Genomic DNA, 56,647 nt, shown 5'->3' on the forward strand with positions numbered 1-56,647 from the left:
CCCCCCCCCACGCCCTCTTCCCTATCTCTTGCCACCGCCACCATCAACCTTCAACCTATCTCTGATTAATGCCTCTACTAATAACGTCTTCTCCCCTGGGAGTAAACCGACCGACCGACGGACTTATGCGGAATTAAAAACACATCTAACCTGCAATATTGCAAGCACTGTCCGGTAAGTCCAACTGAAATCAATATATATATATATATATATATATATATATATGTATATATATATATATAACATACATGCTTGCCACCGCCACCATCAACCTTCAACCTATCTCTGATTAATGCCTCTACTAATAACGTCTTCTCCCCTGGGAGTAAACCGACCGACCGACGGACTTATGCGGAATTAAAAACACATCTAACCTGCAATATTGCAAGCACTGTCCGGTAAGTCCAACTGAAATCAATATATATATATATATAACATACATGAACATCTATAAGAATAAATGCTACCTCAAGTATATCTATCTCTGAAATATCACGTTTGACAAAGTTCTAAGTATGGAATATATATAAATATATATATATATATATATATATATTCATATAATTTCGTGAGATACACCAGGGACGTAACCAGGCAAGCGGGTACCCAACGCCAGAGGAACAGTGCAGCGTGAAGAAGCGTAGAAGGAAAGACAACCAGATCCCAGAAAGACACGTGGAAATTCTTCGTCAACAAAGCGAACCCCGACAAAAGTAAAATCCAACACGGCTAAGTGCACGATCTTCGCAGCTCTGTCAGACTCGTCACCTAGAGCGTAGCATGGCGTTGATTAATGGCCGTAATATTCTACCATCCACCGTATACGGGTCTGAAATGTAACACGCGTGACACGTACCTACCTACCAAGCTGGCAAAGTGCGCCGGCTAGTGCTTTGCCGCTATAGCGCACGGAGAGACTTCAGAAGCGTCGCGCAAACTGTATATAGATAAATTGCATTAGGTAAAAGTAAGAAAAATTTATCGATCTTCCTGCGCACTGCCACGTATTGGGATTCCGTGAGATTAAATTTATCTAATTAAAAAATTAAACATTCTTACGTACAATTATATATTTTGACGTAAATTATTTTATCCTATGTCTTTATTTATGGATGGAACATTTTGAAAAATTATCTTTTTCATCCATTACGGATCTAATGACTGTACTTGTGGCGGACGATCCTCGACTTTCTAGGGAGAGAATGAGAGCTCTTATTGGACACCTGATTTCTGCTCTCTCTCTCTCTCTCTCTCTCTCTCTCTCTCTCTCTCTCTCTCTCTCTCTCTCTCTTTCTCTCTCTCTCTAAGACGTGAAAGAGAAAATTCTTCCCGCGGTTCAAACGTGTGTGGCGTGCGTCAGACATAATTTATTAGGTGGACAGGGCAGTTTAGTAATTAGTCGTTTGTAATGGGAGAGACACGGTTTATCCTGGCCTTTGCAGCTGAGATGGAGTCGTGGAAATTGTCTGTGCTGTTGAACACCATACCTACTTGCTACTTGTGTACCATAACGTTCGCAATGTCTGCCGTTGGTTTATCGCTTCGCGAAATCAATACTGTAAATTTTGCATCGATCTTATACACGGTACAAGATAACGACGTATTGAAACTAATTGATCACGTTTTTTTTACTCCGGCTTATACACTCTTAGAGGTACACTGGGTGTAATTTGTCCCTGTACAATTTACAGTGACTTATTTTTCTTCCTAGGTAATTTTCGGTATCCCCATTAAGGGCTACCATTAATGTAATAAGGATATACCCACGATAATAATAAAAATTAGACATTTTGTACTGATTAGAAAAATTAAACTTTTTTTTTGTTTTTTTTTTAATTTTCACAAAGGACGACCATCGAACAATTAAAGTACCTGATGTCAGGCAGGTTAGCCACTCTTTGTCGATGATTGTCTCCGAGAAATGCCAGGAGCACGGACTGTTCTCCAATCAGACCAAAACTGGTCGAGCTGCCAGTGCAGTGGAATCTACAGACCAATAAGAGATGCAATCATGTCACCTTGGAAGTGGATGAAGGAGCGTACCGAGTCTGGATCATTGGAAGATCATCGCGCGAAGCCTTGGATCATTTATCACCTTTCTTTTTTTACTCAATCCAAGACAATTTACCCATCGTACTTATTACTGAAATCCCAGTAAGATCCTCGACGAGCCTAGTGTCCGGTGGTTAATAGTTTAACTGTAATACGCGCGATTGTTATCGATTCAATATCGTCATCATTGTTGTAAACTTGTTAACGGGTACCGACCAGATTGCCGTGTTTCTCAGCGATTTTACACGTTATCGCGGAATAATGATGATAAGATAGTTCCAAGGAGCCGAAGGGGTTAAAAAGAAAATCCTGGTAAAATCGAGAAAGGCGCCACTTACTCGTATCGCGAAGGTGCAACACACGTAGCTTCTAACGAAGCGACGGATAATCTTTGCGAGTGAACGAAAAATTGGAAAAATGAGAGTTGGTGGTGAAAAAAAAAAAAAAATAGAAAATAATGAAATTATCGATTGCAACCAGGATGCAGCAAGGGTGACCGAGCCAGTGAAATTGCACGTCCTACTCCGGCAGCCATTTTAGATCGTGCGACAAGCATCGCCATTATGGCTACCGCTACTAACTAACGTTCTACGTTTATATCCTATTAACGTGATCATGCGAAGTAACCAGTGTATTAATTACGCATGAAATATCTAAAACCAAGAAAAAACGTATATAGTAATATAATCCCTAGTGAAAAAAAAAAAAAAAAAAATTAAAAATCACCAGAATATTTATATCCCTAGAAAAACACTAGTGATGTATCTTGTACGATTCGAAGGTGAAAATATAATGTTAACAGCTATTTTAGAAACCAGGATAATTTCCGTATACCGTTACCGATCGGTAGTTTACTCAATTTCAAATTAAGCCTCGTTACCCGATCGATTCGATTAGATTAATGGATAATGACGATGCCTAACAAGGCACAGTATAGCATAAGCTCAAGAAAATGATCTATCCCACCTAATACTTGATTTAAAGATCCAACGTGAAGAGGGGCTAACAAATTTTTTTTTTTGTAAATATCTAAAAATCTTCAAGTACATAAAGTAAGGGCGTAATACGGCAAAATACAGGGAGCTCCTAACACTGAACTCTGACCTATGGGAGTGTATTGTCAGTTAGCGAGTGGCAAGAAATACTTTCCGAAGTACAGTGGGTACTACTATACTGTTGTTGCTTTTGTTTTTGCTTGCGCTGCTGATACCAGTACCAATGCCGTACAGGTTCTGAACTCTCCCATCGAACGAGCAGCATAACGCCAGATGCGGCGCTCATACTAAATCATAGTGCGCGCATTTATGAAGGTTGTAAAACCTTCGCCGCGATGCAAGGGTCCAGCCCATGGAAGTTAGCCTTTCGGTATGTCGCGCACGACGATCGCCTCTGGTAAGAGAGTGAGGAGACGAAGGAAGGAGAAAGAAGAAAAAAAATTATTTTTTTTTCATACCAAAAAAAAAAAAAAAATTTAAACAACCCGCAGATGAGAACGTTGACACCTTCGCGTTAATACAATGCGAAAGATTGGCTGACGGCAAAATTTCTCATCTTAATGAGTTGCTAATTACCCAAGGTTCAGAAGGCGGACGTTCAGAGTATCGCTGACGTCTTGTTATATATGTATATACGGCTACAGGCGGCTGATATGGGCGGAGTATGTAACCACTGGCTGGTTAGGGTCAAGGGTTCGCCGCTTGTCAGTCACAGCGAACGAGAAGGATTATAGTGGTATAATAATTTGAAAAAAAAAAAAATTTTTTCAAAAAAATTTTATCCTATTAATTATACACGATATCGTATAAGAAATTGTAGTATCCTCTTATCCGAAGGAAATAACAAGTATTCGTATACAGTATCTCAAAGAGCATGCATCATGCACGAGGAATATTATACCTAATATTTACTTGAGATATCGGACACTCGTCTCCAAGAGTAACGATACTCCGTAAGCGCAGTGTGCCTTTCGCAATGCTTACCGATCTTAAAGCAATGTTGCGTGCCCCATTGTGTGGGCCCGATGACCGATAAGGCCCCGAAAGAACGAGCATAGCCACGCCGTACGGTGGCGATCGGTGTATAAGGAGTAAAACTGAAAGAGGACAATTCCAACGATATAGCCTTGGAATTGCATACGACAGTAAGGAATTGCGTTTGTCGAAATAATTTTTTTTTGAAAATTTCTAAATACACGTTTCGACGTGGAATTGTTAATTTTTACAAAATTATCGATAGGGTCGTATAGCCTTTACGTGAGGCCCGACAATTCCACGGGTTTATCTGGAAACAATAATCCAACGAGGTGTTAACCGTTTGGGACTGTCCTGGGGCGATATCGGTTGCAGTTGCAGTTGCGGTTGCGGGTGCGAGGATCTCGATCCGTACTACGAGATAGGATCTTTCAAGGGGGAGTGGACCCCTTGGCCAATTACACCCGCCAAGACTACCCAGGACTTCCAGACCGTTTGTATACTGGTTGCGGTCAGGTTAGTCTGGCTTATGTGGACTCTCTGTGTTCCTGCATACGTTTCAACTCCACCTGAAACACACCACATAGGCGGATCTTATCTGCGTACGTTACCTTCGTTCATGTATCTTGTCTACAACACTTCCAGACTGTCTACTCGATGCGAACGGTAAGCACCTTATTGCCTACGTAAACGCGATTTTAGATCTCACGCCAACCTTAAAGAACCCTTTTACTATACGTGTAAAACCACACCTGACTTTAACACAGAAGAAGGGTATCCCTCGTTACCTTTCTCATACGTACTGCAAACTGCCAAGAAAATAGCTACGCGATGCCTGACGATTGAAAAATTATTAAAAATACAACAACAAAAATTATAACCATACGTGGCAATACGAAGTTAGAATTGCATTTTAGCCTAGATTTCATATCGATGCATATACACCGTGATCTATTCGAACTTTGTAACGCTCTGCGGTAATATTCCACGTATGTGCCATATGGAGATTTGTGATACCGAAACAGGAACAGTATGTATTTTTAACGTAGTACTAATTTTAAGGGTAATGTGTGTTTATGGAATAAAAAAATTTATTTACAATCTCACGATTTTTTGTATAAATCTTTTTTTTTCTATAGATATAAAAATTATGGGATCCCATAATGAAAATTGTTAGGATCACTTGTCTTTTCCTAGTGCGCTGTGATATTCAAAGCCAAGCCGATCAGTTAGCCACTATTTCTCCTTGTGTAGCATTTCCTTCCCGAGCATAGTGAACATATGGAGCATAGGTGGGTAGCGTGCGGATTCGCAATGTATCATGGGAAGACCCCGCGCGTCGGATACCCGTATGGCGTTGGGCCCCTTGGATTCCTATCGCATTGAGATCGACTCGCGTAATTGGGTACCTAAGAATGTACGATATTGCACCATGCAAATATGCATTCTGTAGGAAATAAAAGACCGGCGATCGGTCGATACCCAGTGTCCAGAGAATGGCGAGCCCCATAGGACCGAATGTTACAAAAGTGATGCCCAAAATAAAATATGTAAATAACCTAAAGAAAAGCTGTTACTACCCGTCTTACTCTGCAGTCAGCCTAAAAACAATAGAGACAGATAAATACGATGGCAATTAGTTGTATGCTTTTAACGAGTAAAGACTCTACCTAATGACGTATATATAATTGGGCCCCATGATCATTCCAATTAGCTAGTATATTTTCGGTATGCGCTAACGACGGGAAAAAGTGCGGAAGAGAGTAGTCTCGCGACAGTGGTTAAAAGAAGTGCCGAGTCTATGACATAAAGCGTCATACCGACGGCGTCGTCACAATAACGTAAGGCGTCGCGACGTTAGAAAAGATTCGACAAAGAGTTACACTACTGCTTACAGTATAAAGTCGTCATCTTTACGATCGTGAAATTTTAACGAACCTAACCTCATTAGCAGCTCGTAACTGATACGCGTGTACAGTGAAAATAGTTCACTGGGACGTTAATACACCGTGACAAAATAATTTCTGTCTAAACGTTTCCAACGTCATTAGGGTGAAAAAGAAAAAAGAAAAAAAAACGAAAACTATAGAAAACGTATACAATAACAATATAGAACGATAATAATAATGACAAAGATAAAGAAAAAAAAAAAAAAAAAAAAAAAAAAAAAAAAAAAAAAAAAAAAAAAAAAAAAAAAAAAAAAAAAAAAGTTAAATAACAACAACAAGAGCTAGAACCTCAACCACGTAGTTGGTTAAGTATATAACCACGGATTGCTCCGCTCCTGAGTTTCTCTTAATTGGTCCCTTTTTATCCCTAGCTACAAATTGTTCCCGTTGTTGGTATGCGACGCTCGGCCCCGCGCCGCGACGCACGTGGAACGAGCGTCGACCCAGTCTCAACTACGCCCATGATGGATAGGGAAAGGCTTCTTCTGACTTTCTTACTTTTTCTTTTTTTTTTTTTCTTTTCGATCCTATGCTTACTTCCGGGAAACTCCTTGCTTACTCGCATTGATATATGTATACAGGTACAATTAGGTAAATCGTGGCTGTGTACCAACGTAAAAGATATTTGTATCTGAGAAAAAAAATATTTTTCTTAGGCTGTACAGACTGACACTTCTTACTGATTAGGATTGCGGATGACCGTTATAAATGACGTATGGAGAATGAAGGTGAACGGGGCTACTGTAGCGGAAGACAAAGTTTGGAAAAACTTAAGAGATGAAAATTTAAGAAGCTGATGGCACGGGAGCATTACGTAGCGCGCATAAATATGTGAATGCAATTCAGAGCAGCAACGAATGGCTCAAAGAGTCGAAGCCGGCAGAAGGCAGCTGCGTTCTCGCCAACTCGCCCTCTCGGCCTCCTCTTTTCCCGCAGTGGTTCACATCGAGCGACAGCGACCTGTCGCGAGCTTAAATACATTGCCGAAGGTGGACTTTGACGTTTGCTTTTGAACGAGATACCTTGGAAGCTAGACACGAGGTTAGTAAGGTATTAGGGTACCGTTGGAGTCCTTGGAAATCAGATATTCAGACAGCTGTAACTGCTGGACCAGATAGAACATCAAATTGGACGATTGTCAGTTGGTAAATTTTTTTTTTTCTAAAATATCCCTATTATTATCATATCAGTAGATTGAGATTGAAAAAAATAAAATTTCTGTGATTACGACAGGGGTTAGATAAATCTCCAGCATCCACTCATCTCGAATCGTCGGGATCACCTTAGATCTTAAGTGACGTGACCGATGACGCTGTAATTGTCATGTGTGTAGAGTATTCAAATGGTCGACAGTGAGTGTCACTGCCGAAGGACAGTTTCTTGCGTATTGGGTGCGCCCGTAAAAACAATCGTATCAACTCAACTCACTCATGGCTGGACCGAGCCCAGCAACCGGAGCGGTCAGGGAGTCAGGCAGTCAGAGGGAGCGAAGCGAAGAGTGAAGTGGAAGTGGAGGTGAACAAAAGTCGAGGAGGAATCGTCGAGAGTGAAGTCCCATAGTCCCTGATCTAAACTATAAGAGAGAGAGAGAGAGAGAGAGAGAGAGAGAGCGACAGGGGGTGGAGGGTCGAAAGAGAAGAAGACAAAAGTCGGAGAATGGGTCCGTAGTCCCCTGTTCAAGATCTGAAGTCGTCCACGTCGTCAGTTGTAGATGGCAATTCAGGACTTCGCAATCGCAAGCTCCACCAGGTTGGATTCGCAGCTATGCTTGGTATTTCCACGAGAACTCTTTGATTCAGTCGCGGCAGAAATGCCCGTATCGGGTCGCCACGCGTATGTTTTGCCTTATCCTCCACACAGGAGATACTCGCGCGTTATATATACCGACCGTTTCATATGTGATCTTACAGGAGTTAGCCATGACTACCAGTAGCACCCTTGACAGACAGTTTCCTAATCGGTATGGGTCCCATTGCTCGGTTGTATTTTACTGTAAGGCACTTCGGTACCATTTGTGCTGTTTTAACCCCTTTTATCTCTTGGGCCTTACATCTCCCTCCTATAAGGCCCTCCGTATCCCTTACGGGGATCGGGACGGCCGAAACGGCATCACCGGGTACCTATATGAATACGTATCGAGAGCGCAAGCGTCGGCGCGGCTCTCGGGTCTTCCTTCTGCGAGTACGTGACTGCGCATGCGCGAGCTTTTTGCGCGCGAGGAATGCCGGGACGGCGGGTCGTTTGAATCGAGAGCTGATTGCACGCCGACGCGACGCGCTCCGCCCGATTGTTACCGGCTTACCGGCTGATTTCGTATGAGTCGCGGCGAGCCGGTTGATCACCGTGGAATTTGTAGCTCAATTAACAGCGGCCATTGCCTGCTATGGAGACGCGTATAAGTCAGGAACGACCAGGTATAGAGGCAAAGGACGCTTGGTAAGATAATTTTCAAGATTCCTCACCGCATTGTTACACGCGCTCGATGGCTTTCGGATTTATACATAGTATCCTATATTATAATACAGCCGATTTGACTAATGCTCGTCGTCAGTAGACTTAAAGTTATTTTCATGACGCGATAGCTCTTAGATCGTACGATAAGTGCTGCTGTGGTTTGTATTACGTAAGGACTGCCACTAGCTCACTGCGCCCGGACAAATTGCCAATATTTATGGTCGTCGGCGACGCGACGAGTTCCCGTCGAAGAATTCTCGAGTGCGTTGAAAACGACGGTGGTCGTGCATGCAAATACCTACGTTTATGCCATATAGAGATACTTGATGACTTTCGATAACGCCTTACGCGAGCGCGACTTCGCTGCCTTATTCTATGACTGAGTAGGCCTATCTTGTGGCTGGAGAGTCACTGACAGTTTCCAGTCAGGGTGGCGAGTTGATTTATTGGCTATTGGAATTTAGATACTTCATAAATTACATAGAGTCGTCGAGTACAAGAGTTTCACGAGAAAATACGTACCGGTGTGTACCTTATTGGTTTGGTTGGGTGACGTCATTTGAAAATTTTTTTTTCAATGGATTTCGATCGTCCTTGTACCAATCGGTGACTGGTGCTCGGTTGGTAATGGATATTCATATAGATTATTTTTTCGGAATGGAATTTATGAGTGAACGTCCCTTAAGGTGACCTTCCGTCGTACCAAATCGCCGGGCGACATCGCGAAGAAGTCGCAAATGCTCCGCTGTGTCCGCAGGGTGGCTGGTTGATTTATCATTGCGCGGAATGCAGATACTTCATAAATTATATACACCGTGAAAGGGACGCGTTCTCAGGAGGCAGACGGGAGGCACGCCAGGCACGAGGTGCGCCGGATGCCGGATTGCCAGGCCGGAATCCGGCCCAAGATTCGGTCCAAAGTATCGTACCGGAAGCTGAGGACGAGATATTGATATAGAATTTACTCGAGGGTAAAATCAACCTGATCTTGCACTACTGATATGAAGATGAACTGGAGGATGGTATACGACCAACATAACCTCTATGGAGTTTGAGATAGACGTGGAAACAGCGGCCGTTCACGGAACAGGATGGAACAGCCGACGCGACGTCTCGGAAAGGAATAAGGACGCCGATCTGCGGTAATATATCCTACGAACTTGGTCCAGAACTATACGAGGATGTCTCCGGTCCTCGGCGTCCATTCAAATATGGTGCTCGTCCCGACCAAGCAAGAAACGCGCAACGGATGGCGTCGCCATCTTTAATAACCACGAGAGCGCCATATTGCTTGAGGTCCCTCCTCTTTTTGTCATAATGAGACGCACGGCCGCTGAGGTTAAACAGGTTGTCAGGTGTCCCCCGCCGGGATGCTGCATAATTTTACGATCCGATTGCCGGCTCCGATCCTGTCCTCATACCGGTTCACTTTGTACCCACTCATCGGCAATGGCGACCATCTTGACGAGACTTCGGTATCGAACTACATATACATACCATCCATCCAGAATTGAACGAGGGTTGAAGTTGAAAATTATTTTGCAAATTGCAAAATGTAAAAATTTAAAGGAATAGATAAAATTCTTTAAAACAGTAACGGAGACAGCGCAATTACAGTAAATCGTAAACCTTCTAGAACATACTCGAACAAGCTCGGAGTCAGGATTCCCCGAGATCGCCAAGAGGAATCCCAGCGTCTTCTCGAAGCAGGGAAATTCTCGAGCAAAAAGATGCCCCGGTGTTAAAGTAAGCGACGAGCCGTGTCCCATCGGATGCGAAAAGGAGCTAAGTCAAAGAACCAAGAAGGAACACGAAGATCAGTCGCAGCGTCCGAGCAGGATAAGAAGGAGCAAAGTAAGGATGCTGGGCCACGAGGTAGGAGCATCCTCGTCGTGCCCTGGAATAAGAATGAGTATAGGTGGCAGTTTTGCGAGCTGAAGAGGGAACAGAAAAGCGACGCCATACGTCATCCTTGACGCAGGAGCCAGGTGCCCCGCAATCCCCGACGTCCTTCTTGCGCGAAATCCCTTCTTGCGCGCCTCGCGTCAGAGACATCCTTTAACATGTAGCCGGCGACACCGTCGTCGCTGCGCCTTCTTTCAGTCCCTTTCATCCCTTCATCGATATGTAAGGGCAGACACGCTTGAGGAATTTTAGTTGGCGGTACTATGCGCAAGGACCGTATGACGAACACGTGGTACGATTAACCAGTCTGACAAACGGTGCAACGAAATTGTTCGATCGTATGAAAAAATGAATTCTGAAACCTCGAAAATGAAAGGATAACTTTTTTCAAATTGTTATTTAAAAAATAAACATACCCAGAGGATATAAAATGACACTTGATTAATCCCAAGAGGGTTCACGGTAACCTGATGACTGGGTAATCAAACGTCAATGTATCATTGTCAGTTCTGAATAAAAGGCAAAAACTCAAGGGCTCCTGTATATCCACTGTGTAAACGACATGGCGGCGTGTATCTACCGGGTGGGGCAAAACAATTATAAATTATTTAATATATCCCCCCGTTCCTGGGGCAGAGAGGCTCTTCCTAATTGTAAAGCAAAGGGTCCGGAGCCGGTTCCTTTTTTATTCCCTTGGCAGCTATACCCTTCCCACTTTCATCTCTTCTCTCATATCCTCGTCCCATCTTCGATACGTTTCTTCTTTAGTTACGTTTCAAACCACCACCCCCCACCCCCCCCAATCCCTTTTATACTTCACCTACCCCCTATGAATCTCTTACGATTCTTATTTCTTATATCTTTTTATACGTACACATTTTTTCACGTAACAACGAGGTGATCGAACTTCAATTTTAATTCCTTATAAAATCCCTAGGATTGTCCAACCTTTTTTTTTGCCATTTTCTATCCTACGTATACATTATCGATACAGCCGCCCCCGATTAAACCGCACTTCGTTATCCTTTAATTGCAACTAAATTATGCGCCCGCTCATTAGGAGCTTGAAGAGCGTGTTACGTGTAAGATCTCCCTATACGATAGCAGCCATGGATTACTCGAGGTACATAGACATACTTGTACGCGCAAAACGGATACCATAGTCTTTTCATAGTGTATTAATGAGACTCAATTAAATACGTAATACTATAGCCACTGTCTAGTTTTCCAAGGAGCTATCAGAAAACCGCATTTCCAATGTTCAGCGAATTGTCAATTAATAAAAATCCCCAGGGTTTTCTAGTTATATCCTATATAGTATATATTTTCATATTCAATATATATATATATATATATATATATAACATATATATATATATGTATATATACACTACGTAAAATCCTATAGTCGACCGTCCTTGCTGCGCCTACATATGTATCTTGTCTCTTGTCTGATATGATGCACGCATTATGCCTCGAGAGCTGATCTCTCATAGTGACAGAGGAAGAGGCGGAATAAGTTGAGGAGAACGAGAGAAAGAGAGACAGAGAAGGGTGCGCAGAACTCGCAGAAGCGACGAGGTTCACAACCGTGGGAAACAAAAACTAGCTTGAGAACCCGTACGGGCCCCACCGATACCTTGGGACGACCTATACGAAGAGCTATTCTGACTCTGAGGAGGTGTCGTTTTCTATCCCTGCCTCAATCCCGCCTACGGTCGAGTTTATCATTGATTTCGTATTTATTCCAGCATCCGACGATCTTCTTATCTCAACAGAATAGCTATGGACCACGTCACTTTGGATTATGACTCAAAATCTTTTTAGATAGAAAATATTGCTGTACGATATTATTGATAGGTTTTTTTTTTTTTCATACCTTTTTTACCGATAATTTTACCGATAAGAATGTCCCAGGCGAGATTTTATGCGGGAGCACGGATGCTGCGATTAAAGTATTATGGACCAAATATTTTTAGTGATTACTCACTGAGTTGCGTATGTATGTATGTTAAACACGTGGGTCATGTGAACTTGTAGGCATAAAGAAGTAAAGGCGGGATAGAGGTAGAGGAGTGGGAAAAAGAGTAACGAGATCCAAGAATGGAGAGGGACTCCGAGATGATTCTGGACCAATAGGGATGCTGCGCTCCGTAACAGTATGCAAAGAGCATCACCGCCTCCGCCAAGAACTCTCATCGAGTATGCAAAGTCCTTGCAAGATGCTCCGCCCATTCTGGGACTTGAGGCCCACTCTTATTATCCTTATATCACAGTATTCAACTGTCCCACTATACTTACTGTTTATACATATATGTATATATATGCCTGTCGATTTATCTCTTATTCTCTCTCCTTCAATTCTTTACTCAGCAAAGTCAACCACCTTGCTTCTACTTGATCTCCTCGTTATATACGTCTGTAAAATTCCTCGACCCACATACCGCTTTCTCGTCTCAACACTCACCAGCCCTGAGTATATGTACCTCAGTCGCAGTGATTATATTCGCAGCGTAGCCAGACAGCCTCCCGAGAATATTTCAGATTTCACTAAAAGTTTTGGCTACCTAAGGGTCATGGGTCGAGTGTCGTGTAATTGGTGAAAAGACTTTTTGAAAAAATATAATTCCAAGCGGGGAATTTGATAAATATTTTTTTCTCATAGGACGACTTGGATCTGTGAAAATTTTAGGGGTAGTTATAGTCTGGATCTACACGGAGAGAATTTTTCGTTAATTTTTTCTATGAAATTCACGATATAATTTACCGTGAAAACCAGTAATCGTGGGATAACGTTATCATCTCATTACTTATTGCTTATAATACACGATATTTTCAGTGGTTACAAATAAGTTTTAAAGCTTAGACGGTAAATATTATTATTTGCAATTTTTACTACGTTTCACGGTAAAATTTACCTGACTCAAAACGTTGTAACGTATTTTCTTAATTCGACACCGATAGTGAAAATTCAAGGATTGACCTACGTCACTTTCGGCCATGCATCCGCATGCCAAGCGGGCGCCAGCCAATTCTTTTCCACCGGGAACTGACGAGTCGGTATGATCTGGGAGTTGAAGCGGAACAGTCTCGACTCCACCAAAATCGGAGCTCTGACAGAACCTGTCGAATTTTGGGGGCGCGTGAAATCGAGAAACGCAACCGTAGGTGCTGATCTTTGGGTTCGTGTGAAATCAGCAAACGCAACTGGATGCAGAGAGCAATTGATCGAGAACGTAGCAGCACGAATCGGAGCTGTAAAATCGAAATCCCTTCACCAATTAATAAATTGGGAGTACTCACCGGAGCTGGTTCAGCTGATCCGTGAAGGCCGAGAATTCCATCCAGGGTAGACTCAGGTGGGCACTGCACCATAGCACAGCACTGCACCTCCGAAACACACGCAGAAAATATATAGGATTTTCTGGATATTGCGAGAGCAACGCGAGAACCGCACAAGCGAGAACTTCCTATACCGTATAGGAAACACAGCTAGAAAAACTATCAACAAACAGCACGGGAGCGCGAGGCAGCTCGAGGCACGTCGACCGGTGTCCCAAGACAGACTGTTTTGACAATAGTCAAATTCGGGAACTAATCTTTCTGGGGGTCACCGGTGACCCCCACGGCTTTCAACTTGTTAACCTGAATTATACTTTTCGAATAATTATTTATAATTCTCTGTACGTATGGGAGAAAATAACTATAACAAATAAATATAAATTACGCGACAATTTGTTAAGCCAACTTCAAAATAAAACAAAGCTTAAAAAACGATATATTACTAAACTTTGCGGTAAACATCTTAGAAGTCTCTTGAAAAGTATACAAAAAGTCACAATGTTTTTCGTGGTTGACTTTAAAGTATGAAAAGTAGTGTACTCCGCGGTAAAATTGAATGTGGTAAACGAGATAATTTGACTGTTTTAGGTGACTTTTTAAATTCAACACAGTTAAACCGACAGTTTTGCACTACATATTTTCACTTCAGTAAAAGCTGACGTGCCAAGCTTACTTTTTCGTATATTATCGTGAATTGCTCTTATTAAATATATAGATAATACGTTATGAAATACCATGATGTCCCGTGAAATTCACGGTAATTTTTAATGAAAAATTCTCTTCGCGTACGATGCGGATGATGGGTCAGGAAATGTAAGAACTAGTGAAAATCGTCATAAAGTAAGGAAAAACTTCAAAATCCATTATTAAGACGCGGCGGGACTGTAATAAAGACGAGCAACATTGGTCCAGTTATGTCAGATACCAGTACGGACGACCTACGAGACCGGAGACAATATAAGGGTTGTAAAAACAATAATTCCACCTTAACCTCCTGACGAAATGTCCGGTATGGTAGGAAAATCATAATTATAATATAGTGCTGGACAAAGGGTAGTTTTAGATGTCCGACTACCCACCCACCCATATCACTGACTCTTGCTCGCCCTTAGGATCCTTGGACAAGGGCGGACGTAAGGTGAGCGAGTTGAGCATCGTAAACCCCAGAAAACAGAATTTTTCCCCGGGCAATGCTGGTACCGTATATAACCTATACTTACCTACATGCATCACTCGCTCACATGACTACCTATATGGTATGTACAGTACGGTCGTAAAGCAACCCCTAGTCGGGTTAAGGGTTGGGTGACGTTCGGAAAGGTTTTATTTGACGTTCTTATACTTTTTTCTCGAATTTTTTTTTAATCCCCTTCATAGGACCAATCTTCGTATTTAACAAAATTTTATGGTGTTTCTTAAGTAACGCCAGTGGTAGCTGCTGTAAGGTAATCAGACGTATTATTTTTCGTTTACCATGAATTACAAGGAGATCTCGAATACAATGAGGATATTTTCGGAGTGAAAGGCTGAGGGTTTATGGTGGTCCCAGGAACGTTATCGGAGTTATACGGTCTATGGGGTATTCCAGTGAACAACCCCTGGCAGATATCAAACGCCATCCCTAGAATCTCTCATCTACGACCATTGGTTATCGGCTGGTGGGTATGGCTCGCAGATTTTTACCACCCCATCAGTATCCTCATCATAAATGCCTGAAAGTTCGTTCTATGGGGGTACGAGGTAAGCGAATTATTTGGATGGGATATGAAAGAGAATCCCATAGATGGATCGAGAACGGCACTAGGTTATAAATAATACGTATATACACCTGAACAAAAAAACCATAGACATAATTTCACCATTAACCACCATAGAGTCTCCCGTCTATCATTACACTATACCCTTCTGGATATTTTACTACGGCAATACGATAATACTCCAGATCTTATCCATTTGACCATATAAGTATATTCTATGGGGTATCAAGACGGAACTTACCACCAGATAATGGTGCACCGTAGATCCGGGTAGGTCACCATTGTAACTGGCGTTGAAAGTAAGATCCGTGAGGCTGCAGTAATAAGCCATGGAAATTCACATAAAGGATATCGTAGGTTAACAAGTCTTGTGGTGTTTTCTGGTTACAGTCAAAATTATATTATTTTCCCACCATAAAGAATTTTATCAGGATAAATATTTCCCATATGCTCCTATACATCTTCCAGGAATATACTTCCTACGTACGTATATTCACCATATCCCGTACAGTTGTCCCTCTTGGAAACCATTAAAAAAAGCAGGAACGTGGAACACGAATTTTTGCAAGAAATCATCACGTATGGGGGCGTTCTTTGATCTTTGCCGACTCTACGCGCACCTTCTGCCTATCTTAGCACACACACGCACTTGTTGCTTGGTGCGTGTACGCACGTCAGAATGCCGACACGGGACACCGGGATGTACCTACTGGCTATCCATCTACATCTGGGTAGTTAACAGCACGCGCGTCCATGCATTTATATAGGCAGACCATATCCACTTTGCGGTCCCCTTAAGCTTCGTTCACAAGTTAATAAATATACTTGGCAATACCCTATAGAATTGTTAATAGAATACAATAGCCAGCTAATGCCTATTGACAGTCAGATAAAACAAATAAAAAAATACGCAGCCCGAGGAGATTTTTTGTATTTTTCAAAGAATTATTATCGTCCAGTTATACTATCGTGATATCGAGCTGATAACGTCGTCGCGATAGAATATTGTGTCTGTTGAAGATATTTATTTCAAAGCCGGAGCATAACGACGCTGGAGCGTCGCCAGGCGTCGTAAATTTTTCTCCGCTGTGAAAAATCGTCCGACGCCCAAGATGCCAAGATATTTATTTAAATAATTTTGAATTTTCCCGCCAACTTTTTTTTTCTAATCTTTTTTACCTTTCTCGCGAACGCTAATAGTCCCATGCATTTTTCATGGTATACTCGTGTCTGCACTGTACACACGGTACTGCCTACTGTACTGCAGGGGGGAGTCGCTTCATCTCACGGTAGAGGATAAATTGAATTGTTCCACGAAGAAAAAGAAATAACGAGAAGAGCCGTCCCTTTGTTCCCATCTTTACGAATTCTCAAAGTACGATCGTAGCCGAGGCCGTTATCGCGAAACTCGAACCCCAGCGAATTTATCGCAAAGTAGAGCGAGAGAACCGGCCCGAGGTCTGCTAAGGGTGAGCGAGGGATACGCGAGGAAGGGGCAAGGATTTCTTTATGAAATATATCTCGAGCCACGCCTCGTAACTCTTATCAAGATGGCGTCGCAAAGTTGAATATACTTAGAGAGACATAGAGAACCCAATAAATAAAATCGAAGTACCTGCTGAACTTGGTGGCAGTTATACCAAATTACAAAATCTAAAATTTTAGCACCGATCGACATTTAAGGACGAAAAATATACATTTTTCCCCACGAATCCCCCAGACGAAGTCAAAAAAGCATCCGCAAATTTCTCTTCGCCGCGAAATCGGAGGGGTTTACGTGGGTGTCAAAAAACGGGGGTTGGAAATTTTTCATAGGCAGACATACCCCCCAGGAGTATCTGCCTCGAAGTTTAATATGAATTCTCCCTCCTGGAAGTCGTTGCCGAGGGTAAGTATGGAGGAGAGGAAGCCGCGCGCAGGGGTTGAGTGTTGCACACCTCCGCGATCCATATTTTACAATATGGCCGGGGGGGTGGCAGGAGCAGGTTAGGGGTGGCCTATAGGCGGCACGCTGATGTACGCAGGTCTGGCAACGATTGGTCGATAGAACCGGGACGATTCTTTTCCTCCCTTCTTCTTCTTCTCCTTCTTCGTCCCTCTCTTTTGACTCGCTCCTTATAAGATTTACGTAACGCGTATGCGTTGCGTCGCTTATGCAGATCATCCCTCCTCCCTGCAACCCCTATAGGCCAGCAACGAATAGCCTATCGTATCATTCCTATAAATTCAAGGGGTGGTTCTTCCTCTTGGTATAAAATATGGCCGTATTTCAATACTCTCTTGAATTCAGTTCGCTTTAGGGACCATATATCGAAAAAGTCACCTACCAACTTCGTATACCCCGACAAATTTGTTATTTTCAATTTATCGCGCCATGCGCCTGTTCCAGGAAGATTTTTAGCAGGTGCAGTCTTAACCCCAAAATCATTACCAATCCCAATGATACAATGGATAAAGATAGCTTGTATTAATTTTTAAATATAGCAATAATAATAATAAATAATAAGACCTCATAAGCACCACCACATAAAAAGCCAGAGTCGCTACCAAAGGATAAGAAGAACATAAGGGTCTGCGGATAGCAAAGAGTTAGCAACAGTGGCGAAGCTTCTCCAGAAGTTTGGTACTTCGGAACGTTTCGATGTAGCTCGTTGAGGTGGTGGGTTAGCGGAGAAGGGTGGAAGAACAATGAGGGTGGCAAACAAAGGATTTCCAGCCCAGGTACATTACGTCCTCTCGAACTCATAAGAAAACGAGACTTCGAAATAGTAATGATATTATGTTTGCGTCCACGGACTTGCACGCTGGATGGAAGCCACGACCGAGAGCGAGATGGTCCAGGGAGGTGAGGGCTGAGGTAGGGGAAGAGGATGCACCAATGGGATGGGCTGTAATATCCCGAGTAAAACTTTTCACTCAACGCGAGAATAGGCGGTAGGGTGAAGTGGGAGAGTGAGAGAGACAGTCGAGGGATGCCAAGAGAAAGACAGAAATAGATGACGCTTGGAGGAATCCAAGTAAAATAATAGCGACAGAGTTGCCAGGTGGAAAGTTATTACTGATAATTATAACTAATGGCTATTTGTTGAGAAGTGAGATAATTGATATAAATTAATTGAGCGTTCAATAAATAATATAATATATCATTTTAATATTGTAAATTTACATGCCAGTATGGAATAGGTATGGAAGCTATAGTGTATAGGCACGTAGGAGACTGACTTAAGACAGTCTGACAGTCAGGTACGAAATAGTCAGTGGTAAGTCTGGTGGGAGTCTGAAGTACTTGTCCATAAGGGACACCGTGAGAATTGGAACTATAGGAGCGACAACGCGTTGCCGCTCACGACTAGGTTGGCCTAAGCAAGTCCGATAAAAACTCACCTTCATTATGCCACTGGCATCGTAATAATGGTTAAAATCGCCGTAAATGGCCGTGGGCGCTGCAGTCGTTATATGTATCTATGTATAAGCTATCCCGTAAATAAATGCAATGCTCTGCTGGAGTTTATGATATATACGTGTATATATATATATGAAACGCAAGGCAAGGAAGTTCTCTGGGTCCCTATGACAAATGAATTCCAATGGGCCCCATAAGTAGACGGTTTTAATGCAAACGCGATATTGGAAATACAACGATCTATTCCCGCGACTCCGTAATCAAAATGCTTATGGCAAAGTGACGTATGTAATTGCCACAGGCATATGTTATATTCCCCGTGTGTATATATTCGCCATTCGGTTGCGTGCGACTAATACGAGACAGCTAATGTGGGAGAGCCATGCACTGCCGTGCTAGATACTTAATGCACTTTGCAACCTGCATAATGGGCAATGTCCTGCAAAGATATTAAATTCCGAACCAGTCGCCAGTAATTGGGAATACGTGTGAAGACGACTTAATACATCGATGCATCGATGCTTTATTGATTCGCGATGCACTAACGGTATGCAGTTGTGCATAAAGTGCATAAAGTGCATTTAAAGAACGTTATAAATCGTCCGATAGAAATTCGTGAGAACTTTTAATATTTTAATTCGACTGATCGCTCGCTGCATTATGGATGCACCCGTTGCACATTGCGACATGAAATTCCTTTCTGTAACAAGTAGATTAATTATAACCAGCGATCGATACTATTAGGAATCAATATATCGATCAACAGTTGTGCCGCTTTGATCGGATTTTATCTCAGGCACTTGCATCGTCGTTGCAGCTGCACTGACTGACTTGCATCGAAATAATATGCCCACCTACGACGGATCCACGTGTCACGCGTCTTTCAGGATATGACGTCACTGTGTCACGCACTGGCTTTGACTGGAATGCACGAGTCTAGCAGATGCACCGGAGTGCATTGTCACTGTAGCACGTGTAGGAGGCTCATCCTGTAACCATGATGCATAATATTGGATTGGCTATATATCGACTTGAGTTGACAATAAAATTAAACGATCTTTAGGCATAAAATAAAAATTTTACTCGTTCAATTACCTTTCTTCTTTTACCTTATCGAATCCGTAGACACCTAACGCCATCTGGTGGAGGGTGCAGGAAACGCGTCAAGTCGCTTGAAAATCAATGCTGCCAACCAACGCAAGGGAAGAGTAACGGTATGCACCCTTCTTTTTCAGAAATAGAAATGTCTTATAAGATGGTAGTACGTGATTTTTGTGAAGCAAACTGTCGGCCATGTTGGATATAAACTTGATATTAACCGGTCGGCATATAGCTGTATTAATATATATATTTAGTGTAAATATATATCGCTCAGTAGGTTTTAATAATTTTTCTAAGATTCTCCTTTCCCCGTAGAATCTTTTTTAAAAGGGGGAGACGTACGTAAAAAAATTCCATAAGACTAAACATAAAGCTACCGTACACACCACATACGTAGATATAATCGCTTCAATGTCCCAGCGGCGTGTCTCGCGTATATCGCCAAATGAATAAACATGGAGCGGTTTCGCGCTTAGAGTCGTAATTGCTGGCATTCAATGCGAACGAAGCGGATCAATTACACAAAGGCTTGCGGCAGGGCTCTGACAATGGCCGAATACTAAGAGTTGCGCGCTTCGCGCCCGCCAAAGAGATTACCTTAATGGACGAAGTTGGAGGATTGGTTGCATGAAGAATTGCAATTAAGTCAATCGTCTATTCTAATTACCTGTCAGTAAGAGTCTTGGGTACCACCTTTAAGGAATTTATGGGATTCGTTAATGAATACTTTTATATTAATTCTTACGCAATTCCAGGTACAATAACGATTTGCAGTATGTGGAATTGCGGGAGTCCGCAAATATTCTGTATTCACTTATATGGGGCGTCGTGAAATTTTCGTTGGTCGTAGATCCAGATGAAATTATAGTAATGGAATCTGAATTGGAATTGATAAAAGAGACCGCAATTCCTATTGGCGAGGGTAATCCACGAGGCGAAATGTAAGGTACCAATCAGCGAAGTACGGACGGGCAACGGAATCGAACGGAAAGTTGATTCGTGCCAGTCGCAAATTCAATTAAAAGTTGCGGTTATTAGGTTGGACAATGAGTCCCTGGAGACTGTACCTGGGGGTCAGAGATACGAAGGGAGTAATACTAATGGGGTCCTTGCTGATTCCACTCGGCTGCCATCCTGATTAAGCTCCTCGCGACGCCACGAGAAAATATAATGACCTCTGCAAATGTTCCCTGTTTCTTATGCTTGGTTCACTGACGAACCAGTATTGCTACTAGTGTTACGTATACCGTAGTTCAGTTTGATTAATTCAAAAAATATTTAGTCTTGACTTTTTTGAGGTACGTTTTGACACCAGTCCAAATTTGATTTCACGTAGAATTTAACCAATGCACAAAATAAAGCGGTCGAGTTCTTATGGAATTGCTTAATTGCCTTGAACAGCAAGGGTGTAGGAATTAAGGGTGTACCAGGAGTAAATAGTAAAAAGGGAGAATGGCGAGGTTAAAAAGGAAATCCAAGAACGGCATTGGAGCTGCAGTAGGTTACTGCAAAGGTATATATAGATATATACATGGAATTGGCTATGGTGGGCCAATCATGGTGTTGTCTGGTGGGGCCAAGATTAAAGGGAATAAATTTCCAAGGCCCGATAATTGTATTGGTAGTTTCAGTAACTAATGATCTAAAAGTCGTTAACGGCCGCGTGGTATTGAGAGAGAAGGAAAGAAAAAGCCACCCTTAACCAAGGCCTACCACCCTCCAAGACCAGAAAGACGAATAACCTCCAGGGTAGTTTCTCCAGGAGAAAATGAATCTTGCAACGAGCAAGGAATCCAAGGAAAATTCGTTTCCCTTTGTTGGCTGGACCGAAACGATCGCAATTCCAGTATGACCTTTGACCCAGCCTCTGGACCGGTACGTAAATAACGACAAGCAGGTATAACAGAAAATGCAGATAGATCCTGTGGCAAGTAAAGGGTCGATAAATAATCCCATGATGTGCATATAAGTGCATCCCGTGTGCATATATCCACATATTCAAAGTGCATAAAACGCTGCTGCAGACCCAACCTACAAAACTGCATATGCATACATGTACTTCTATAAGCAAACCATACGAGTACGTAGACTACCAGAACTGGCAGGGCCTAAGAAAAAAAAAAATCTAAAAATCTTCAGCAGGTCCACAAAACCCATATCCATACAACGCTCTTTATATTGAAAACGAGCGATAAATAAGCCCCATAAGTGTGAATGCACATGACATACCCATATGCACAAATTCCACCACCCAATATATCATCCATCCAGACTCTGCATTCCGTACCACCGTAAAACTCAAGACTTCATGAAGCAACAATCCCAACCTGAATTCCGACATCCACAGCAGGGGACAAAACCATAAATGCACTTTGCATTCAAATAGCGACCAACTGCATTAAATCCCTCAGCGTTCCAATCAATAACTTCACTCGTCCCTCTGACAAAGCTCATACGAAATTGCATATAATTATAATAAAACAGTGCAAAAATTCCAAAAAAAAACCTAAATCTCAAAATCAAATATTTGTTCGAATTTTTGAAAAAAAAAAAAAAAAAACATAAAATCCCCATACCCATCGCTCTACACTTTACAGAACCAAGCACCTCTAATACAGACAGTTCGATGCAACTAGACAGATTTGATGCATCGGCGGATAAGTAGCGAGGAGTTCTCACTTCATTTATCAAGAAACTAGCCCACCTGTCGTACCATGGCTATACAGTTGGTACACATGGGGTCCCATCCAAGAAGTAACACCATACCGCGTTACCATGTTACATGCCAGTCCATTACACCTGTATGGAATACCATGCTCGAATATAGTACCTATAATACAGTCTATACCCGCTATACTATACTATAGCAAATACTGTATAGTACATACCGACTGCATACTAGCAATATATACACTCCTCCAGACCAATACACTTTAACACAGGTAGAAGGTAGAAACTGATATACGAGCTTCCCGTCGTTCACGGGTCAGACAAGATAGGAATCATTATCTTTCTTTTATATTTTCCACTATCAAGATTTTATTAGTTCGAAAAACATCCACGCAGATATACGCACGGCAATTAATCTGTCAGCGCGTGTCCATTATTACATGTCTTGTCTGTTTACATTAAACGATGTCGTCTGCCCTCGCGAAATAAGCCAACAGCATCGTATCTTCGACTCGTCCTTCCTCCCGCCCAATCCTTGACTCCTCTTATAGAAAAGTCTCCGAATACAGTACGAGCTCGTTCTAACCTAACCTAACCCCGTCAAAGGAGAAGCGGCTGCGTAAATTATCCCGGGCGGTGTGTACTTACCCGGAGATTTACAAGCGGGCAACGCGCGTTTGATTTACACACCGGTGCTCGAAGCAGCTCGGCTAGATGGTAAAAGGGTTTTAGAGGTGAAATATGCAACAGGATACGCCATGATCTGACGATTCCACCACCAGTCATCCTTGGGACGGATAATAATATAATAAAGTAAAAGCCAATATCACACTGAACAATAGACAATAACAGTATCACCTCGATAAAAGACCAATACAAAACGTACAATTTTATATACAATTAACCATACGTCCTATCGCAGGTAGTAAGTAAGTAATACCTATAGCTATATCTCGAATGTCTCAAAGTTGGTACCTTGGAAATAAACGTGAAGCCCGGTAAACGGCGTCCGTTCATATTGCCGAGCTATGAATCGTCGGAGCGTGAGATCGTAAAGTCGTCCTTATCATCTGCTGAATCTTAATGTAGGGTAGGTACGTACGTATCTGCGTGGTTACATTGGCTGTAATACGTATAAGGGATGCACGGGTGTGCCTGCGTACGTTACACGAAGGAGCGCATGGTAGGAGGTAAAGAAATAAGAATAATAAGAAAAGTAGGTGGAGGAGGATGGGTTAAGAAAAATTGTGTAAAAAAAAGGATCCAGGGTGGGGATAGTGCACGTATGCAGAGCCGCACAGGTGTCCGACGCCTCAAAGAACATCTTTATGCTCCACTCATAACCTCTGGAACTCGCGCGATATTGCTCGGAACATATATTACACGTATACAACTCCGTGCACGCACGGAGGTTACGTTTATATCGGTATACGAATACCCGAGCAGGCCAAGGGAATACTTTTTGGCGTTGTATTGAGAATACGTCACAGTCCCGTGTTCTTGCGAATTATCCGGAAATCTTAACTGGGCCTGGGATCTTTGTGATAAGAGGTTAGATCTGCACTGTGGATATCGCGAGCGTTATGGGAATTACCTGGGGAGGACGGGTTGGCTGTCTAGGATCCTCGGAGGTAGGGAGGTCCGGAGTGGCATTGTCATCCGCCACGAAAAGGAGGCGGACATTCAAATAAAGGCTGAAGAAGCCAACCTGGTGACGAGGTCCCGACGCTACCCTCTTTTGAAGTCGCCGACGTTGTCGGCATCTGATTAGCATCCCTCCACCCCACTCTGCTCTCCCGCAGCTTCCCCATTTGAACCAGCGAGCCAAGTGACGGGGGGAGGACGATGGAGAAGGAGGAGATGAAGCCGCCTTAAGGATCGCGTTGCGTAGAGGAGAGAGAGAGACAGGAAGTCGCAATGTCAGACCTGACTGAATCTCATCCGTCCGTCCGTAAGGTCTGTCTAGTCTCTCGGGCTGCGTCTCCCCTGAGTTATTCCTGTCGGACTACTACTACTATTGCTACTATCGCTACTATTCCTACTACCACTATTGCTGATGCTGATTCCAGCGGACGGCCGAGCGGCGATGTCATTTAAATGTCCCTTTGCGGAGCCCCGGTTTTTAGTCCTCATCTACCGGGAAGCCAACGGCCCTCAAGACTTGACTAGAGATTACTGCTATCTGGTATGTCGCCGTTCTGTAAACGGGATCGGAGAAAATTGACGTTGGCACGTTGAACCTCGCTGCTCGGACGTAGTTCAGTGCTGTAGGCGAGACGTTCGTCGTGCGATTGGAAGCGATGGCTGACTTCCTGAATAAATGAAATATGGGCCAGGGGTAAGTGGGAGGGTGGGGGAGGGGGAGATTACGTAAATTGTACCCGGTGCAAAAATATTTTGAATGATTCGAACCGCGGGGGGACGAGGGGGGAGGAATATATTTTTTGTCCGGCATTCGGGGAAGGGACCACTTGGGGTCCAACCGGGCCCGTTGGCTCCCACGTCGCATCCGGCCGGCTCGTGACGTTGCATTCCGCGCGAGCGTTCCTCTTCGAAGGCGGTGGGCCCTTTCGAGATGGGCCCTTTGGTAATTGTCATTTCTGACCAGCCGGACATACCCTCTTGCGTTTCTGGGCCTTAATAATATGCGGCGAGGTGCGTTCCTCCTTCTGTCTTAGCTTTCTTGTGGGACTTTGCCGGTTGTACGTTCGTACGGCGAAGATGTGTGTACGGACCTTTACTGCTCTTTCTCAATATCCTCCCTTTAATTTGTTTCGCTCTTCCTTTCTCTTATTTTCAATTCTTTTTGATTCTCGTACTCCCTTTCTGTCTTTCGTTCGGTCAGCTGTCTCTCTCTCGGTCGGGCTGGGCCCGCGTTGCGCGGCGGCCCCGCGACGAAGCGTCTAATAAAACGATCGGCGATTATCGTGCAATTATGCCGTCTCATTAATCCACCGGCAATTATGCCTTCTCGTGGACCGTTTCATAACTTATGAACGTTGACGCGCGCATGCAGCTATGTTGGGACAGGCGATGCATCCGAGCAAGCGGCAATTACACCCTACGGGGAACCTTAGGCCTTTATTACATTGAGCCACTCATTCCTGCCCGCTGTGAAGGAGCCTTTAAGCATTTATTTAAAAGCATCGAAAATTGCCGTATCACCAAATTCGGATGATTAAAAAAAATTTGTTATTAAATTCCACGAAAAATCCATCGCCGTTGATAATAAATACCTGAAAACTTTTTTTTTCCTGAAAAACATGAAAATTCTAACTCGCGCCAAGAAAGTAGACGTAAGTCGCACTAGAGGGGTTCCCGCGATCAGGGCCGTACGGAGGGCCCCCCATGCGGCCCTGACGATTACCACGGTGGGACGGCAAGGAGCGGGTCAGTCCCAAGCAGAAAGAAGGAAGGAGCAGTCGAACCGGCCTGTGATGATTGAAAAAATCCGCAAGCCAGCACCGCTGACGGACTCTGACTGAGTGACGGTCGGCGGCGCTTTTGCCACGATGTAGATTTGTTTGCATTTAAAAATCAAATCGACCGCTCCTAAGGCCCCCTTCGTACCCCCCATCACGGACTCGCTCCTTTCCTCCTGCCTCCTCTCTCGCCCTCTTATTTCTTTCTCTTCTCTCGTATTCTCGCTATACCTGCTGCAGCAGCAGCAGAAGTAGCCAGGAGGTAGTCGGAAGGTTGCTGCGTCCGGTAGGTTGGTAAGTTGGTAGGTATGCATGCGTCCACGGTTAGAGTCCATCTTCTCTGGGGCCGGAACAATGCTCGCCAGTTTTTGCGTTGTTTGCTTCCTTCGAGCGGTCAGCGGATGGATGGAAGGATCGAAGAATGAAAGGGTGGAAGGATCCATGGATCCATCAAATGATAGAATGGATCTATGAATACTTTTATCCTTGGACATACAATCGTCTACATATAACATACGATACCATAACAAAGTCTTCTATAACTGCTATCGAATCTAGAAAGATCGATAATTATCGATTAAAATCAATGATAATTTACCTGAGGTTGCACCAAGTTAAATCCGCAATCTCATCAGGGAATGACAAAAGGAATGAAGGTATAGGTACTACACTTCAAGCTCGATGTATCCCGATAACAATGAAGACCCCTACCATGGATCTCCAGAGGTTTAATTAGGCCCCGTTTTACAGACCGATTTATTTTGCATCAGTCTCCACCCCCCCCTCCTCACCCCCCATCTAGCCCCCTAGCGCTGCCCAACGGTCTATCCCCAGTCTTGTAGACTTTTTGTCCAGCTACGTCCCTTCGCGTAAACTTATATTCCAGGTAGCTTCTCTTGGTACTGTGTATTCAAGGGTTCAGGACATTGAAAGTGGACAATCGCAGTGCCCATTTATATATATCCTTAATTCAGTGAAAAACACGATTATTCGTATCATTAAATGCATGAAGGAAAATAATGCACCTGCATCTCTATAGGATGCACATTGATCCGTCCTGACGTCGACTGAAACGGACGTAATGCACCCGGGCGGTTCGTTATGCGGTTGTACAATTATGCGGCCGGGTTTACAACTGAAAAAGATGACGGATGCGTCAGGGTCGATTCGCGCACGCGGAAAATATAAATTTCAAATATCACCCCGTCGCGATGCCAATGGACGTGGGAGAGGAGGGGCAACGAGAGTCGGGGGAAGGAGAGGAGGAAAAAGTAAAAGAAACGAAGAATCAGGCGGAAGAAGAAGAAGAAGAAGAAGAAGAGGTATAGTGACGCGAAGGCGGAAAGCCAAAGTCGACGGTCGAAGAATAAGGAACGGGGCGCATTGAATTTTTGTCGGAATTTCGTTGACTTAATTTCATATCCAATTAGATTGTATCAAATTGCGCTGACGGTGAAAAAAACTCGGTTGTTCGGTACCTGTATCGATATACCTCATCGATATACATCAGAATCCTTCCTCGCGCTCATTTACATCCAGATCGTTCCCAATTCCATTTTTGGATATCACTACGACGTTGCACGAGACTTGGCAGCCTTTGAAATTTCAAATCGCGCGCCTTTCTTAACCACCTGCCTCTCTATGTTGATATCGTTAATTCTCTGGTTCACAGGGGATGGGCATGTGGGAGGTGTGTATACCCGGGCCCACGGTCAGGAAGAGGGGCCTGAGACTCGATTAATGACGCGCTGAAAGAGTTCGATGAAATAATGACGGGGCCCACTCGATAAATAGTACGCCTCTGCGCATGTCAGCTCGGGTAAGAGAGGAGAAAATAAAAAAGGTACCGCGAGAGGAGGAGAGAGGTAAAAAATACAGAAGGTAAAGAAGGATGGAGGAACAAGAGGAAGCCGTGCCGAGAGTGTATAAGATCGTGAGGAGGGAGTGTAAAGGTAAAGAAAGGGGCCCTCGGGCCCCCCCGCTTCTTCGTCCCTCTGCCCGCCCCTGTTACTAATGCCGGCCAAGAAAAGACAGCTATTAAAAGCCCCTATTTAAATATTATCAATGAAATTACAGTGCTCACTACTCACTACGCTCTCCATGGTCATTACGGACCGGCCACTTATTCGTCCTCTTTAATCGCCATTGTCAATACTAATCGACATCGCCATGATTTAATTCCTCGGTATAACCCCCTACTACTACCCATATACCCTATACCATCGTCAATTATTTTTATTTCATCTCCTCGGTCCATCCGACGGTTTTGCTTGTACCGCCAGAAAAATTTCAGGGGCGTATTAAACGTGGCGCGTGCACGCGTGGTCGAATGAGAAATTTAGTAAAGTCTAGTGTAAAGTTACAGAGGGAGGCTCGGAACGTATAGCATCCTGCTACGTAAATTAGCATATAGCAACGGAGCAGATCATTCCTACAGTATGGTAACAAGCCGGTCGCCATTGTTAATAACTAAAGTGATCTCTATCTAAATAAGTCCCTAGCGTGACTATGCATAACGGAGATAAATTACAGCTCCGTATGTGCGATTCACAATTTCATGAAGTTTCTGATTATAATTAGACGTGTGCATGTCCTGTGACTTGTATACATGTTGAGCGAGTCTCAAGTAAGTTTGGATGGTCTTTTATGCGCAAGATTGAAGTAATAAGTAGATTGTAAAGTAATAAGATATTTTTTTACCGAATAAAAAATTTTTCACCAAAATCTTTTTAACCAAATCCCACTAAGTTATCGTATAACGGAGGAATTCTGTTCCTTGGTTGATCCCGCATGAAGGTGAGTCGGCATTGTCAAAGCTGGTACGCTGGACCAGAGATGCGATCTGTCCTGACTCTTCTCAGATTACTGTATACGAGCGTGTGCTGGGAGCACGCACCTTAGCACGTCGTTCCCACGTGCCTACAAAACTGAAAACAGTGTTATTACCTGAAGTACAAAAATTGTATGATACTGGTTATACCAGTGGAATAATATACCCACCTGTATAGGTATAGGACGGTGTAGGAATGATAATTTGATTTAAGAAAAATATTATCGCAGCGACCAATTCAGAATTATTAATTGCGAACTGGCCATTATGATAATTATCATTCCCAGTAGTGATTCTCTGTGTCTCCTCTGTAAGTATATGGAGTAGATTGTTCCTACAGGACGTTCCATGTTGGTTCGTTACTAATTTCTAAGAACGGTACAGAGGGCAGCGGTCGTCACGTCCGGCCAATACTGGAAAACACTATAATTACGCGATACTTCGATACCTAACTTAAGTAGGAGGTATAGCACAGCTTCGAAGACTGGTCTGATCTACTCTTGAATTAATCGTATTGTTTCCATGGGCAAAGTGCTTATTATAGATGGGCAACTCGGCAGTATGCAAAATCTCATCTTCGGATGTATTGGGAGCTCGGGCTGGCTCTGAAAAATTTTATAAACTTTGATTCATTTATTTGTGCTATTACTGTGCCATTATCTGATTAAAACTTACAATTGACTTCATAGCCTTACGATATTGAAAATATTGTAAAGTTGGTCAGACTGTGTGCTATTATTGGTAAAAAAAATTTTTTATTTCAAACTTAATCCCTAGGGAGGAAGCAGAAGAAAAAAATTTTTTTTTACATGAATTTCGAATTCAAATGCTTTTATGATATTGAATATATCTTTTATATATCTTTGTGATTTATCTTGGTATTAATTTGATAATTTTTTTGGGCCTCAAGGCCCATCTTCTATAACTATTCTCATATCTTGTGCACTGGTAAGACCTCGTGCCCTGAAATATATTTTAAGATAAAAAAGTAAGAATGCATGATTTAACGATATATCGCATATTAATAAATTCTCACCATAGTGCACGAATATGTGATGCTGCGGTGCGCGTTTGAGATAAAATCTCTCCTTGCAAATCTCACATTCGAATCAGCTCTTAACCACCAAGCGTGAGCTTATGGGTCTTCGGTACTGGAGAACGTTTGAATCTCGCTTAGCAGATATCGGGAAGGCACTTCCGCACTGTGAACAATTATATGGGCCCTAAGACTACTGGGCCTTATAAATCTCTTCTTGCAAGCCGCGCGTTAGGAAGGCTTCGAGGTTTTGTGTAGTAAGCTGTGATCCTTGGAAGATTGCTTATGGGCCAGTACTTTCCTGCGGGCCTTACCCTAAATGAGCCTTATTTTAAAGTGCACCGATGCAATATGACTCTTCAGGACTTCCATATCAGAATATGGACAATTGCAATACTCGCAGATACATATAGGATTTTCATTCTAAATGCACGAGTATACGATCCTTCGACGTAGTTGACCTGTGAAAATTTATGAAAATATACCTCAATTTGAATTATCGATAATATTAGATATCTTTAAGTATCATGCTTTACCTGGAAATTGTATTGTGCATATTTCATAAAAAATAAGCTTTCCATCACAGTTACAAATCGTTCGTACATTGAACTTGTCTTGATCAGGAAAATCAATCCTACATGTAGAGCACACGAGAAGTCAGCCATTTCTCAGAGCTCTTAGGTACTCCTCGAGGTCGATGTACTCCCGGACAACGGACTCTGTCGCAGAAGAAAGGACCTTGCCAGTCCGTGGAAAGAAGTCAGAGTCCTTGACGAAGGGAAGATCCTCCTAGAGGTCGACCTCTATGTACTATTCCATATCCAGATCATCCTGCATAGGGAAGTTACCGGTTTTCTCCAGCATCTCGCTCTCGATCTTCACCTGAAAGATCCAGACGCTCTTAGAATAAATGCCTACTAATTTTCAAACCTCTAAAACACTGGATCCAAGTTTACCTTGGTTATGCAATTCTGCGTAGACATTTCTCCCTCCTGGTACACGTAATACAATAAATCCATAAGGCATTCGTGACAGCTGAAAAAAAAAATTTTAATATGAAATTTCGGAAATTATCAAAATTTCATGTATCATATATGTTACACACCAATTGGTGTTTCAAATTTATGAAAAAAGTATGGAGTACGTTCCAAGACCCGTTATGGTGGATTTAACAGTTTTCCATATATTTTTTTTTTTTTGCCAATTCTGAAAAGGCATCGCGAAGTGTCTATAACCTCGGCGAGGATAGGGTGCGAAAGTAAAAAGTTTAGCAGGCATTAGAAAATGGCGAGAGAGTCGTTTTCATCCCGCGAGATAAATCCGTGACTCGTAACGTCCCGCGTCGTGATGCATGATTTCATGGAACTGGCTCTCTGTGGTAACGCGTGTGGGAAACTCGCCGGATGCATTATGTATTTATTGCTTTACTTAGTTGGGAATTACTTTGCCACCGTAATGACTTTCAGCAAGCGCTATCTTAGGAATGCTATACCGCTGATTTATCGTCGATACACGCTTTCTTGGACTATTTTGTTATCGGGACTTGTCCTCCTGGTATACAGAACGTGCACCGCCTATGGGAGGACCCCAGAAAGGGTTGCCAACGCAATAGGAAGAATCGATGGATTAAAATCAAAGATCAAGAAAATACATGGCCAAGTATCTGCCGTTGGCTATTGATTTTTTTTTCAAACAAACATATCCGCATGACTATTCCAAAAATAGAAAATTTTTTACGAACCACATAAGATATTGGTAATGAAAAATATTTTCAGAATTTTCGAACAACATTTTATACCATCAACATTTTTTACTTTTTATATAAATAATTATTAATCTTATATGGGTATAATGATCGAGTCATTATCATGAACGTAATATGGTATTTACCATGGTTTATGATACGAGAGTAAATGATGTATAAATGGGCCTTACGAAGACAGCGTGCCTTGGCGAAATCTTTCATTCCTTTAACGTGATCATTTAGCTAATTGCCATGGTCGCGCATGAGAACTCGTAATAAATATTCGCAAATAATTAAAGTACACTCTAATAATCATTTGTACGCTCGGACGACCGACCAACGTTACCGGTTCTTGTTTTTGTTAATTAACAATAAATTGAAAATCAGTACGAATAAACACGTTTTGTACGAGGTTAAAACTTTTTAATGTACAATTTTCCTTTTTTCTTTTTTTTTTCGAAAAAACTTCATCTATCTTATTATACATATATGATAAACGAAAATTATGATATATGATAAACGAAAATATGATTAAGGCCCATTCAATTAACGTGGGCCTATTATTATTAAGGCATCGCGGAAACAAACCGGGCCTGATTCCTATATCCGATATGTAGATTGGGCCTTGTATTATCGTGTTTTTTTCGGCAATTAAGTAATCCCGTGTGAACGGTGCCTAAAATACGCCCAAGCCGATGAACTCTTGTCGACGATCTTCTCTTAATGAGATTGAAGATTCCGACATGGCGAATAACCGTACGCGATTACGTGATAAATAACGAGCTGTACAATCAGTGCCATCGCTAATAGTACCTACGTATGTGGATAAGTAATAACCAGAATGGATGGATAAGTCGCAAGAAAATGGGTAGTCACAATCTGTCACGTCGAGTGATAAAAATTTTTGAAAAATAATTTTTTCAAAATCATCACGAGTCTCGGACAATTCCGCAGTCGAGCTTGATGATTATTTGATTAGCCAGGTTAGCATTCGATTAGTCGGATCCCACGCGTTAGGAGCGTGACTAAGAAACTTTCTATTAAGGAAAAATATATAACAAATAATTAAGAAAAACAATCGCACAGTCACCTTATCTTCCTATAGATTGCAATAATCAATTGATAATAAACAAATATACTCGTTGATGATAATCTCATGAATTCCAATTCCGATAAACTGACAGGCTAATAAACATACATACATAACGTCGTCGATAAATTTCTTTTTCATAAAAATCCACAAATTCTTTCAATTCAACAATCTCTTATCAAACTGATAATAAATCCGATGCGATAAGAACAATCGACAAGCCTATCAAGGAAATATCACTTATAACATCGTTCGATCATCGTTTCACCTGTCCTCGTGTAAAATTTTTCATATGAATTTTGTGAAAAATTAAAAAAAAAATAATGCCATAACTTTTCGAGAACAAAAAACCAAAGTGAATAAAATAACGCGCGAGAACCGTCACACGCAACCTCGGAATTTCCCTGTTCGCATTAATAAATCAATGCGCGCCTAATGACAATGAGCTGAGAAAAGTGTACGGCAATGACAGGCCGTGTCATTACTGCGTTACTTATAAGCTTCTAGCTGGCGCAGGCGCGTATCCCGCATACGAATGAACTGGCCGATTACAAAACCTTATGAAAAAGGCGACCTCTATGGAACGCCATGTATGCAAGGATAGATCATTTCTATGCGTAAGCCAAAGATGTATATATATACATAAACATGTAATATAAGACAGAGTAAATAAAAGAACAGAAACACAACAAAAGAATGCACCGGGAGTCAAGTATTAATCAGCCATTAATATGTACATTGAATATTGATTGATAGAGACTCTAATCGAAGAATCTGTTTCGCAAGCAATCTAACCTATACTATCTGGCGATACTTGCATCAATGAAAAACTTATTACCGGATCGATATTTCATAGAACGATAAACGTCTTTTCCGATTAAACCGACGACAAATATACGATAAACGCGTATACCTATGGCTTTTTCTAGATAAGAAGAATTTTTCAACTATCCTCGAACCTCCTATGGATTGTAGATCAAAACTTGACGGGCAGCGCTGAAAAGTTTACGTTAAGGAATTATCGGGGCGAGAGCTAAAGGTACGTTCACATCGACGGGTAACAAACACATCATTTTCAAAGAGAAGAGTAAGTGCCGAACGACAATCCCATTTGTAATGGAGGGAAAGAGGGAGGTGGGTGGAAAAAAAAAGAGGATAAAAGTTGGGAAGGATAAAGGTGGCTAAGGAGGGTTGGGTGGGGGGTCAGGGAGGTGAGAGTTAAGGGACGGAGGTTTTCTGCCTTCTCACACAGAGTAGCCAGAGGGTTGAAGCCGTGCCAGAGATCCTTCCAGGAGTCCAGGACTCTGGGCGGTGAAGGGTGAAAAAGAGTGAGATGCATCCTTAACATGGTTTGCGAGAGAGAGAGAGAGAGAGAGAGACGCTATTTTGGGGGCTGGAGTGGGCAAGGGGATAAATGCGCTATCATGCCGCTGTTTCCGCCGCCAAACATCCCCCTAACCTAACCTCAAACATCTCTTAGCGGGCCGGACGGGCCGTAGACCGTTTCGAGAAACAAAACAACCTCAGAAATTATGAGTCTTCTTACAATCCGCAATAACTGCTTTGATATATATGCCGCAGACTTGCTCCGTGTGCCTGTACTCTACCGAATACTGTTGCAGTGTATGATTCAAGAAATTCATCCTGATAACGCTTATCATATGCATGATGAAACACGAGATTAGTTCAATACCAGTCAAGATTATTGTAGATCTTGTCGGAAGTGAAGATTCTTTGATATTCTTAATAAGTTCCGGATTGGCTTGAATTATGAGAGAAAATATCTTGGTACACTCTATATGTAAGTATTATGGACTATTTACAGGCAGATATGAGAATTTCCTACATATGGATGACGCATAATGTTTCTAAGGTGCCTTTCGCGCGTATTTCAAATCCCATGGTGAGATGGTAAGTGCAATCTGTGCACGCACTGGTTTACGCCCTGCTCTATAAGAGAAAGAGAGAGAGTAGGCAAAAGAAGAAAAAAAAGACACGAGAGCTCAAGAGGAAGAGAAAAAAAAGATATAAATTCACCTCGCGTCTTGTGCATTCACAAGCGTGAAATTAAAGACCAATTGGTGGGAAGAACACGGCTGGATACCAGGCACGAGTTTTTTAATTTATTTTTTTTTTAATGCAACTCCTCGCCACCTTTCGGAAGCCTCGCTAAATTCATCCGAGACAATTTTACCATCTTCATTTGAAATAAGTTTCGCCCATCATGTCGCCCGGACGATATTAATCGGTACCTTGGATCGAATGAGATACAGATCCTTACAGTTAGAATGAAAAATTGTTGCCGATGGATATCAGTGTTATTAATAAAATATTTTAATATTACATTATCCTAATTGACTAATGGATGAAAGTAATTAATATACCACACTTATCAATTTTGACAAGCTTATAGTTGCTTTAAATCTTCTCATGAAGGGATACTCTAATTATTATTATTTACAACTAGGTAATTACTGACTAATTACCAACTTTAAAAGGATCCGACGATATATAAATCTTGCGGAATTTTTATGATCACGTGTACTTTATATAAATGTAAATTGTACTGCACTTTCATGACGCATTATACTCATAGATATAAAACTGATAAAAAATGGAAAGAAATTCCATAAGATTGGACGGTAACACTATTGGTATGACATTTCGCTGAAATTATTATCAGACCATGTAGCAATGCTAGTTATGGTGTCGATAATGGTGATGTTCCCAATGGCAATGGTGGTGGAATTGTTCGGTAAGAAACGAATGAAGGGTTTATCTTAATCCACGGTTCAGCGAGCAAAGAAGCTCAGAGAACGAGACTCGCCAACCCCTTAGTTCAGCAGAACCCCTAGTAGAGCATTCAGCCCCTTCATAACCGATCACACTTGGCTTGTTTTAGCTGAACTTTTTTTTCTCACTCCCCATAGACTGATCCAGGGGCTTAGAAACAGAGGGATGAAATTCTTTAGGATCTAATGTCATCCATAAATTATTCCCATTGTTCTAACGTTGAATTGTGAGGAAATGAAAAAAAAGCAGCAATTTTAAATTGATATTATAGTCCAAACGGAGAAACAAGGGTCTCGAATGATCCTTCTGTTTACAATGGACGGCTAGATTGTACCTGACTATTATTCTAATATCGATGTTCCTGATGTTGAAGCCCCAGGTATTATACCACACCCGAACAAAAACCTAACCTCACCATTCTCAATTCGTTCTGGTGAATAAAAGAGCGAACGCGTTCATGAAAAAGCACAAGAAGAAATCCGTGAACGTGTATCTAAGTTAGAGAGGAGGAGACAGCGAGTATAAGAAAAAGTAACACGTACTACACCCGTGGACCATACCCACAGCCAATAATTCAGAGTAGCTCAATATTATATTAGTTAGTTAATTTTACGCTGTCCAAAGCCTGACATTCGATTTCAATGTTCATTATCATAGCCATTCTAGCTGAGGAGGGTAACGTCACTATATTCTTCTTTTTTTTTTAATTCAGTCAAAACTTCATGGATTCACAAGAAATGGCATTACGGTAGAATTCAATCCGAAATGAAAAAAAAAACTATCTTGAAACCGATACGTATTTTACGGTATGATGATTGAATTTATTATCGAGCAATATTGAATATCGATCTGCGTTTGCTATGTACATATATACATGCACGAGCGATGGTTATAAGATGAACAAAAACGTATATTAGGCCCGAAAAGAAAGAGAGATATGAAAGAGTGGGCCGTTGTATTACAAAGAGAAAAGATAAAGAAAAAGGAAAGTGGAATTTCGAAAAAGACTGAGAATAAAGTCCATTCCCGTAGCTGCCCGGTAATAGACTGTGGTAATGGAGTGATTTACATGTCAAGCTGTCAAGAATGTGTGGTGCCTACATTAGCGGAGTGTTGTGGCAGCACTGCCACCGTAGCGCTGTCGACATTAGCGCAGGGCCCAGGAGATGCCCAGGGGCCTCAGGGTAATTGGTAACAGGTGGGCCCCCCGAAGGTTCCCTGTCTGACAGCGAAAAGGCTAACCTACTGCCTTCTTTCTCTTACGCCTACTCGATTTCTTATCTTCCTATCCTCTCTATCCTCTACACGCTTTCCACTGGACCATCTTCTCTATCTCCACCTCCACTTCGGGTCTCTCTTCCTTTTCTTGCTCCCTCGCTGTCCCTTGATTCTGCTTTACGGTCCCCGTCTCAGCCATGACTAATGTCCAGAAGCAGAGAAAGAGATTAACGCCTCTGGAAAGGGACACGTTGAGAATCACTGACTGATACTTCTTTACCTTAAAGACCTGGCTCAACGATCATCTCAATATTCCTCGACTTCCGGTACCGCCACATCCGTCGCCCAAGGCGCCGCTTTATTTTTTACCACGTTACACCAGTAACCCATGATCCATGAATTCTGCAACCTCAGAGTTTATGACAATTCCTGTGCGTCCTGCTCCAGTCTGTCCAAACTCTATTCAGAGAGGCCACCGACGTAGAGCCGGTCTCGTGGTCTGCAACAAGAATACAAGAAATGAGGATAAGGTAATGAAAACGAAAAAAAAAGGCAGAAGAAAGGAAGAAGTCACAGGAGTCCGTACCTTGACACGAACGGTAACCAGTAAAAAGTCGATGCCTCCCAGTGACAATGTTATGGCGTGGAAAATGAGCTGTGCCAAGAGAGGAGTACCAGCGGTACACGAAGAAGGAAGTACCTATAGAGGATGAAACGTATATAGTAGTAAAGTAAGCGTAGGAGGTGTACCAACTTCGAAGACAAAAATGGACAAAGGCTGCTGACCCATCCACTCAAGTGACACCTTCCCAGGACATCACGATTTCACATTCACCAGATTGGTTGCAGATGCTGGTCTCGCTAACATAAACCATAATATATATAGTTACTCATAGTCAGAGAGCGTAACAGGATGACAGTGTAATATATAGTAAACTATTCTATGCCGTCCTCCATCTATCTACGTACGGCTGGACCAGGAAGAGAAGAGTCATGAGTATAAAATCCACCCGTGGCACTACCTTCAGGGACAAACGTACGGACGATGGGCAAACACCTGTAACGCATCCATGGCGTCACGTGCTCGGGCGTGGCCGTGACAAAATGACATCGATCACCGTAGAGACACGGAACGAGCTGCCGATCGATCGGCAATCGAGGATCGTTCCGCCGTTGGCAAAGAGAAGAAAAGTGAAAAAAAATTGAGATACGGATGATGGTTTAAAAAAAACCGATCAGCCCGTGCCTCAAAAACATTGGAATATCCTTAAAGCCGTGTCTGCAGTACCGCAACGATTAAACCGCAAATCCGTCGACGGTTAATAAACGAGTAACCGATTTATACAGCATCAGAAGCTCTGGACTCCTTGAACCTTGACGAGAATCCTTTGACCATCCTGTCAGTTACTTCTTTACGTGGTCCAGCCTTATTGCTTGTGAGATTACAAATTAAAGATTTCTTTGGTTATTAGGTATCGGCTATGTCAATTTTGTGGGAACGGACTCTTATATGAATTGTCACAGATGCTTTGGTATGAACTGACTTTAGTGGGGGGTTTAGCTAAAGAGTCATCGTGACGGGGCGATACTCGCCCCCATGACATGAGATTCCATTTTAGTCACTATTTATCTTGTTATATGGAAGTAATTCGATTATAACGATAGATTAATGTACGGTTGGACATTCTTGATCTTTTTGAGGTTATGTCCAACTTTACGAGCATCGATAATCAGCCTGATACTTGTCTTGGGCATTTTCTAGCGCTTCAGCCCCCGGCCATGAAACATGGTTATTCGATAGAAAATCAATAACCAGGTACAATAAGTAACCACTGGACAATTCATAGTGGTCTCCAATCAATGATTCAAGGGAGCGTTTGCTAAGAATGGCGAAATAACGTGCAACGAGACACTTAACAGCTACACTGGCAGTGGCCATGTGTTCTATAGTAATTGTAGCCTGGCGCTCTTTTACCAAATATTTGTCGTTATTCACCAAATAGTACACGTTACTGCCGTAATCACACTTGCACCCCTTTTTTCTTATTTTTCCTTCAATAGAAACTTGCCAATGGTCAAAGGACAAATTCTCATCCGGAATACATCAGAGAACAGTGAATCTTTCAGTAGCCAATGTTGTCCCCGGTGGAATCTATAAAATTGAAAAAAAAATGTACACGCTACAAGAATCTCAATGAGTATTAAGATTATTTTCTCCTCGCTCATCATATATTGACTTACGAAAATTCTGATGAGTTCCAAAAGTCCGAAAAGTCAATGGAACATTATCCCGTTTCCTTGAAACGTCGCCGAGTGCGATAATAAGTAAACCGCAGTAAATGCGTGGGGTGAGCTTGGACAGGCAAACCGGAACCGGAACACGTCAACACGTCATCGTCCTCGTGATCGTCAGGAGGCCGGGAGGTGTTTGATCAGGACGCTAATGTAATACTGTTTACCCAGAGTATCGTGTGTTCTCCGTGTGAAACCCAAGTAGAATACTAAACGAACTCGCAGACTACGTCATGAATTCCATACTGCAACAATTCATATAAAATAATTAATATAGAACCGTGGCATCAACGGAATGCAATAATATGTACATACGTATGGGATACGTAACTGGATGAAGATTACTTATTAGTCGTTATAAATAATCAAGAGTAAAGAAGATAAATAAAATCGTCTTATCAATTAACATCAGTATGAAGTATGGCGTTACAATTAAATTAAAAGCCGCTAATTAACAAGGAAGACTCGCAGAACCGATCATAGATGCTAAACTGACAGAACCGGATACACGTTCATATTTCTTTCTCGATTCGCAACTTCCGCCAGGATGCTCGGTGGGTGGTAGTTACGCGCATGTGACTACGGTGTACAAAAGGATAGGGTACCGTTTAGAGTCTCGATTTTTTATAATTAAACAAAAAGAGGTTACTTTGCCAAGCGCAAACGTCTTCTTGCCGGTCAACCGATCGGCATACCAAATGCCCATCCAGTTTGCAGTTACGGACTTGGACTCATGACATATCCATCCTCATACCGAGAGTCCAGACTTTCCAGTCCTCTTGAATCGGCCGGTTTTTCATATCGTGTGACATTCTGCTTCTGTAACGTCGCGCCAGTTTCGAACCGTCCCAAGAGCTCATCTTGTAACTCTTGCCAATTCGTATGGATCCCATTTGATTTCCCACGATGCGTCGTTCCTGCTTCTGGGTTCCAATTTCATCTGGACATCCTCAGCCGATCAACGTACGTTTATCTGAAATTAAATATTCCTATGTATGAATAGAGTTAGGGGTATTATCTATAGATTGTGTTTAAATTAGTGTCATGGATCTAGCAAGTAGGACAGGGACGAGAGGCTATTTATTAATTGTATTAATTTATTAATACGGTTGGTAGCAGTCATCGTAGTGAATCATTGGTGAATGTCGTTAAGGTTCTTTCGTCATACTGGTGATCTACCGGTGAATAAGAATGCTACACTTGAGAATGTATCTCACATGGTGAAACAGATTCTATAAACCTTGTTCAAGAGTTGATATAAAAAAGTGGAATATAAAAAGAAAATATAAAAAAGGAAATAGAATACCAACGAACCAGCGGGTCTCCAATCAGTGAAAATTAGATTCCAATGTATTTTCATCTTGACTGACAAAGGATTGGTCACGACTGGCGGGACTGGATCGTCCACCGTGTACGAAGCAATGATGCTCCCATTCTTCATTGGTTATACATTATCGTTGCCATTCTTGATAAAGAAAATATGGCTACTGTTAATGTACTGTAAAAATGACAATTATTCTAATCTGATAAGTAATACTTCAAATCTCGTTAGTTCATAATGATTGTATAATTTCGTAATGAAAATATTCCTATTGTTATTTTTATCGAACAATTACAGTTGTTATCTCGTATAAAGATGAACTGGGAAACCTTCAGTTGATTAAGACAAATATAATTAACAAATGTCTATTTTATTATTCTCGAGAATAATTCACTTGGATTAATAATCTTTTATTAAATTCTAACTATGTTGCAGGAGTCAACAGTGCGGAAAGCAAAAGTTAACTGAGTATCTAATGAGATTCGTTATCCAGATACGGTTTTTTATGTAAAAATTATAAAAATTAAAGACTGAATAATGTCGAAAGTATTACTCTCTATTGTTGGTACGCGTCTCGACTAGACAGACTGACAGGAACACTTATAGAAGAAATGAAGGAGAAAGAAGAACGAGTCATTGACGATCCGGAGAGTGAAGATAATCTCTTGGAAAGGAACCACGTCTTCCTGGAAGAGCCGGTCTAGCTTCATCAATGGACCATAGATGCTGTACCTAAAAGATTTCACGATTTCATTCTTAATATACATAATTGAATACTGAGAAGTAGAATGTTATACTTCAACGAATTTACATGGTGACTTTAGGAAGGCCTTACTTCTCCATCAAAATTTATTCTTCACACTTTTTCATCTCGACGTTCAATCCGCAGCAGCCTTACATTACTATTCGTCCGTTTCCACGTTTTTTAAAATATTTCTTCAGACTTCTCTTCCATGCTTCACAGCATCCACCGCATCTCATGGACCTAAAACAAAAGAGTACAATCGTTGGCAGGATGAATAATCTAATTTACCTGTAACCAGTCAAAGAACGTGCCAAGACCCTCTTGAGCTTCATAAAGTAGTCATTACCCCAAAGACGATCCAGATTACGAAGATCGCACTGTTATGTGTCACCGAATTAATGTTTTTTCATATATCCACCAACGTTTTCGAATTCTTTACAATTCACCATTGAAAACAGTAGGACAATCTTCTCATGCTCAGACACTGTATAAGGATACACACGCTAGTATCTCCTTTGACGGAAAGGATCCAAGGGCGAGATAGCATCTGCCGATTCAACCTGGAGCCTCGGTGGCATCGCGGCATCCTTGCAAATTGAGTTCGCCTCTTGGATTCCGATTAATTATTGGGACACTATCGAGATAGCATAATGCTGACGTTTGAGCAGGACAATAAAAGATCTACAGTGCCATCCAGCTCGAGGGTACCATTGAAATTTGCAATAGCCAAATGCACCAGCCGCATCTCGTACCAGCATCCACATACACGAATCCTACAAAGCATATATAAATCCGTATGGTAAAAGCGTAGAGCATTAGCCGTTAAATTTCCTTAAGACAATACAAAAAGAAGAGTCAAAAACGATCCTGGGAACGTCTGGCTCGAGTTCCCAGGAGACGTGGAACGAGCCGCTCGACACGGCGTGGCTCGTGTCTGCTGCATCATCTTCAAAGGCTCGACTTCTCCACGCTAATCATCAGACGATCCCACCCACCTCAACGATCCCATGAAGATTCAAAGCCGAGCACGCTCGTACCACGGATAAATAACTGATTTCTTCACTAGCACTGCCCAGGAGTATCTCGTTGAATGCCCGTAACGGGATCAGGTATCCGAATCATTCTCCAGTGTTAAATACATTTTTCCATTTCCGGTTTTGAAGCACAAATATAACCGCAAACCTCAGGCCCAAGTCCAGCCATGACTAACTACGACGTGGAAGCACCTAAAAAAAAATTACAAAATTAACAAACAAAAATTTATCAAAAATTTCTAACAAGAACCTACCGTCCAGAGTAACTTATGAGAGAGGTGTGAAGAATGAAGGGAAAGACCCAAAAGGTGGACGACCAGGCAAGCATTGTAATGGGCATCTGATCCGGTGGTCCACGGTACCGGTTTACATGCACGTTATCGACTCCATGTTTTTCTACTATTTTTTTATCACCTTCTGGGCCTCCGACCGTCCATCCACAATGACCGTAAGGGGACCGAGAGGGGCCTTGTGTCATGCCGAATCGATGAAATTAATCACGCCCTCCTTCGCTCTTCCTCCAACTCCCTAGAATACATATACATATCTATGTAATATATACATATATACTAACTATGCATATAAACAGTCCACGTGTCCAATATGCTATTTTGACAGTTCGCAAACAATGCAATATCTGGAAAATAACACTTTTTCCATAAAGTCACGGAAACGTATGCAAATATAGAGAAATAATATATATTCCAGTAAAAAATCATACGAAAACATACTTTGTAACAAAAACAGTGTGCAGAGCCACGTGTGGCTTAGGAGAGACTTCATTGTTTTTGAATTGTCAAAAAAAAAAACAGATTGAACTCATGGACCGACTATATTTATACATATAGGTATATACTGCGTGATCTAACCTAAGAATCGGACGAATCTCTGTCACTGTGGTTTGTATCTATATCTTATACGTGTGACTATCCTAAGCGAGTGTTCATCAGCAACGGAAGGAGTAACGCGCGCGGCCTTTTCAGCCATCTTTTTATCCGTTGAGGTGCCGACGCTAATCCTGAATGATTGCCACGACTATTTTTCAACACTACCCCCACCTGACCCTGCACCGCCACATCAGACTACCCCACCCACCCAGATTCATTCCTTACACCTATACGTATGGTACCACTACAAGATCCCCCCTCCCTCCCCCAGCAGCCCCCACACGCTATATCCTTCCACCTTGGCTACCTACCACTTGGATTTCCCATCGTGATAGAATTCTTGGAAAAGGAGGAACAACTCCAGGAACCTGGATACCGAGATGATTAACACAGCGAAAGAAGAGGGAATAACGGTCCGCCAATTGGATACAGGAGGTAAATCCACGCGTGCCAGGAATATTCCTTTTTTCATTCCACAAGGTGATAATTGACCACGTGGTGGTGACGTTTGCGATAAAGTTTTTTTTTTCTGTTACAGCAAGAAAAAAACGGAAATAAAGATGGACCGAAGTGAACGGACAGGAGTAAGGGAAGGAAACAAGTTTATCGAAAGGCAATGAATAGGGGTGGCTCCGAGAACGGGAGAAAAATGCGAAACTGTAAATTGTGCGTGGGAAGAATCGCTCCCAGGACACTCGTACGAATTTTCCAAGTATAAAATGTGTCTGTATGTATGTATATATATATATATACAGACTTGCCGTATGGGGTGAGTCCTGGTAAAATCGTCCTCTCGAAAACTCTGTAGGATTTAAATGCGCATCGAAGCGAAAGGCCGTGGGACTTGGGGTTGCTGGTGCTATTGGGCGGGGGAGGCGGGAGGGTGGTTTCGGGGACGGTCTTGGAAATTTGTTACGTTATGTCGGACTATCGCTCCCCAGTGAATATGAAAAAAGAATTTTCGCGGAGCTTTCCTGCGGCTTCCATATCGAGGGTTGAATAGGGTGGTGGTTTCGGGAGGGAGCGACCAGTCACCGGGAGGAGGAAATAAGGGAAGAGGATATAGTATGCCTCGTGGCTACGAAGGTGACGTCGATGGTAGGGGAAGGCTCGCTGGCCAGGAATATAAAGCACGGTATAAAAGGAGAGAGCCGGTCACACATATGCGACTCGTAAAAGCTTCTATGAAAAGCTTGCAAGCATATAGGAATATATATATGTACAGGTACCTAAATATCTCTTCCCTTTATGGAATTGGTTACTTCGATATTTTCTGTCAACCCGGTACATAGGCTAAGGAACCTGGTATCGTTCACTGCACTTGACTGATATTCAAGTAATTTCTGAATAAATACTTATATGCTGATTGGATAAAAATTGTCATTAATCGATTAATAATTATTTTCTTTGAATGACTGTAGAATTTTCAAATTAAAATCTTTCGATTTTATACCAAGTGATTATTGAATCCTTATGGGGGGAGGTGTAGTGGGAGGGTAAGTTTTGCGGTGGTACTACCGCCACTGCTCTTACTATTGGAGACGAGGTGGTTTCTATGGTAACGCAACTCGCGTCCCCGGTTTTTCCCAATATCGGCAGATATTAAGAAATAGCTCGGAGGTATTTTCGTATTTGCAGACAGAAATGAGCCATTCGTCTGAGAGCGGGAATGAGGCACTGTCTATGCACGGCACGCCGTCCTGTCCGGCTGGTCCTATAAATAATATCTTTTCTCTTTTCTCTCTCTCGTTTTCTTCTTGCCTAGCCCAACCTAAAGTAACCTAACCTCTTATTCCTCTTCCACTTTCCACCCCTTTTCCATTCTCTCTCTCTCTCTCTCTCTCTCTCTCTCTGTTATATATATTACTTTGCCACCTTATCCGTCTCTCTTTTTCTCATTCTCTCTATCTCCGTCTTTCCTGAATCCTAGGATCTGTTATATATATTACTTTGCCGCCCAACCTAAAGTAACCTAACCTCTTATTCCTCTTCCACTTTCCACCCCTTTTCCATTCTCTCTCTCTCTCTCTCTCTCTCTCTCTCTGTTATATATATTACTTTGCCACCTTATCCGTCTCTCTTTTTCTCATTCTCTCTATCTCCGTCTTTCCTGAATCCTAGGATGAACGAGATTTACTCATCTCTCTTCTGCTTCTCCGGATTTCTTCACCTCCTTCCTTCCCACTGGTACATTCCACTCGATAGTCCAAGCCAACAGGATATTTATTCGCCAGGCGTGATTTCATCCACACGGGATACTTCCTAGGAAAATGAAAATGGTCCAGATCATACGTCCAGTTCGTTCTTATGATAAATCTCCTAGTTTTATATTATCATAACATTAGCATGATGTGAAAAGTCAATACGTGGTGGACCGATTAATTAGTAGTCACCTATCCTGTCTGTGTCCAACTGAAGCGACAAGAGACGCAGAAATGACGTTTAGAAAGTAATGGTCCACGCTCGATGGCATTAAACGACGGATGATCGATCAGCCGAGTAGACGATCAAACCTCTTTTTCGCTTGAGCACTCGAGCGGTCACGCTTAGCGACGGGGGCCGATTCTTAATTAACGAAGTCTCGTGAGAAAACTTTAGAGGCGGATTCAAATTTATTGAAGCACAGCCATTTTTCCGCCGTCCAAAATGATTCCTCGGTCTGTCTCTCTATCCTTGTTCCTCGTTCTCTCTGCACTCGGTCCTCCTTCTCGCTCTCGCTGGTCACTGTAACAGACAAGATAAAGAGGTAACCAGAGGAGGACGAGAAGAGAATGAAAAATACGTACAATAAGAGAAGGAGCCACGAGGGGTCGTATAAGAAGGTTAAGGATAAGGGATAAAAGTATAAAGGAGTGAAAAGAAGCCGGACAGGGCTGGGAATCAGTTATCTTACAGTTGGCATCCGTGGAATCGCGGAGTCACGCCGGGGACACGAGAATCGGGACACGCACCATCGATCGTCCGGGCTATTCAATTTCGATTCTCCATTTTTCCTTTTTTTTTTTCCCCGTCTTCCTACTCCACCCGGGTCGCCTTTTTTCCATTTGCTCCTCTCTTCTTTTCGATTTCACGTTCCTCTAGTCGTTAGCCCACCAATTTCAATGCCGCTACAATTATCACACCGTGTATAAACTTGTGTCACCTGCAAATTCAATTGGCAAAATGAAGAATTAAATTCCGACGTCGAACGGATGTTTAGCGTTAAGTAGAAAAATCATTAGCTACTCGGCATGTACTGTAATACGGAATATCTATATGCATAGTACATTGCCTATAGTCGGTTCGACGTTTCTACACTTACTACCTTCTCGATTCCTAACGGCACTGTCGGCCATTTAATCCTCCATTTTCACCTGTCACTCCTTCCGATCGATGTTCGCACAAAAGGGAATCTCAATCCGAGAACGACTCGCGCAAGAAACTCCAACTCGTAGACTTGCCCGTGAGGTGGAAGGGATGCTGATGATGGTAAAAGAAGGACAATAATGGATAAAAGGGACGAGGAGGAGGAGGCGGGAGAAGAAGAAGAAAAAGAAAAGTTTCATGAGTCCGGATTATGAGGCAACGTAGTCGCTTTGGAAATAAAAATAGCACGACAGGAAAGTATCTACCAACCGGAAAAACAAAGACATTGCGTCCTCCAAGGGTTCTCCCTTTCTTCCCCCTCGCCTTTCTTCCCCCTCGCCTTTCTCCCCCCACGCAACGATCTTCTTACCTCCTTACGGCTTTTTCTCTGTTTTCTTGCTTCTTTACTCGCATCCTCAAAACAGAAAGGATTGTCTTCCCCGAGTATGATCGTACCGGTTACCAGTAATCACGAAAGGGTAGAGAAAAAAAGTCTTCTCTTCGCATATCAACCCGTGAATGACAATTAGACTGATGCGAGACACTAAAAATAATAATAATATCTCAATACAGTCTATAAATCCCTAATATCAATCAATAATACAAAATTTTCATTACCTCATTTCGGTATCCCAAGAAAATATTTCGCAACATTTTATTTTTCTCCGTTACATTCTTACGTACCACTTGAAGTTAGCCCTGAAATAAGAGAGAAATAAGGTAAGATTAAAAGAAAGAAAAAAAAGTGTATCGGAGTAATAAAGAAAAAAAAATCCTATAAACCTTAAGAAAAGTAGCAAAAGGACTTTCGCCGGGTGAATCTAAACAGCGTTTACAGGACGATTAGATGTAGAGAGAGGGGTCGCTGGTCGGAGAGAGGAAGAACAAGAGAGAGAGAGAGATATATAGAAAGTGGTTAGAGAAGTAGAAAAGAAATAGGGGAGAGTTCTCCAGTGTACCGGGCATGTAAGGGTGGCACGTTGGTCCGCCACTGTCCCGAGTATGTGTGCGTGTGTACGGCACTATAAGGACGCCATAGAACGGCGACAAAAATAGCGTATGATTGAGTGAGCGCCGCGAGGGATTTTCTGGCGTAGTAGGAGCGTGGAACGCGGCTGGTGATAGTGCGAGGGTCCTGCTGTAGGAGCGAGAGAGAGAGAGAGAGGGGTAGGCTCCCCTTCGACTATGAGGGGCTGCTACAGCAAAAGAAACAGCCGCGGCCGAGGTAGAAAGGCGTCGGTGTGCCAGGAGCGAATTCGCAGAGTGACATTTAACCGTCGGGACGCCCTGCGGTGCCTCGCGGGACCCGCGTAACAGCTCGAAAAACGAACCTGTCGAACCTTCGTGCTTTTTCACCTTAACCCACCAACCCTTATCGATATTCCTAGAAACTCTCTGGAGATGAGAAAACACCCGAGTCAATCCCATAGCCTACAAAATTAACGGCAATGTGGTATAGAATGACGTTAAAAAATTCATTACTAGCCCTTATGCAACGACCTGTGATTATCGGATAAACTTTATAAGCATAGGATCAATCGAGCACGGTCAAAGTTTATCGGAACGTGTTATAGTATTTTTTTCGGAATATCCACTGTAAATGGTACAGAGGGTTGACATCCTATTTGAGATTTACCCCCTGACCGATTCGCGGTAAACGAAATCATCGATAAGCGAAGGTTTGATCAACTAGACGGTGGCCTCGTCAGGCTCGAGAGGGCGGGGGGGGCGAGGGGGGAAGCTGCTCTCTACACGGGGTAAAGAGAATGTGCCAAGGGATGGATAGAGGGGTGGAAAAGAACCGCTCCTAGTCGGGGGATGGTTTATCCGAGTGGTGTTTCCGGCGGCGTATCGCGTCCTATCGTATCGATATGACTGCCGAGGGTCGCCCTAAGTAAAATCATTAATAATACGATTGAGTCCATCTCGTGGCTCTTTTTTTAACTACAGACCCTTTAAGACTCGCGCTTTTCACACCCCAAATTTAATTTAAAGGATCACGAGGAAAATAGAAGCTGGAAAAATTGGAAAATACATATTCGGAGTCTAGATTCTTTCTGTAAATTCAGGTACTCCGCGCTATCCTTTGAGAGTAGGTACGTCACGCGAAGTACATACAGTGTATACGGTATAATACAGATCTAGGATTCTTATGTATTATATTCCCAGGAGCGGTGAGCCTATTACGAGGAAAGCTATTCCTCGCCATGGCACTCTGTGAGCCCGCAAACCGATAGGAGAGAAATGGTCAGAAGGGAAAAGATGTCGATTCGATATATTCTTCTATGTAATATAAAAATATATAGTATATACGTGATAATGTAGCTGAGCAGTATATCGGTTTATACACTGAATAGAATAGGATTGTATACCTTATCTATATACGTTATTAATTAAATCGAAATTGGTGGTATAAGTTTAACTGTACTGGATCAGTTTTAATTGACTGATAAGAAGGGGTTGTTTAATTCTTATCGAACTGGCTTTATTTTTGAATGTAAAAGACAGTTTTAAATGCCAATCGAATGAAAAATGATGGATCGTCTTTTGTGAAAAAGAATGAAATAAAGAAGAGATGCTTAACTCGGAGAAATATTTTCAAACGGGCAAATAGCATCGGGAAAACTTTCGCGTCTCGAAGGGTAAGATACCCTCCTCAACGAGGAACAAAACAGCAATCAATAAAGACGAAGTTAGGAGCCGTTCGTCGGATTCCTTCAATCAAATTAGGAACATCAAAGTACCCAGGGTAGACCAGGACACTGACTGGATGACTGGACGGCTGGCTGACTGGTTGCCAGAGGACCAGCAGAAACGGTACGAAGAACAGGAAGGATATGGAGGCTGGATAGGAACCTGAAGAGATATAGAGGGAACCTCCGCATTCCTTGGGGGTAGAAACTGGGAATTAGCCTCTATCTTCAGAATCCAACCCTCGAGACAAAGAGCGCCCATCTCCACCCTGGAGCACAGTGCTGGCCTAGCCCTAGGTCGGATGCCGTTGTATACCTGGCCTCTCGACGCTACGTCTTTCTGTAAAAGAGAAATGTATTCTTTAACATTTAATTACCACCTTGCCACCTGGTAACGATATTTATTCATCTTCTTTATGATCTTAGCTGCCATTGACGAGTCTGGGCTAATTAGAATTTAACGAATCTCGATCTATTTGATCTCACGTGGATGCGCCAGGATGAGGTTGTAAAATCGTAAAAAGCGCACGAGCATCGCGTTACTCGGGTATTGCGTGAGTTATGTGGCGCGTGACGTCATGACTTATTTATTTAGGGTTAATATAAGATGCGTTTAAATGGATTAGCGCGCTTAAGGTGTTCGCATAATTGCTTCCAGACTTGTATAGTAATTGCGCGACTCTTGTAATTACTCTAAGCGGTTGGTTCGATGGGATTTCTGATTCCCGCCAAAGATTCAAATAAAATCTTTCTAATGGACGTCCAAACGAAATTGAAAGTCTTTGATGTAGCAAAGGGGTGGATCGTAGAGAACGGAGGTGAGATATGACGCGTAGACAATGGCCGTTCCTACGGTGGGGTTGAAGTCGCTGAAGGACGGGGTTGGATTTGAAGGGGGGGTGCTAGGGTCCGTTCTAGTGGGGGATGCAAGTAAATGCGCAGACGCACGGAAAGAAAGTGGCGGCATAAGAATCGCTGCCGAGTGGCGAGCCCTTCGGAGGGATGATAGAACGTAGAGAAGCGGAGCCGAGGGAGCTCCGGGTACCACCGAGTGGGGGATGTAAATGCCCCCGTGATGTATCGGATCGATGCGGCAGCATCCAGACACCCCCGCCTACTACGCGACCTAAAAACGTTCTCCGCTCGCGGGGGATGAATGGCTACTTTTTTCCCATTGGATATCAGCACCTGGGGAGAAAAAAATTTACCTAGCCACCACCTACAGAACTACCTCTATTTCTCCTGGCTTATCCTTCTATTAGGATTTACCCGTGTAATGCGAATGCCGAATTCTATATGACGATATACATGGAACTTCATTGCAATCGTTTTAATAACACGCATGCATACGGCATACCCCTAAATTATTTTCAATCTCTACAATTTCTTTATCTAGTGAAAAAAAAAAATCATACATTTTCCGAAAAGTAAGAGAGCAACTCCGGCCAAAAATCCGGCTGGAAAAGTTCCCTAGGATTGTGGCGTACCACGTTAAAACCACATATGGAACTGCAAGGCACGGATACCACTTTTAGAAGTAACTTTTCTAAAACTGAAAGGAAAGTCGGTACTGTACTCTCTTTTTTTTAAAAAAAAAAGACTTTTGCAAAGACAGAGACATGTTCTATTAGTGCACACACGTGTCACGAACAATTGCACTTAAGCACGAAGTACTGTGAATTACAGAAAATCACGTGGACCAAAAAGAAGATGAAATTTAGCTTTTTCTTTTAACAAAGAACTCTACAGGAGTACGTAACCCTTATAACAATTCCTATCTGGTACGCATAGCAATGTAATCTTTATTATTTTTTTTATAGTTTAAAAAAATAAAAGATTTCCATTTATTGATAAGACTAATATAAAATTGTAATGGTCGAGTATAATTGCCGTTGTAAAACTCACCACGCGTCCCGCGTTAGCACGCATCTCCAGAGGAGGAGATTGAGGAATATCTTTTAATTAGTCGAATGAAGGCATCGCGTTGCGTTTACGGAAATTAGATAACAATTCAAACAGATGTTATGCACTTTAATACAGATAGATAAAACCCGTGGTGGAATTGCTCCGTGAGATGTGCCGTGATTCTTTTGACAAGTTTAAGAAAGATTTATATATACAGTATATGGAATATCTATAGTTTGTGTATATACAGTGCATAGCTATAATATACTATAGCGTTTTACCTAGAGTATAGTATCGGTAGAATCACGCGTGAGAAATTGTAAAGAAATACGGATATCCGTAATCTTGGTGCAGTAACGAGGCCGTATTTCGTCCCTGGGATTTAGCAGGGATGTATCGTAACGTAATTGCATCCTTGTCCCATACCCCAGGGGGTAGTTTCTTATGCACGATCACGTACCAGTTCCTAGTATGACCACTAGCGCTACTAATACTCTCGGTTCCTATCAGCTGCCCACGAATCCCTGCACGCACTTACGCACTCACGCAATCTCCCGGTTATCAGCAGCACCCCTGGCGTCCGCGAAAATTGATGCACCACCGGTTTCATCCCCCGCGGCACCGCGTCGGTCCCATTAGACACGCAAACTGTCGGTTTTCCTCCGGGTGGAATTAATGATTCTTCTTTTCTTCTTGCTACTTTTGTTTTTCAGTCTGGCATCGCCTTGCATGATTCTCAACTTGGCGTGGACGATTCTTTCCAAAGGATGAATTTCTGCCGTGTGTATGAGGCTGTTGTATTTCCAGGGGATGGTATTCGCTGCCGTGTAACTAACGAGGCCACGTGCACCCATGTTTTTACGATCCCGACACGTGATGGTGACCTGAAATAAATTGTGATTAGAGAAAAGAAGAAAAAAATTAATAGAAATATATTTTTGACAATTGTATCAGTCGCAGTTTTATGGGCGTTGACAGGATCCTTTTATGTAAATATTGTCTGTGCAGATGACAGGCTTCGATGCTCTCGATGCAAACCATCCAATGAAGCATCGAATCATCCCTTAGCTGTTTTCCTATCTGACTGTATTCATCGTAAACGGATTTGGCTTCATTAAGCAACCCTCTCCAAGATTTCCAACCCCCTGGACCATCGTCCCACACCCTTCTGGCAGGAACCCTCAAAGACTTTCCTTAGGGTACATAGTGACAGTCGCGCATGGTTACTATGGCAACAGTGGTAAAGGCAATCAGCGCGAGTCTAGAATTAACGTGGGGCCCACGTTGCAACCCCATACTGGGAATATCAATAGGGGTGCACTCTGCCCATTACGCGCAAAAAATTATTTGTCCACACTATGCATGCACTTCAAAAAGAAACAAATACTATCGCGTACCAATAAATTATTGCAAGCCAATCTCAACCCATTCAACCATTTCCAGTGCGAAGGAGTGGAAATGGGGGGTGGAGATCTCAAAGTTAAAAACGAATGAAATCTCATCCCAGATATTGGCTGACACCCCTAAAGGGTCCTACATGCAAATCTGACACGACTCACATCCAACCAATAGGAAACCTTGATACTTTTTTAAACTGAAAACTCACGCAACCCCTATCCAGCCTAAAGGGTAAGCCCGAAAGGGGGTTGATCTAAAGGGTCCAACATGCAAATCTAGCGCGACTCACATCCAACCAATAGGAAACCTTGATACTTTTTTAAACTGAAAACTCACGCAACCCCTATCCAGCCTAAAGGGTAAGCCCGAAAGGGGGATGGTATAAAGGTCGCTTTAGAGGGGTAGCTGTCAGAACGCTTGCGCAGTCTATGCAAAGCACCCTACGTCTTGGGGGAGCCAATGGTAATCCTTTAAAGTTGATTCACGGCCCATCCCCTTCCGAGCCAATGGTATCAACCCCCATAAGGAAGTCTGCACGCAGCACCCTTATCGGAAGGAAGCAGGCTGGTAGATTTAAAAAAAAAAATGACGCATCTCCACCACCAATCACACGGCAGGAGGCGGACGAGCATTCTGATTGAGACGAGTCTTCCCATAGGCGTCCTATAGGCTAGACAGCTATGTATATCACGATACCTACCCCATAACAACCCCTACTTGAACTTGGGCCTCATATCTTTCCCTTATACCCGTATCGTCTTCCGATCGACTATCCAGCTTCCCTTGAATTTCCACCCACAGCTACTAACTCATCTTCGACCCCCCCGTCCTTGCTCTCGTCCCCGATTTCTCACATTTTCATCCCCCTCTGCCGCCTCATCTCGAATGTTTGTTCAGGCCCAGCCCAAACTCTTCTTTGCTTCGGATACTTCGATCACGTATTGTATAATTGATTAGGCCCAATCTCATTTAAACTAACCCAGAACCCCAATAGTAAGGGTAGCTCAGTGAATTCAGAAATTTCGACTATGGAATACAAAAATGTAACGTTTAAGGGATGCTTTATATATTTACAATATATATGCACCATAAGGCCGCCCTGGATCTCGTGGTTTAGCAATGCCAATGTTTGAACAAAGAGGTCGCCCGATAAGCCGATACTCTGTGGCTTAAAGGATTAGCTGTTACCCCGCCGCGAGAAGAGCAGGTCAAGATACCAACGAGTGCAAGGGGTAGTTGGCGGTAAGGGTGCGGGCTGTGAGGTTGCGTGTAAGGCAATTTTAGAAGAAATTTTAAAAGAATGAAAAATACAGATCTGACTCTCTGAAGTGAGTGAGGTCGCCAGAACGTTAAGTAGAGGGGAGGTTAAGCAAGCAACGAGAATAGGGGTTGCGGGGTCCAGCGAGGGGAATGAAAGCCTGAAAGTGGAAGGGGAAACCGAAGGGGGACGTTCTTCGAGAGAAGCCGAGCGCGTTGGTTGCAGGGCTGTAGTTGTTGGCGTCCATTTCTTCCTTCTTTTAATCTTACTTTCCCGCAAACGGGCAGCCAGGCGTTAATTCAACGGCATTGATTGCCACGCGAATCCAAGACCCGTCGTCCTACCCTCCTTTTTCTACCCCCTGGCACTCGCTACCCACCTATACCTATACAGAGCCACCCTCTGCCACCGGCATCCTTCACGCCTGCCTCCACCAACCCTCCTGCCAACTTTAACTCCTATATGACTACTATATGCCCCACGAGCACCGTCTAACATACTGTATATTTTGCTACTTGCACTTCGACCCTTGATCATCCCCGGGAAGAATGTCACAGTTAAAAATATTTATTTACAAAAAATCGCGAACTCATCCTGAATTGTAATTTGCGGAGGGAAGAAAATCTCGTAAGTCCAGTAGAATTGGGATCAGGCGAAGGAAACGGTAAAAATCGTTAAATGGGGGTAGGTATTAGCAGAAGGTCCCAATTTCAGGTAGGAAGAAAGGGCTTAAGGAAAGGGTCATGGTGTCACGATATCACCATGGAGAATCATGCTTAATAAGGAGTTTCCCGAGTTTATGGCGATGGCCCGTAGTTCGCGGGGTTGATGCAAACGATCGAGATAAATGTTCGAGGGGTGACGGAGACGAGATGAGCGAGAGCCAGGATCCTTCAAGGGCGTAAACGGGGGTTGGTCACGGGAGAATGCTAGAATGGTCGGGTGATGCGAGGGGGGACGGATGGGAGGAAGGAAAAGCCAAGGGGGAGAATTGAGGGAGAGCACTGGCATTGGGGCAGGGGTGGGACGCAGGGGGGTGGCAAGGGTCGAGTGCGGGGTCAATCTATAATAAAGCTGGCACTATCTCGACGAGCTAGCGCGAACGGGCGACAAGGCGTCGTAAAAAAAAAGAAGACGGGGGATGCTACTTAAGAACGGATTACGGGGATGAAATCGCGGCACTGATGGCGGCCATCGATATCGCCTCGATCCCATCCCTTACGTATTCAGACTGAGAGATCACGTCTGGGATATACCGAAACCTGTGATTAGAACAAGCCCCTAAAAAGGCACTGTTACCGATTGACATTCCAAATTCGGTATCAAATTACCTGCTGATAAGGGATGCTGCAGTGCGTCTCTGTGTCTTACCATTTTTCTTATAATATATACCCAGCAACGTTCTCGCCTTCGCATTTCGTGTAAACCTGCGACCTTCCGATATTCTTTCCACCCTGAGTATTGCCACCCTCGTTATTCCGGCCGATTGGACGCAGTTGTCAGCGATTGGTAATTCAGTGTAATCATCAGGAATCGGCCGGGTAACGGTGGCCAGGACGTAGAGGGTTGGTTTTGACCTGGGGAAAATGCAATTCCAATTGTGAGTATAAGACATTATCCAGAATAATCAATAGGTTTCCGAGCAACCACGTGCTCTGACGGACACGTGGTTAGAGAGACGTCAAAAGAACAAAAAGAGGGGAGGAGTTTGTTTATTCGATACAAAGAAAAACATATACGCACCCGAATATAATTCCCGTGCCGAACCTTTAGACAAACCTACCCCTTTTTATAAGATTTTCAAAACCCTAATGGTCTTCGCTACCCTTGCATGTTTACCCCTGTAACCCCATCCTCATGCCTCTTTAACCCTGTCACCTGTTTCTACTACCTGTTATACAATTTATAATGTGTAAACGACGTCACGGCCACTTCAACACAAGGATCGCCTTATGCTCTGTGGATAACCCTTTATGCTAATAAGGGATAGGGTTGAATGTTACGTCAGCGTGCCTAATGACGTTCACCTGCCCGACTGCGTGTCTACCTGTAAGCAAGTGGAATGAATTAAAATTCAAAAGGGAAGCCACCCTATTTGAATAACCCTTTATGCTAATATTCACCATAAATGATTAGATTTTATCAGCGGTACATTTACAAACCTATCCACACAGTGCACGAAATCGTTGTATCATATTTAAATAATTAATTTACAACATTACAATATAATTATCAACAAGCATCTCAATTCTGTTGTCAAAAATTTCATAGGGATGCCTGGAACGTCCAAGTACATGAAAGACCCGATCCCCGAACATTTTTTTTAAATTTCAATTTACGACAAAATCGTCGATAAATCAGTTCGAAAAACTTTTCGAAAAATAGTTCAGCCCAAAAACTCGTGTATTATACGATCCCATAGTAATTCCGTTCATTACACATGATATAAACGACGTCTTATCCATAACAGATATATATACCTATGGATACAACTCAAGAATCCATAACAGCAATGGAGACTATACGTATAGCTCATAGCACAAACAATACAAAAATTATGTTCACGAGAGTTCACCAGGAGTTTCGTAATCTTCTTGGCAGCTTCTACGCTCGGGACGGACAGGGAAGCCGAGGGATGAAAGTTTCCAGTATATCCAGATGAAATGAACCAATCATTTTCGTTTTTCCCGCGGAGCCACGAACGAGGTGAAATAACCAAAAAAAAGAAAAAAAAAAAAAAAAGAAGAACAACAAGTATTCGAACAAGTGTTGGACAGAAATAACAATAACATATCGTATCCCATGGACGCCATAAGTGTCCAGGGATTGGGTCTGCTTAATAATACGGAGCTTTTAGGCCTATCTCGCGAGCACAGATGTAGTCTGGGGGATGAGTATGGGTAGGGCTGTCATAAAAGCAAGCTCCTACCCTTATAGAGCAACCGACTCCTAGCCAGGTTCCAACTCCCACCCTTACTGGGCTCGCCGGGAAACGAGGTTTCTTTTAATTAAACTGTCTCCCACCCCGAAAAA

At 42.7% G+C, this 56,647-nt stretch overlaps 1 protein-coding gene across 2 annotated transcripts; it reads right to left on the minus strand.

The window, feature by feature from the left end:
* Window positions 1-26,848: 26,848 nt before the first annotated feature.
* Window positions 26,849-55,249, minus strand: LOC107271983. Of its 2 annotated transcripts, XR_001538787.2 has the most exons (18): window positions 42,998-43,178; window positions 42,383-42,656; window positions 42,090-42,320; window positions 41,441-41,867; window positions 41,185-41,334; window positions 40,903-41,081; window positions 40,343-40,493; window positions 39,783-40,001; window positions 38,978-39,273; window positions 37,323-38,888; window positions 37,017-37,235; window positions 36,620-36,937; window positions 30,848-30,926; window positions 30,428-30,773; window positions 29,892-30,352; window positions 29,531-29,818; window positions 29,026-29,460; window positions 26,849-28,952 (listed from the first exon to the last, which is right to left on the minus strand). XR_001538787.2 is itself a non-coding variant. In XM_025089225.1 (2 exons), exons 1-2 carry the CDS (start codon window positions 55,227-55,229, stop codon window positions 51,695-51,697), a joined length of 432 nt encoding a protein of 143 aa, XP_024944993.1. In that variant the 5' UTR covers window positions 55,230-55,249; the 3' UTR covers window positions 51,245-51,694. The 2 variants fall into 2 exon arrangements, 1 of the variants encoding a protein (XP_024944993.1); XM_025089225.1 differs by lacking the exons at window positions 26,849-28,952; window positions 29,026-29,460; window positions 29,531-29,818; ... (13 more) ...; window positions 42,383-42,656; window positions 42,998-43,178 and adding exons at window positions 51,245-51,842; window positions 54,946-55,249.
* Between the last annotated feature and the right edge of the window lie 1,398 nt (window positions 55,250-56,647).

Source organism: Cephus cinctus, unplaced genomic scaffold, assembly GCF_000341935.2.
Source record: "Cephus cinctus unplaced genomic scaffold, Ccin1 Ccin1_scaffold1073, whole genome shotgun sequence".
NCBI lineage: Eukaryota > Metazoa > Arthropoda > Insecta > Hymenoptera > Cephidae > Cephus > Cephus cinctus.

Excerpts from the sequence above, each read along its gene's own strand:
- LOC107271983 (XM_025089225.1), bottom strand. The coding sequence starts at position 55,229 with ATGTCTTATACTCACAATTGGAATTGCATTTTCCCCAGGTCAAAACCA. Across the intron at positions 51,843-54,945 it reads GCAGCATCCCTTATCAGCAG|GTCACCATCACGTGTCGGGA; the intron begins GTAATTTGATAC and ends AATTTATTTCAG.